General features: G+C 32.8%; 2 protein-coding genes and 2 long non-coding RNA genes across 5 annotated transcripts; 2 read left to right on the top strand and 2 right to left on the bottom strand.

The window, feature by feature from the left end:
- Positions 1-20531: 20531 nt before the first annotated feature.
- Positions 20532-25521, bottom strand: LOC134243845 (uncharacterized). Its single transcript, XR_009987124.1, has 5 exons — positions 25446-25521; positions 23211-23362; positions 21967-22066; positions 21564-21728; positions 20532-20736 (listed from the first exon to the last, which is right to left on the bottom strand). It is a non-coding gene; the product is annotated as an uncharacterized LOC134243845 (long non-coding RNA).
- A 2837-nt stretch (positions 25522-28358) lies between these two features.
- Positions 28359-30264, top strand: LOC134243844 (uncharacterized). The gene is made up of 4 exons (XM_062726074.1): positions 28359-28494; positions 28785-28913; positions 30049-30066; positions 30176-30264. The coding sequence occupies exons 1-4, from the start codon at positions 28359-28361 to the stop codon at positions 30199-30201; spliced, it is 309 nt and encodes a 102-aa protein (XP_062582058.1). The 3' UTR covers positions 30202-30264.
- Positions 30265-36034: 5770 nt separating this feature from the next.
- LOC134243847 (uncharacterized) lies at positions 36035-37993 on the top strand. The gene is made up of 4 exons (XR_009987125.1): positions 36035-36198; positions 36333-36429; positions 37211-37375; positions 37871-37993. It is a non-coding gene; the product is annotated as an uncharacterized LOC134243847 (long non-coding RNA).
- On the bottom strand, positions 37473-49763 carry LOC134243846 (uncharacterized). Of its 2 annotated transcripts, none has more exons than XM_062726076.1 (8): positions 49662-49763; positions 45426-45758; positions 42724-43020; positions 42338-42490; positions 42049-42073; positions 41858-41923; positions 40772-40789; positions 37473-38095 (listed from the first exon to the last, which is right to left on the bottom strand). In XM_062726076.1, the coding sequence occupies exons 2-7, from the start codon at positions 45661-45663 to the stop codon at positions 40783-40785; spliced, it is 786 nt and encodes a 261-aa protein (XP_062582060.1). In that variant the 5' UTR covers positions 45664-45758; positions 49662-49763; the 3' UTR covers positions 37473-38095; positions 40772-40782. The 2 variants fall into 2 exon arrangements, with proteins under 2 accessions (XP_062582060.1, XP_062582059.1); XM_062726075.1 differs by lacking the exon at positions 37473-38095 and adding an exon at positions 39655-40698.
- Between the last annotated feature and the right edge of the window lie 18913 nt (positions 49764-68676).

The following is a 68676-nucleotide window of genomic DNA, read 5'->3' as shown; positions in this document are numbered from 1 at the left end:
CTTGCCCTTAACTATATATATATATATATATATATATATATGTATAAATTATATATATTTGTATGTAACTTACAATACAATACATGTATGTATATTCAGTATATCTCTTATATACTTTTTTTGTTTTTTTTTAACAATTGCTCTTTATTTGTAATATCATCATCATGTTTGTTCTATCATTTGGATCCTCCTCCTTCTATTTGTAAATCTTTTTGCTCCTCCGGGGGCCCAAATTGGATTAATAAAATCTTGTATCTTGTATAATCGTTATAATAGCCACTCTTCATACACAGCATATTGTCAATCTCTCACCAGGGGGCGTATTACGCCAACAGTGTACAAATCATAGGAAGCGCTTTGCTGAAGTTACCGTTGTCGATAGGTAGCGCCTTGTGGAAATTTCCGGTTTTGGTTGCAGAAGGATAAGATTACGTGCCATAAAGCGATGTCGATAGGTAGCGCCTTATGGAAGTTTCCGGTTTTTTGGAGCCCATGCCATAAAGCGGTTAGCTAGCTAACCGCTTAAAAAGGCAACACTTGTTACGGTCAAAATCCAGTAGATAAAAGATTCCTACAGGTTTATCAAATTTGAGAAATAAATTCCTTCAATGATTCTTTAAAACTTTAGCTTGGCCAAATAAGGTGTTTCGGGTCAACAGTTGTAGGTAAGCAAGATGAAAAATTATATTTCAAATAGTCATTTTCAATGAAAAATTAAGAAAATCAGTGATGAATATGGAATCTTTTTCATATTCAACAAAGGAGATGTATTCAAATTGCCTACAGTCTCAGAAAATGGATATTTGTATGTTCATAGCCTTTTCTTTGAAACAATATCAAAGAACTTTATTCGGTAATAACCAATATTTGCCCCCCAAATCAAACTTTGATGAAGATATATTTGATTAAGTTCTTAAACAGAGGAGTATATGCTGACTTCAAAGCACTAAATATTTTCATAAGTAATGACGCCATATGTACGTAATGACGTCACAAACATGACATAAATTTCAGTTTTTTATGAATTTTACAGAAAAAGGTACATATTTCGTCGATATTTTGAGTAAAAGTCACCGAGCGCATGTGTGTTCAGGATCAATATTTTGATATAATGTGTAGAATGATAATATCAATGAAATATGTCAATATTGTTCCTGAACAAACTTGCGCTCTATAAATTTTAAAGCTAAAGTTGTTGAAATTTTGTCCATTTTGTCCTCTTTCTGAAGAAGGATATAAAATCGGACTAGTTTGTGACGTCATAAAAACAAAAATTGTGAATACACTGCTTTGACACTATAATATTTTCTGTTGATTTATATTTCTCATACAATTTATTGAATTCAGCACATTCCAGGAAGTTTTCAAAATTTGACTTTTGTAGGGGCAAATATATGCAACATACCGCATATAGTTCTTTAATACAGGTATCCGGATTACTTTTCAAATGATTCAAATTGAATGCCATGAAAATACCCTTTTTTCTACATAATTCTTATAAAGTCGTAAAGTACGGGAAAAAAAAGTTGAAATTGATTACTGTATGACGTCGTAATAGATCTAGCACCACAAAATCATTCTTAAGTTATTTACTAGATCTTATTTACATTAGCTGTGTTTTTCTACTAAGCAAACAGTGAAATTGATTTGAATACCATTTTGGTGTAAACTCACGCGTAGAAACGTGCGTTAACGTGACGTCACATTGAGACTGCAGCGACGGTAGTAAAAATGCAACGATATAGGGCAGCGAGAAATTCAAATAATAAGTATATTTTAGTTGCTTCCAAAGATGTTAAATGTAAATATAAGGAATGTTTTAAGTTAAGTGTGAATTATTGGTGTGAGAATCACACAGACTTGCACGTAGGCATATTTTTCATGAAGCGCTAGCAAGCTTCATGATATATGCCTAGGTGACAAGTCTGTGTGATTCACACACCAATAACTCACACAAAACTTAAAAACATTTCTTAATTTACCTTAAAATGTAAGCGCTTTCATTGTTTTCATTGTTTTCTTCAGACGTTTTAAACAATTTACACTTGTGACGTAATAACGTTTACTTATGGTAACGTCAAAAACAATACAATGACGTTACAATACTAAGAGAGGAAACTATGAAAAATGAGTTAAAGGAAAAAAAGCATACAAAAGTCTGTGTTAAACAAAAATATAAAAGTGTCTAAAATGAACTATTTAGTGATGGTTTTAACAGTTTTATATGTGGACACATACACAAACAGCACATCAAACAACCTGAATACCGAACAATTAATGTAAGCGGACATCTTGATATTTGAAGCCAGGAACATTTTTCAGTTTTTCCATTTAACAAACTTTATACAGACAATCTAGTGCAAAGATGAGAAAAGGAGAAATACTTTATAAAACTATTATAAACATTCAAGTACATGTACATATATGATATTTACCAGTAATATATTTTTCAAAAGTGTTCTATATTCAGCTCGGTATGCTTTACAATATAACCCAGATTTTCAATTTGTTTGCATGGGTTTGCCTACGCAGTGTATTAGCTCATTTGTGACTAAAACGTAAAGAAAAAAGATTTTTAGTGAGCTGGTAAGTCGCACAGACTTTTCAATTTAACGAACACCGAGAAAAAAAAGTTCCATATATCACGTACAGCAGAAATCGGCAGAAATACCTATAGGATAAAATATTTTTGGGTGTGACATCGGACAATAAATATAAACCGTCTGTGGAAGGAATATCACATGCTGAAATCTGATTTTATGGTTTGTTTCATATAGTCAATATCCGTTTTTGACCATCAAACATGGCTATTCACTGGGCCGTTGGATGCTATCCAAAAATAAACATGTAACCTGTGAGTCAAATTGTTCGATTGTCAAACCCTATGGTGTCATCCCTCAACACAACGCTATTTCGGTTGAAGTGTAGACTTTCAAGCGAGATTTGCAATACATTTCTAGAATTTTTCCCCATGGATCCATCAAAATTGTCTTGAATAATATACTTCTCTATTCAAACAGCTCCTTTTCAAGTAGATAATGTATAGGAATCACTTTTGCATTTTCTAATCAATGCTGTTTATTTTTAGACAAAGTTGAGAAATTCATCCAGGAAAACCCTATTCATGTTTATTTTGGTCGCACGAGAGAGGATGTTAACTATCGGGCATTTCAATTGAAAAGTGACATTCAATTTTACAGCAAAACTGAAGATGATGACATTGCTTTATTAGAAGTTAATTGGACAGATTTACCAAAGCCATTTATTTTGGATAAATCTAGGAATCGACCAGAAAATGTTACCATTATCGGTCACCCAGCCTCCCATGGAATTGAACAAATAATAGACATAAAATGCCCAGTAATTTCGGAACATGACGCCTTTGAAACTTACTGTAAAGCACGTGCTTGGTGGGATGAAAAGTATCCTGCATTTGAGAAAGAAAAAATTAAAAGTGCTTATAATTGTATGCAACAGAAGGGAAAGCCATTGTTCCACTGCTCAGAATCCACAACTCATGGTGCTTCTGGTGGCCCTGGGCTCGTCGATTTGGACAAAGGCTCGCCGAAAGTGTATCTTATGCTCCAAGAGGGAATCCCTGGTTTTTTGCATGATGCATCTATGAAAGAAATATTGAAGGCTTGTCCTAAAGAGTACCTTATTGAGAGGGGCATCAGTATGGCTCATGTCTACGATATTTTGAGCAGCATACCAGAATTGAAGGAATTGCGTGATAAGATTTTTCACGCCTGAATATAGATGTATTTGTGGTTTTCTTGAATCTACTTATAGATGAATAATGATAATGTGCAGTGGTCAGAATCAGCAAAAGGATAGATAAGCATAACATGTATTCTTATTTTAGCTCACCTTTGCCGAGGTGAACTTTTCTGATCACATCTATCCATCGTCGGTCCGTATGTCCGTACTAAATCCCCTCATAGGGGAGGGTAATGAAGAAAAGAAAAAATACGTTGGGGCCATCAAAAATCTTCTTCTGAAGAATCAAAGGGCCAAAAGAGCTAAAACTTAATTGGCAGCATCCTGGGGTACGCTGTACAGTTGAGGTGCGCTATGGAAATATCGACAATATTTGTATTCAAAAGTGTATTCATAACCGGGATGGCGATTATTTTTAGTACATTATTTATATCGGATAATTGTTATTATGGTTAATAACTACATATTGAGAACGATTCGATTTTATATTTAGACTGGTCACTTCATGCAGCAGTCACGAGATCTTAGCACATTTACTTGCAGTATTGAAATAATCTATAAAGAACTTTATTCGGTAATAACCAATATTTGCCCCCCAAATCAAACTTTGACGGAGATATATTTAATTAAAGTCTTAAACAGGGGAGTATATGCTGACTTCAAAGCACTGAATATTTTCATAATTAATGACGCCATATGTACGTAATGACGTCAGAAACATGACGTAAATTTCAGTTTTTATGAATTTTACAGAAAGATATTTCGTCGATATTTTAGGTAAAAGTCACCGAGCGCATATGTGTTCAGGATCAATATTTTGATATAATGTGTAATAATAATATCAATGAAATATGTCAATATTGTTCCTGAACAAACTTGCGCTCTATAAATTTTAAAGCTAAAATTGTTGAAATTTTGTCGATTTTGTACTCTTTCTGAAAAAGGATATAAAATCGGACTAGTTTGTGACGTTATAAAAACAAAAATTGTAAAAACACTGCTTTGACACTATAATATTATACAATTATTTAATGCCTGAGCAGTCAATAGACCAGAATATTTTTCCCGAGGTGCAGGGAACAGCACAAATTTTCTGGTCTATTGACTGTTCAGGCATTAAATAATTGTTTTATTACCTAAATTTTTTCCGTATTAAGTGTTCACAATTGTATATTCAGTAGAGAAGGTTCCCGTACCGTATTGTAAATTTATACTTAGATGGTGCATCTGTAACATTAATTAAAGATTGATTGTATAGACTATTGTTTTCATTCCTTTCGAAAATTTTTCACTCATATGGAGACGCCACCACTTGCCGGTGGAGAGGGACCTTTTTCGTGCCAGCAGTGCACCTACTGCGACACGGGACCTCGGTTGATAGGTCTCACCCGAAGGACCGGTCTCCACGTCCCACTTTGTATTTATTAAAGTAACTCTCATTAAATAAAATATTCGTGCATTGAAATCACACAATTTTTAAAACCAGTGTCGAAAGATCGAATAAGATGATTGTTTACCATGTCTGTGCAGTGTTAAAACAACTAAATTTGAAACCCGGATCGTTTTTTTTTCCGAAATACGTTGCCGGTCAATAGAACGTGCAGTCTATTGACCGGTCAATAGATCGCCAGTCAGTAGATCGGTTTGAAAAGATAAGAAAAAGTGAAAACACATACAGAATAGATGAAAATATTAAATTTATAATAAAACAACAAAATTCATTTGATTAGGTAATAAATTTTGTTATTTTATATTTCTCATACAATTTATTGAATTCAGCACATTTCAGGAAGTTTTCAAAATTTGACTTTTGTGGGGGCAAATATATGCAATATACCGCATATAGTTCTTTCACTAGTGCAAGGTCATAACCAAGTTAAAATTCTAAGTTGAGTTTATCAATATTTTCAGAACGCATTGTAGTTTCTGTAAAGTGCTGTGATTCTCTCTAGATTCTGCAATTTCATTGTTAGAATAATATAGTATGACCGAATGCTGTACTAATTGTAGGTCAACGGCATGAGCTATTGATATAATTGTATTATTTTCAAGATTTCATCAGGAAAATCAGCACATTTTAGACACCTTAATACCTCTAGAATTGATTTGTAAAATCTTACTAGGATCAATCGAGTGTATGTCCTTGCACTAGATCGATTTATTAAGACCCCCCACGTTACCCTCCGATGTACCTGCGTTAACAAATACAGCAGTATCAATTAAATACTAAATATACAGAGAATACATCAATAACATCGTGAAGGATACATTGAATCCAATTTAATGGCCTATAGAATATCTGTAAATAATACCTTATTTAACTATAGAATACATACTGTAGTAAGATCTTTCTTTTTTTTCAAACAGGTGGCTCCCATCAGCCATATACCTTCGATCAATTGATTCAAACGCAATAAAAACTTGGGTCATATTCTCACCTCCTCATTAATTAAATAATTTATTTCATTATTTATGTGTAGAAGCATAATGCAAATTAACTCCTGGTGAGGCGGTTTTGCATCAGTATATATGAAGAAAAGTATTTCTTCACCAGGATTCAATTAATAGAAATATACCTCGTTTCACACCGCCGAAACACTAAATTAGTGTAGAGTCAAGTGATCGAATGTACGTGGCTGATGGCAGCCACCTGTTTGGAATTGATGTAGTTTGATGATTTTCGCAAGGTTAAAACAACAAATCACCTCATTTTGTGGTATTTTTAAGGTGAAATATCCCTCTGCTATAAATTTCACCATTTTTTAAAATTCCAAATGATTTTCATCAACAACTGTAATAGCATTATTTCAAATGGAAGATAGTTTGAAATATGAAGCGTTGCTTACTTTTCAGAAATGAAAAATATGTCAAATCATGATGTGAAGAATATTTGATATGGTAATTAGAAAAATTAATTATTTTTTATCTCACAATAAAATTAGAAATATGAGATATATATGAGAATAATATTTACTCTCATACCTATCTAACTCTCAGTAGGAAACATACTGAAGTGTTGCTTTTTAAACCAGAATATCGAATTCTTTTTCATTGCATGTAAAATAACTCGCATCCATAAACAAGAGTTATCTTTCAATTATCGCCCTTAAAATAGTTTTAGTGAAACAAAATATTAATTAAATGTTTATAAACAATTCTGCATCCGAAATTTCTGTACAATTAAAAGACATACGTTAAGAGATAGAAATTTCTTAATTTACACCGTTTAAAGGAACTATATATGTTTTAGGTAAACTTTTATAAATAATTAATAAAAATGCAAACAGTATATAACAAATACTAGAAATCAACATCTGTACGATAGAACAGATTCGATTTAGTTGACTAAAAAATGATCTTTTTGAATGAAATCTGTACAACCTGGCATGACAATTCATTGAATTTCATTACAAATTGATAGTTAACTCTCTTATCAGAAGAGTTATTTCTATTACCACAGGGATATTCCACCTTAAGAATTGTTGTATGATGTATATTGGTATGATGTCACAGTAAAACTTTCCCGTGCAAATAAGGCCTTTTTTAAAAGATTAACTGTGCTGCTTAGTGTAGATTCTAAATTGTTCAAACCATGACCACAAGGGGTAGGGAAGGCCGCAATAAGGAATCCAAGTTTTACATTGAAATATATAGGAAAAATCTTCTGAAGAAGAACCAATGGGCCAGAAAATCTGAAACTTATGTTGAAGCATCACGAGGTATTGTAGATTCTAAGTTGGTAAAACCATAACCACTTGGGGTAGGGCTGGGCCGCAATAGGGAATTCAAATTTTACATATTGAAATATATAAGAATTTTTTTATCATCTGATGAAGAACCACTTGGCCAGAAAAGCTGAAACTTGTGTGGAAACATCCTTGGGTAGTGTCGATTCTTAATTGTTCAAACCATGAACTCCGGGGGTAGGGCGGGGCCACAATAGAGAATTTTTACAGTGAAATAAATATAGGACCAATCTTTTGAAAAACAATCTTCTGAAGAATTATTGCGCTAGAAAATCTGAAACTTATGTGGAAGCATTCTTATATAGTATAGATGTAGTGTAGATTCTAAATAGCTCAAATCATGACCCCTACAGGTTGGCCGGGGCTGGAATAAGAAATCCAAGTTTTACATTGATATATATATTTAGGGAAAATCTTCTTAAGAACCACTGGGCCAAAACAAAATGAAACTTGAAACTTGAAATAGGAAATCCAAGTTTTACATTGATATATATTTAGGGAAAATCTTCTCAAGAACCACTGGGCCAAAACAAAATGAAACTTATGTGGAAGCATCCCAGGGGAGTGTACATTCTAAATTATCAAAATGAAATTCCATGGGGGTAGGGTGTGTCAAAATACGTATTGGTGAGGGGGGTCTGATAAAGAACAGCATGACCAAATTTACTCAGGTGAGTAATGTGGCCTATATAAAAAGATTTAAAGATTTTTATATATATATATATATATATATATATATATATATATATATATATATATATATATATATATATATATATATATATATATATATATATATATATATATACCACACTTATGGAGAACAGTAAGATAATTACGATTATTAAGTAAATTAATAAAATTTATCAGAAAATTTTGAGCTGAAAATTTTTGTATATTATAGAATATTTATCTTTAGTGAATATAAATACAAAAAAAATTCTGGTGAAAAATTTGTTTAAAATGTTTTAAAAAGTATGACAGAGAAATACGTAATATTATAATCAACAGTTTTTTTTAATAATGTCAGTTTTCTTGATATTTTGTATAATGCAGAATTTGACAAAATAAAAAAAATCCACATTTTCATGAAAAAGAATTCACATAATGGGCAGAAGATATTAACATCCTTAGGGACCAGATCCCACCTCTGGAGGTCCGTATATCCACTGATCATATTTTGTAATGTTTAATGGACCTCTGAGCTTGAATATTGATCAACATCTTCATATATTTCACTGTTCAAAGTTAGTAGTCCAAAACTGGATTACTCTTTTGGTAAAGTAATTTAAAGTTACGGACATGGTTTCAAAGACTAAAGAGAAAACCTCCCTTTTTTATCATTTGTCTATATTAATACTGCAGAAGGTTTAGTATTCCAAAACTGGGTCAACTTGACAAGCAAAATTCTTTAGCTCAGGAAAAAATATTTTGCAACTGTACTACTTCATATTTCGGAATTGTGACATCGATCCTTTATTGAGTCTTCTTTTATTACAAAGTTCTCTTCCTATTTCTGACTTTTCTCAGTATTGAAACTTTTTAGGTCACTAGTCTAAATTCAGATTACTAAGTACTGTGGTACTAAAACAAATAGTAATTATGTCTAGAAAAAACAAAGTCTGAATGCCAATAACATGCAAAAGTTCCAGAAAAGGTTTGTGACTGACATCTTGCTGCATAATATGATTTTTCTTATTTTGGTTATCTTCAAATGATCTATAGAACACCAAAACTTCTTTTCCATATCTTACAATGTTTCTTATTTTAAGAGAACTAATATACTACATGTATTTAAAGAAAATACTCCAAATGAGAAATACAAACATCATTCAAAGTTATGAAAAAATACTTCAACCAACGAATTTAGTTGTTTCTGTATATTTAGAAGTATATAATGTCCAATGTTACTATTCCAAAACTGGATCACAATATGGCAATTTCATTAACTGTCACCATATTTAAAACAAACAAGATCTGAATTGTACTACAAATAAAATCATTAGATTTTTCTTTAAAAAAAAAGAGAGAATTCATAACGGACAGTACTCTATGGAACCTGATCCCACCCGTGATCTTCTTAAGGTCCGTGTTTGCACTGATCCTATTTAGTATTGTTTAATTGACTTTTGAGCCCGAATACTGCTCGATATTTTCATGTGTTTCATTATTCAAAGTTTGTAGTCCACAACTGGATCACTCTATGATTACTGTTATTTACAGTCACCTGACATGATTCCAAAGTCCTCAGAGAAGACAACAAAATTCTTATCACTTTTAAATCCAGATTACCTCTCTGGTATTAAGATAAATGATATTCCTGTCCAGAAAAATCAAGTCTGAATTCAAATTATAAGCAGGGAATGATCAGTCCTCATCGACATTTGATCCCAACTCTGATCTTTTGGAATTCTATGTTTGCACTGATCCTATTTTGTATTGTTTAATGGACTTTTGAGCTTGAATACTGCTCGTTATCTTCATATATTTCATTATGCAAGGTTGGTAGTCCACAACTGGATCACTCCAGTTGGTAGTGTCGATCACAGTTACAGGATATGGTTCCGAAATCTTAAGACATCAAAATTGTTATCAATTTGTCTATATTTATACAGCTATTTTAATATACAGCTGAAGGTTAATATTGCAAAACTGGATCAACTTCATGTCGTTAATTTTATAATTTTTTTTTATGTGGAAATAAAGCAAAATTGTTCATGAAAGGACAAGTTAGGCAATTCTACCCCTACTTTAATATTTTGGAGTAGCATCGCTGATCCTTTTACAAAATTCAAGATCACAATTCTAAGGCCAGATTACCTTTGTTGTAGTAAGACAAAAAGTAATGTTGTCCAGCAAAAACAAAGTCTGAAAGCCAATGACATGCAAAAATGCAAGAAAAGGTTTGCGACTTACATATTTTTGCATTAGATGATTTTTTTTCTGATTATAAATATCTTCATGTGATCTGTAGAATACCTAGGTTTCCTTTTGTTATCTTAAAATTTCTCATGTTTTAAGAGAACTAATATGCTATTTATTAAAAAAAAAAACCTCTTCAACGCAAAATATTCCGATATCATTTAAAGTTATCAAATAAATTTTAATTCATTTTTGAGACAGTTGTTTATTTATATTGATAAAGACAGAGGTTACTAATCAACAACTGGATCACAATGTGACAATTTCTTTAACTGTTACCATATCTTAGGCAAATAATATCTGAATTGTAGTACATATACAATCTTGCATTTGATTTGAAAATGTCATTTCAGCAATAATTTTTAGCATGAATGATTATACTATGGTTTTAGATTTCAAGTGATGTCTTATGCAGAATATTTTCTTGAAAGGAGTGTTCTTAATTCTTCCACTAAAACATTCCTTGAAGTCTATAATTATAGTATGATCAGTCAGCCTAGAAATGACTTTTGACATGACTGATTCAAATCAAATACATAATTGTATGTGTTCTTCCAAAACAGGTTGAACTTTGTAAAAAAAAAAAAAGACAAATTCAATAAAGAATCAGCTACACAATTCCAAAATACTGAAGTAAAAGTAAGTAAAATTGCATAAGAATTTTTTTCTGAGCTGTATAATATTGCTCTTTTATATCTTAATTCTTATGAAGATCATGACATCAAAGTGATACAGTTTTGGAATATGAAACACCAGCATTGTAAATATAGACAAAATGATAAAACGTTTGATGTCTTAAGACTTCGGAACCATATTTTTTTAACTGTAAATGGCATTACCAATTTACAGAGTGATCCAATTTTGGACTACTAATCTTGAATAATGAAATTTATGGAGGATATGGAGATAACAAACAGAAATCAATATCAAAGTCCATAAAACAATACAAATTAGAAGCAGAGCAAACATGGACCTCCGAAACAACAGAGGTGGGATCAGGTGCCATAGAGGAGTGAGCATCTCCTGCTAACCGGTCACACCCTGTAGAAGAGAATGGTGATATCTTTATTGATATTTATTCAGAGTTCAACAGTTTGAATGAACATGGTGCAATTTATATCTATGGGGGCACTAGTGAATAGTGATACCCCAATTTATATAAGATAATAATCAAATATAAATAAAGTAAAACATTGTGCTACAATGATACATATGCTTTTAATATAAAGAAAACATGTAAAACAATTCAAAGAGGCTTTTTCTTTATCCCTTTTGTAACAACTTTTAAACAGTACCAAACATTTTTAAGATCTACATCTTCCGAACTGTGTGGACATGGCGATTAATTATAGTGTTGTTGCGAAAGCATATTGTTCGGATCCTCATCTTCAAAACGTAATGAGACTTAATTGTCCGGCGTATTGTGGATTTTGTTCTCGTGAGTACTACAATTACCACATTTCTAACTTCAAAAACAGTCTTAGACACCATAATATTGGTCACCACTTCATGTTGGACCTTTTTGGACAGCCCTTATAATAGCACTGTGACTCTCTTTTTGCAACTAATGGAGATAACGAACAGCTTTCAAGATCAAAAGTCCATAAAACAATACAAAACAGGAGCAAAGCAAACACGGAGCTCCAAAACATCAGAAGTTTGATCAGGTGCCATGAAGGTGTGAGCACCCCCTGCCGACCGGTCACACCTGCCGTGTGCCTCTTTGCATAATCGGGAAATGACGGAAAAATTCAATGTTTAAATGGACTTACAATTATATAGAATCAAAAACGTCAGTTAGCATTTAAATCAATGATAAATTGTATCTCCTGACAAGTTCATTGTTTCGACGATAGAACTTTCAAAATGATGTCTGTTGATATTCTTGTTTTATCAACTTGTTTTTCAATAATTTGCCTCGTTTTAGACATTGTTTGTACGTGAGCATGCTCTTTTGTATCGAATCAGTTAAACACGACTGAGTAAAATATTTAAGTATGAAACAGATGTGCCAGACTCTGTGGTATCTTTTACGAGGGGTTATCAAAAAGTTCGTGGACTGAGGCTATAAAATTAGTCCTATGTAATCTGTACTTTCAAAAGTTATAGGGGACATAAAACAACAAAAAATAAAGAAATGTTGAAATTTTAGCTTTATTCGTTCATTATTTGCTTAAATATGATAAAATAAAAACGACATTATATGATTACCCGGCACCGTCGCCATTTAGTTTCATGACGTCCGACAACGTCATTGTTTTTCAATGTCCGCTTCTTCTACCTTATAGACTTATTTGATGAGATTCCCTGGAGTTGAGTAAGGACTTAAACCCGTCTTGTTTATATGACTTTACAATGTCATGAACAGCGGCTTTCAATGCATATAATATTGCAAATGGATTTATACATTGGGAGAGATCCTCGCTTGATTGTGCCAGCATATTTTGCTTTTGGGAGTTTAATATCTACAACATTTGATCGACGTCATTTTTGACGTGATTGATTTTTCACACCTTGACTACAAATCGACATTAACTGTGTATCCCTTTTCTCTCTGAATCTCTTTTTGCATTAAAAACAAGTACTCTGGATGCATTTTATTTCTCCATAGCCAGTTTAAACATTTCCTAGGTCTATACCACTTTTTTCAGGGCCAAAACTTTATAGAATGTTGGAAAATGCAACCCCTTCCCCTTTTGACGTCATTTTCAAGGACTTATTTGTTTGGACACTCCATGTCAAATACAATAAATTTTCAAAGAACTTTCAAAATGAGGTGAAAATTTAATATTTTATGAAGCAATAGTTTCCCAACATATACCTGAATTAACGGGATTTTTGTATGTCAAATTTTCATATCAAAAGAGTTTTTCTCAGTTACACTTCGGTCGAAAAAAACGTCGTATTGGAGGTTGCGCCGCCTGGACATACCATAGCTTACAAAAACATTACTAATTTATTAAAAAATAAAATTTATGATTTGCGGTTTATTCTATAGATAGAAAAGATGATGCTTACCAGATACTTTAAAATTCATCGATGTACCTAAAGCGGTTTTAATTTTATGCCGCCAGTCCACGAACTTTTTGATACCCCCTCGTATCTCGATCTCCCTAAGATATATCGTATCGACAAAGGAATGGAAATTACCATTGTTAATTGACAGTACATCGTCGATATATCTAAATGTCGAGTTGAAGGCCACGGCAAGTGTTTTCTTCTTTTCACGCACAATATTTTGCACAAAGTCTGCTTCATATGAATACAAAAAAGGTCTGCTAATAACGGAGCGCAATTGGTACCCACTGGGATTCCAATAGATTGTTGGAAGACCTGGTCTCCAAAAATCACATATTGTCAATCAGAAACACATGCATCTTTTTTATGCCATTTTCAGAGTACATTGTACTTCTGTGTGCAATCAGAATGTGGTTCAACAAAATAATTTTGCAAATGACCAAAGACCAGGTAAGTTAACCTACGAGTTCCATTTTTATTGAAATAGCAGCTGTCAATGATATTAAAAAGCCTGGACTTTAATTTATCGTTTGGAATGGTTGTGTAATAAAGTTGAAAGATAATAAGTTTTTAAGTTGTTGATTTTGGTAAAATCTTGTGATTTCAAATTGATTGTCCAAAAGTTCTTCGGAATTTTGGGGTATCCAAATCTGATTCACATCACTTCTTGAATATACTGTTGCACAGTACTCTTGAAGTTTCTCATTCAACCCACATTTTGTTAGGAAGGGTTAAGTTACGTCAAAAGTAAAAAAAAAAAGAATTATTTACTTTTTTATTTTGTATATTTTAGCACACAATAATACACAAGGTAGGTTGGAATCTCTCATGAATGTCGATTTTTTAAAATTATTTTTTTTAATCTAAATTTTTATAGGAATTATTTGTTTAACCATTATGTTATGTTTCTTTTTTCAAAAACAGCCAGTTCAGTAATTGATTAATACACATATTCTGTGTCAGTGCCAGATGAACGAAATCATGCTTAATAAAATATTATACACATCATCAAATGTTATCTGTATACATATATAATGACGCATGTATTATTGTGTGACCGTTGTCCGTTACCTATATGTTTTTTTATGCATGTTTTATCTTGATTTGCAAGTGCTTGTACATCTTGTAACCAGGAACAACATAATATATTATTTTAATGTGTTTCATGTTTTTAAGAAAATAAGACAAAAGATAAATTAAGTAAAAGAATATTTTTGCTCAAATAAAATAATAATTTCTAGAGATACCGTAATATGAGGTGATATCTGGATAAACCAGTTTAATATGTATAAAACGTTCTTCTTTCCGCCTTCCCACACAATTATCTAGCTTAATTAGTTTTGCATTTGCATAGATTAGTCAAATGAATATTCAAGGTGTATGAAATATATGGAGATAACATACAGTATTCAAGCTCATAATTCGATGAAACTATATAAAACAGGAGCAGAGCAAACACGAACTCCAAAACATCAGAGGTTGGATCAGATGTCATGGTGGAGTGAGCATTCCCCGTCTACCAATCACATCCGCTGTATGCTCCTTGTCATGATCGGGAAATTACGAAAAAAAAACGTCGACAATTCAGTGTGTAAATAATGGATCCATTTCTTATCCTCCTATACCACCGAATAAAAACTTTCAAAGATTCTTTGTTACATAATGCCATTGTGTGCCTCTTATTTTATTTTTTGATCTGATACTTATTTTGTGTCTTACAGAGCAAAACGTGGTCTTTTCTATTCTAACCATATGGGAGACAGGGTATCATTAAATGAGCTCATTGCTCACAGTTTCTCTAGTTTTGTTTACAGTTAAGGACATCGGCAAGGTTCCTGGATATCATAAAAAATTTCTCTATTTCTCAAAAATCCTTGAGTAGGTTTGATACCAAACAGATTATATTCTGGGTACAGAATTGAATTTCCTTTGAAAATAGGAACCCATGATAAAGAAAACCTCCATAATTTTTTTATCATAAGATTTATATATAAAAAAAACATTTATTTCATATCGTTTATATTCTATATAAATATTTGTTTCATATTTTCTTCTGATTAGGCTAAAATGTATAAATAAAAACAAGTAACACACATACCGGTGTAACGACGAAAAGTGACCCCTGTAGAATATTGACCATGAGGTTATTTTTCTACGTAAAAAAAATGACCCAGGTTGACAAGTAGGGTCATTTTTCGACCCTCGAAAACCATTAAAGAACAGTATTTCAATTCTACGACTTCACACACGTTGAAAAATGACCCCCATAGAAATTTGACCCCTAGTTTTTTTTTATACAATTAAACCTTCTATCCGTGTCTCCTTATATTCTTCTATACTTTCAAGTAGGGAATGACTATGTATTTTACGCCTTTCCAATATATATTTGATTGCATACGAAGACTGTTCAATAAATAATGTTCTGAGCTCTATGACATACAACATAAAAATCATATGACATTAAGCTTAGCTTTCTCTCATGATTGAATCTTTGATGAATTCATTAAGTTTTACTTTGTTGACCACTTTTCATCACAGATTTTCATTGTGAGAAGCTGAAAAACAAGGACTATTCGAAACACTTTTCAAGACACTGCATTGAAAATGAATGGAAAGGAATGAGTAGACTAGAATAAAATGGCCCCAGGGTCAGGGGTTCTAGTGCTAGGGAGGGGATAAATAGATTGAATAGTGAAAATGCATTACTTACATGAAAATCTTCTTCTCTGCTCCAGGGTATCAAATAAACTAACCAAGTACATACATGTAGTTATGATGAGCAAGAATGTCTCTTTCAAAATTGTGAATTTCACGGGTCGGTTGTTTTGGTGTTATGGTAGGGCTCTATTGATTATATAGTGAAAATGCACAATTTCTTTTAAAATCTTCTTCTCTGTTCCTGGGTATTAAACCGATATTATAATGATATTATAATGAGGAAGGACGCTTCTTCCAAATTTATGAAATTCATGACCCATGAATCAGGGGTTCCGTTGTCAAACAATCAAAATCTATTGGATTTCAAAACAACTTAAAATATTATAATTACTTCTTTAGGGATTATTACTCTCCGTGTATATCTGTATGCATTATTTTGGAATTTTTCGGTTTTACTGTACAACGCCATTTAATACGGTTATGTAAAGAGATGGATTTGATCAGATCAGTTTCATTAAGAATAGTTTACAGTTTGTGGACGATTAAATGTAATACGGAATGACAAAAGAGACTAAAACAATATGTCCCAAATCTTAGATCTAAGGGCATAAAAGTACCAATATATTACGTTTGTATTTGAAATACTGGTAATATCGTCCTCTTCTTCCTCTTTGATCATTATAGAAACATGTATGATCTGTATCACCATACACATTATGAACTACTGTGTAAATCCTACATTGATATTCGATTAATCTTTTCTTCACTTAATCATAAAATCCTTAATCTTTAATCCTAAATAATAAAGGTTAACGCTTAATGATAGCCCCGCTTGAAAAGCGGGGGGGGGGGGGGAGTATATAGTAATCGGTATGTCCGTCTGTCCGTCCGTCCGTATGTCTGTTACGCTTTGGGGTACCCATCTCTTTACCTGCGACTCCCCTTATACCTCTGAATGAACTTTTTGATCTGACACATATTTTGGGTTTTTCATAGCAAAACATGGACACTGCCATTACATTCACAGAGGAAGCGGGGGATATCATTTAGTGAGCTCATTGCTCACAGTATCTCTAGTTTTGTGTAGGAAACACGCACATGTACATTGCTAGAAGAGATCTATTATCTTTAAAGAGGGGGTTACAACCCCGTTATCCTCTCCCATCAAAACTCGCCACATTAAATACGCTAATACGGATCTCGCATGGTACTTGTTTCTAACACAGTGTTATGCAATAGAATACATTTTTGTACAGTTTTATATATTTTTACACGCAACTTCAAATGTGTTACCATTGCCTATCATATTTAGAAAGAATATAATATTTAAACTAACAACGTTTTCATAATCCAACATTTGGTTTTTTTCTATTGGTATTAAAAAAACTACTTAAATCATCACATGTAAGTACATGTAGAAAGGAGTAAAACGATAATGCATATGCAAATTTTTGGTATAACGAACACATATTTTAGTTAACCATTTTTTTATGCAACAACCCCCATTTTCTTAAGGTTTTGTTGACACTAGCAAACGACAAAAGACATTTTACAGGTTTTGAGCTAACCACTTTTTGTTTCCCTGGTATCATAGGTCAGAGGCAAATTTAATTAGTACTCATTTTTACAAATTAAATCATCCATATTTTTTATGAGAAGTTTGAAACTTCATTCATAGAAAACCAAATATTTTATAAGATCTAATTTTCTAAGTAAGCGCCCTTTTTCGCACCAGTTTTAAAAGACGTTAAACTTTTGAAAAATATAACTTTTTTTGCAAATTATTTATCCAGGGTAAAATCAAAGAGATTTACAATTATGAAACTTTTCAGTTTCTTTTTTCTGATACCAGCTAGAAAATGACCATTTTAAAGATTAAAATGACAACTGTGAAAACCTAGAGGTACTGTTAGCAATGTGCTCACTAAATGATACCCCCCTCCTCCCATATTGATAAAATGGCACTGTCCATGTTTTGCTGTGGGGAACCCAAAATATGTGTCGAATCAAAAAGTAAAATAGGAGCTGCATAATGGCAATATGTAAAGTGATAAAGATTCTATGAAAGTTGCAGATAAGAGATGGGTAACACAAAGCGTAACAGACGGACGGACGCTACATATTTTGGGTTTCCTGTGCACAGCAAGACATGGACTGCCATTATAATAATATGGGAGGCGGGGGGGGGGGGGGGGTATCATTTAGTGAGCTCATTGGTCACAATACCTCTAGTTTATGTAAGGTATAGTATAACTTTGATTTCTTTTATTTAAGCTTAAAAGTTTTCAGAAATGAACTCTTCATACCTTAAAGCTGCTTGATATTAGGTCATATTGGGTCATTATTCTACGGGGTCATTTTTTCTACAATGCACACGGAGAAAAACGACCCAAAGACCAAAATTCATTAAAAAAAAAGTGGGTCATTTATCTACGTGGAATATTGACCAGGTAGTCAAATTTCTACGTAGAAAAATGACCCCCGTCTATAGTCTACGGGGGTCACTTTTCTTCGTTACACCGACACCTCTATTATTTAGTGTTCCTGAATATCTGCACAATTATTGTAAGTCAAAATCTGAAAATCTCAGGATCGAAAGCTTGAAGTATCCAGAACTAATTATAGTCATGTCACTTTTCGAATTTATTGCTGCACAATACTCCTAAAGCTTCTACCTCACTTCTTTTAATATTTGATTAAGGAGTAATGAAGGAGGCTTGGTAGTACATTTACTGGAACCCCTTATGCACCACTATTGAAATAATTATATCAGTAGTGGTTGAGAGTGCATTTCATTAGCAAACATAGTTGGTAACCACTATTGAAATAATTATATCAATAGTGGTTGAGAGAGCATTTCATAATAATAATAGGTAATAACCACTATTGCAATACGACCACTATTGAAATAATTATTTCAATAGTGGTTGAGAGTGCATTTCAATAACAAACATTGGTAATAACCACTATTGCAATACGACCACTATTGAAATAATTATTTCAATAGTGGGTGGGAGTGCATTTCAATAACAAACATAGGTAATAACCACTATTGAAATAAGTTGTGGACGCGGTGAAACTTTTCTTTCAATGCTGGTAGTATTTTAATAGTGGTTGAAACCTAGGATTATCATATTGAAATGCACTCTCACCCACTATTGAATAATTATTTCAGTAGTGCTGGTATTTCAATAGTGGTTGAAACCTATGGTTATTATATTTAAGTGCAGTCTCACCCACTATTGAAAAATTATATCAATTGAAGGTCGTATTTCAATAGTGGTTACTAACTATGTTTGTTATTGAAATGCACTCTCAACCACTATCGATATAATTATTTAATATTGGTCGTATTTCAATAAAGGTTACTAACTATGTTTGCTATTATATTGCACTCTCAACCACTATTGATATAATTATTTCAATAGTGATCGTATTGCAATAGTGGTTACTATCTATGCTTGCTATTGAAATGCACTCTCAACCACTATTGATATAATTATTTCAATAATGGTCGTATTGCAATAGTGGTTACTATCTATGATTGCTATTGAAATGTACTCTCAACCACTATTGATATAATTATTTCAATAGTGGTCGTATTTCAATAGTGGTTACTAACTATGTTTGTTATTGAAATGCACTCTCAACCACTATCGATATAATTATTTAATATTGGTCGTATTTCAATAAAGGTTACTAACTATGTTTGCTATTATAATGCACTCTCAACCACTATTGATATAATTATTTCAATAGTGATCGTATTGTATTGCAATAGTGGTTACTATCTATGCTTGCTATTGAAATGCACTCTCAACCACTATTGATATAATTATTTCAATAATGGTCGTATTGCAATAGTGGTTACTATCTATGATTGCTATTGAAATGTACTCTCAACCACTATTGATATAATTATTTCAATAGTGGTCGTATTGCAATAGTGGTTACTTACTATGTTTGTTATTTAAATGCACTCTCAACCACTATTGATATAATTATTTCAATAGTGGTCGTTATTTCAATAGTGGTTGCAACAATGCATCGTTGTTGGAATCCAATATAGCTATGGTAATTTAAATTCTTTTTGGTTGTCAGGAATATTAAAAATATTAAAAACAGACATTCCTTCTTTCTAAGAAAGGAAGTTTTAGGTATGCTTTGGATTACCACTTGCAGAATTAAATTCCAGTTCTTCTAAAATACAATTTCAACAGAGGTTTGCAAACAAATACAGCCTTGTCAGCAGAGACCAGTACATACTGATCTTGTAATCTAGATATTTTAGTGAAAGTAAAGCAGATTCATTAAGTTTTCATCAAACTTTAAATCAATAAGTTTTAAAGGGCTTTATTTACTTAGTTTGAATCATTTTTAGAATAAATGTACAGCTATTTTTTTTAGAAGTAGGTATTTTGTACATTCATTTGGATTTATTCTTTCGGACGAATCATCATTCGTGTTGATTTCAAGGCTGTCTTGTCTTTCCATGGAATCCATACAATTGCCGTGTAGGTGTTGGAAGCAGATTTGTGATAAGGTCCGTTGAGATTCGATTGATAGCATTTATTATACCACCAAGCACCTTTATAGGTGATAGCACATATTGGACCATCAGGTTTATCTTTTGTAGCAAAGACATGTCCATTATGAGGTGAAAGTCCATCGCCTTTGATAAATAAATTTAATATGAAATTTTAATATACGTTCAATATCGTAAAATGTATTTATTCGTATTACGTTAAGTTCGATAACGTAAAATATATCAGCATAAAATATATCAAATAAGTGATAAGAATGAACCCCCCCCCCCCCCCGTGCTGTCTTAGTGGATGGGATGCCATCATTTATTGTGTCAAATGTAAACGTCCTATAATGTGTCACCCAAAAGTAATCACCGATTTTTTTTTTTGATTTTTTTTTTTATTGTAAATTAGGTCAAACATGAACGTCAAGGGATCAAAGGTCAAAACATGTTTGAAAACAATGCACATTTCACATATGAATTATAAAAGCCGTATCTTTTCTCAATCAAAAGTTATAAGGAAAGATAACATTTCTGACAAAGCAGGACAAACTTCAAGTTCCAGGTCATAAGGTAAAAATATCATAATACAATGTATATTAAGCAAGATTTATCCCAGGTAATAACATGTAAAATATGAAAGCCAACTTTTCCTCTTTAATAATGTTATGACCAATTTAAAGTATTGTTAACATTTTTGGAAAGGTCAAACTTCAAGGTCAAGGGGTCATAATATGCGGGGTATATTTGGAAAGGGCTTGTCACATGTAATGTAGATGTGAAATAAGAAAGCTCCATCTTTTCCCATTCAAGTTGTGGCCAAGTTTAAAGTTTTTGTAACAGACAGACGGACGAGTGAGATACGATGTTCTCTCGGGAGGGGGGAGTGGCTGAGTGGGGGGTGGGGGCAAAATTTCGATTTAAAGTTGACAAGCAAACGTAGCTTTTATGTCAAAATACTGATACTATACCTGCAGTTCCACTATATCCACTGATTGACAATTAAAACATGTTTTTATCATTGTCAATGGCAAAATTCGAGTATCTGGCATAAGCTTTAGCTCCGGAAAATTGTTCTAGGTCCACCCATAGTTCTTGAGATGGACTGGAGGTCAGAGCGTGAATTGCATCGTTGCCTTAAGATACAAATCTTGTATATTGATAGAAAAGTGCATTTCACCTTACACATAATGTATAATAGTATATCAAGACGATTGTATGTTTTTTTTTTTCAAATACTGAGTATCAATATTATTTGAATATTTTGCACAGTACCAATTAGTGACAACCAGTATCCCGAACCTCTTGGTTGTTAATTTTCATAAATATTTGTGATAGCTGAATACTGACAATGTGTTTTACTCTTTAACTTACCTAACCAATAATCCGATCCTGCTTGACCGAAACCTGCCTTATAGTCTTTCCATGTTCTGTAAAAATTTGTAGTTCCCGCTTGTATTCGTCGCTGAATAACCTTTGGATTGCAAACATTGTATGTTCAATTTAATTTAATGATATGACACTGAAGTAAATAATAATATAATATCTATAATAGTCAGTAGAAACAATGAAGATAGTGATCCTGCTATTTATTTGTCTTTTTTAAAAGTCTAGTTAATGCCTTTTGTAGAAGCATTAGTGTATCCTGAAAGTCTCATACATGATGCAATACTCTTGACTCAATAAACTGCTAGATTTTAAATGCTGTTTTTTTTTTAATTATTTCAACACAAGACGAATGAAACATACGGAGAAAACGAATAGTATTCAAGATCAAAAGTCCATAAAATAATACAAAATAGAGAATGAATGATATGCTGCACATTAAAGTGAGAAACAGTTTTTTTTTAGCTTATATCATTCTTATCTTTGTCCCATTATTGGCAGACCTATTTTTGTATTCATATGAAGCAGAATTTGTCCAAAATCGTATACGTGAATAGAACGAAATACTTGCTGTTGCCTTTAACTCGGCATATCGATATTTTGACAACGCATGGTTATTTCCATTCTAATGTCGATACGATATATCCCGGTGAGCGTTAGATTAAAGATACCACAGTTTGACACATTTGTTTCATATTTTTTATATTTTACTTGAAAAAAGTCGTTAATGGTAACCTAATAACCAAGCTCTATGATAAACATGATGACTCTAACTTTTCAATCGTCAGCTTACTTATACAGCAATATACCTTCATCACCTACATACGGAGTTTATAACTATCAGTTAATTCGATACACAAAATCATGCTCTACATATGTACAATATCTAAAACGATGTAAATTTGATTTCAATTTGATGAAACAAGAACGCTTAAAACTCATAATTTCATAAATGACCTTGTCAGAAAATACAATTTATCCTTGACTTAAATGTTGACTGACATTTTTCATACTTATTGACGAGGGATTTTTCCGTTATTTTCCGATTATTACAAGGAGCACACGGCGGATGTTTTGGAGGCTTGTGGTTGATCCGCTCCTATTTTGTATTGTTTAATGGACATTTTAGCTTGAATACTTTCGTTATCTCTACATGTTTAGGTATATTTCATTTGAAAATATGATTTTTTTATTAAATGAAAAATTAATTTCGATTAAATTTCTTTAGATACCGTCCATCCACCACCCTCGGTAGTCATATCACAGAAAACTCTCTTCTTTGCGTTACCGTCAGGATAAATAGTATATGCTCCGTCTCGTCCTTTAACTTCAGGGTCGATCTTAAGAATGCTAACACAATCACGGTGCTGGCGTTTGAAGTTACCTTTATAAAATAATTATGTAAAAAAAGATAAAGTATTAAATATACAAAGTTTAAAACGAGCGCCTTTATAAAAAATAAAAATCTTTACATTTTCATGTTAAGTTCAGCTTGTATTCACTGCTTGTCTATTTCTTTTTAATTTGAAAGAAGGAATTTTAAAATAATTTGAACCAATTGTATGGAAAGATTCTCCTCATATTTCTTGTATTTAAGAATTAATTAAATTTTCACAGAATCAAGAAGACAACATCACTGAGTGATGATATCAGTGAAAGTAAATTTGACCTTTTTATATTAGAGACAAGGTAAGGCCAACTAAAATGGATATTGGCTAATACGAATTTTCTCTACTTTTTTTTTTTAGGATATATGTTATTTTTATATGCTTTCTATATTTAAATTTTTCTTACTTTCATATTTGGTAAAGTTGCCATATAAAGATACAAAATGATACAAAAATAAAAAGTTTTGATCGAATACTAAGAGAGAAAAAAATACTTTTTACGGATTTTTGGCTCAAATCTGTACTCAGATTGGAAGTTTATAAAAGCTATCATAGTTTTAGTTTGTTTGAAAAATCATATTTATTTGATATATTTAGAACATAAGTCCCGTATTATAAATCTAATTTACATTTGAAAAGTAATTTAAGTATTTGATTGTGTAAAAATTATAACTAAATTTCCTGTGTTCTATAATAATTTTGAGATGCAGAAAAGATAATTTTTTCATACGCCACCATTCTGCCAAAATATAGTCCCTGGTAGTTTTCAAAAACGATTTACCATTTCCATTTAAAGTTGTACAAATGTGATGAGGAAAGAAAAATACACGTATGGTCTTTTAAATTTCTTGCACCTAAATATATAAGACATATAAGCAAATGTACTTTGAAAATTTCATTTAGTCAGAAACCAGAGAAGAATCCTTCCCAAAATTAAAAAAAAAAGAAATACTTTTATCAATCTTCAAAAATGTATTAACTTGTTTTATCTGAAAGTAATGTAAGCTCAAAGATGCTGCTCTTTCATGTTATTATGTTTGCTCTTAAAGTAACCCATTTTAGTCCAAGCTAGCGAAAGAAACATAATTATGATTTCAAAATAGGGGAAAGAATTAAGAATTTAAGATTCCATGGTGTTACTGTATACAGGGAAATTTTCGCCCCCGTTTTATTTTCACCCATTTCCCCCTACTCTCATTTAGGCGAATTTAAAACGGGGCGAATTCAAAGAATACAGAATAATTTCTTAAACAAAACTATAATTGGGCGAATTTAAAACGGGGCAAAATTGTTTGCAAATGTGAAAGGGCGAAAATAAGATGGGGCGAAAATAACCCTGTAAAAAGTATGTATGTATAGTGATTTATGCTTGAACGGCTTCGCTGTTCATGTGAATGTTTATGTACTCCAAAGTACATACATGTATATATCAATCATTCTAGCCCAAAAATAACTGACACGTAAATATTACAGGTAACGTCTAGTACTGAAAGAAACCATTAAAAAGGCTTTCAAATTACCCAACAAGGTAGCTTAGTCGGTCGCTCCGTGATCGGGAGGTCGCGAGTTCGTATCTCGTCCGTGACTGACCTAGTCGATAAAATGGGTAGAAACTGTTCCTTAGCCATGCGCTCGGCACTTTGAAGTGAAAGTTGCGGGTCCTTCGGATGATACCTTAAAAACCGGGGCCCCGTGTCAGCGGCAGGCGTTGACAAGATAAAGATCCCTCACTGCTCAATGGCCCTGAGTGCCGAGTACAGGTGAGTACAGGTGACGTCTCAATATGAGCGAAAAATTCTCGAGAGGGACGTTAAACAAAATACAATCAATCAATCAAATTCCCGAATTCTCCTTATTGATTAATCTTTCTCCTTATTAATTTATTTACTTTTTATTCCTTCTTTTGTATGTTTGCTTGTGAAATATCATCAATGAATTTCTTATATATAAAAGCCGATTTTATTTTTTTTAAATAGACTTTCTTGAAAATTCTTTGTATTTCATTCACATCTATCTTCCGAATTTATTTTTTCAAGAAACGAAAGAAAACTCGAGTAGTAATTTTTTAAAAATACTTACTTGGGTTAAAGATTTCTTAAACACCAACTGCATTTGCGCTGACTTTGTAGCTGGATACAATGTCCACTCCAATAGTAAGAGGAGATTTTACTTTATACGACGTTTTTTTTATAGGTCCATTTCCAAGGTAGTTTTTTTTCAGATTCTTTCATGTGTCCTAGATTGAGAACATATTTGCCATAAGTCATTTCGAGTTTGACCCAATCAATAAATTTCTAGGACTCATTCTAGGACTCATTAGAAACAATCTTTCTTTACGAAAGCCCATTGGGCTTATTTTTCGCGAATAAACGCGAAACTTTCGCAAATAAACGCGAAAGTTTTGCGTGATTTTGCAAAATTCTATGTATATAATAATGTTTTTCAGGAACCTTGATCTTCACTGACATACAAAAAACATGAACGCTGACATGATCTTTCATGAATTTATTAATAAATTATCATTTCCTTAGAAGATATCCTGGAAAAATGTTCGAGAATAGGATAGATTATTCATCTTTTTTTTTTTATTTCAAAACCCTACCAGTTTTTTAAATGAATTTTACTTTCTTGTTCATGTTTTTCAGTTGTTAAATTCAAGAAATTCTTTAGACTTATTATTTTACTGAATGAAAGTCTCCACTTGACACTTTCTCAAGCATTTTTTATCAGTAACATTCAACATAATTGTACCACTAATAAATTAAGCAATCCATCATTTTTAATTTAAAATTATACCTTGTAGAAACATAGCTTAAAAGTGAGTGAAAAATGTGTCATTTCAAGAGCTTAACGTGTCATATGATATTTTAAGTAATAAATATTAATGGATATTGTTAATTAGAAATTGATCGAGGAGGAGGGGTCCACTTTTTCTTAATTTTTCTCCGATATTTATATATCTGACGGGTTTGTCCTGGTTGAACAGCAAATGTTTCGCGTAAGCCCGTTGAGCTCATTTTCGTAGATTAAGAAAAACGCGAAAGTTTCGTGTAAAACCGCGACAGTTTCGCTTTATATCGCGAAACTCACGCGTTTATTCACGAAAGTTTCGCGTTATAACGCGAAAGTTAAGCCTTATATCGCGAGTTTTACGCGTTATAACGCAAAAAAATATATATATTTTCTTAATCTACGAAAATGAGCTCAACGGGCTTTCGTATTTCTTCATTTATTAGAAAGCGCATTTTTAAGTGGAAGAAAAGTTATATTTCCCTTTGAGGATACTTCATTTACACAATGTTTGTTCAAATGGGGTATTTGTTCAGTGAACTCTCCATTTTACAATTCCGAAATTTTTTTTATATTTTAAGTGTGGAAAATTTTAAAGCAAAGGCAGGTTTCTGGCAAAGAAAGTGATGATGTATAAGGATTGATTGAATGATTTTTTATTGTTTAACGTCCCTCTCTGGAATTTTTCACTCATATGGAGACGTCACCGTATGCCGGTGAAGGGCTTCAAATTTTGACTTTTACTCGGCACTCAGGGCCATTAAGCAGCGAGGGATCTTTATCGTGCCAACGCCTTCCGCTGACACGGGGCCTTGGTTTTTAAGGTCTCATCCGAAGGACACGCAACTTTTCACTTTAAAGTGCCGAGCGCATGGCTAAGGAACAGTTTCTACCCATTTTATCGACTAGGTCAGTCACGGCCGAGATACGAACTCACTACCTTCCTAGCACGAAGCGAGCGCTCTACCGACTGAGCTACCGTGTGAACGGTGATGTATTAGGAAGGCGCATTGTAAATTCTATGGCCGTTATAATGACCCTCTTTGCAGAAGGTTATGTTTTTGCAAAACATGTATTCCAACGCATGCTTAGATTATTGTATTACACCATTTTGAATATGGATTAATTTTACCTCAACAATTAATATATGGGACTCGGGGTGGTGGGTATGTCCAGTCGACAAGGGATGTTCTCTCCCCCTAAACACCAGATCCCATCTCTTCATAACTTCGTGTTTTTATCCTGTTTTTTTATATTTAATTCTTCACGAAGTTATGAAAATGATCATTGTTACTTTCGTCGTTTATATGTATAAAGTTTTATGCTACATATCCAAATTCTAAACATGAATAAAGAACGAAATGCATCAATAAGCTTAATTTTAATTGTTAAAAAAGAAAAATACAAAGCAATACACATTTTAGTGAATAATTATATATGAAAATGTTTTAGTATAAAAGTATATTGTTTCTGAAAGTACATGTGTAATTTTTTTGGTTGGTGTTCCTTCTTTTAAGTTTAATGTATTTTAATGATGCAGGTATGGTTAGTGTCTGTGAGTATACCTGTAGGTTAAATTACAGATAACGTACAAAATTGTTCTAGAGAAGACTTCATATTTACCTGCCGTGCCTTTATAGGGCAATGCATTTTGACCTAAAAAAAAAAAAAAAAGATCAACGATTACACGTTAAACGGAATGAATAGTGATTGAAACTTTTGTTATCTAGAAATCATGTATGCATTTCTAGTATTATTGACTTCATATGCCTTCACTGTAGGCAAGTATTTTTTTTTTTATTTTTTTTAAAATTCAAATAAATTTGAAAAGAAACTACTTACTGCTGAGTTCTTTAAAAATTATTCTAGGACACAATGAATGAATTCTCTTGAGGTTTTAGATACCTTTAGCTTGGTTAGAAGAAATTTTCCCTATTCACTGATTGGTTATTAACACATATTTATTCAGGTTCATTTGTTTCATATTCTTTTGAAAAAATGCTAAACGTGTCAAAAGGGTTATAGATATTGGAATATGTCAATATGTAAAAGTTCCCTCCCCCAAAACCTAAATTATAAAGAGGAGTATACTTGTGATTATTTATACCTTTTATGGGTTCATGTTAACAAAACATAAGAAAATTAAAGTCCTTTCATTTTAATTATTACTGAATTAAAGATATGATCAATCAATCTATTTTAATGTTACTGAATGTTTATTTCAAAGATGGCGAGTGTGTTGACAAATTGCCGAACTGTGCAAAGCTTGGATGCGAGGGACCTGTCTGGAATTCCTTTACTCGGTACTACTGTTTAGATTACTGCGGAGTCTGTCCCGGTAAGTATAAACAAGTTCACTTACTTCATGCATGTAAAAATGGGGTATAAATACTTTTTTGATATTTATTTAAAATTAAGCAGTTTGAATGAAGATGAAACATTTTACTCTATGAGGGCACTCTTGACTTTATACAAGGTAGCAATAAAATATAAATATAGGTAAAGTAAAACATTGTGTTACAATGATACATATATTTTTAATATCACAAAACATCAAAAAGCAATTACTACACTGATGCATTCTCTTTCTTTTTGAAAACTCTTTAACGGTACCAACCATTTTTAAAGATCTTCATCTTCCAAACTGTGTGGACATGGCGAGTAATTGCAGTTTAGCTGCCAAAGCCTATTGTACGGATCCTAATTACCAAGGCTATATGAGACTTCATTGTCCGGCATATTGCGGATTTTGTTCTCGTGAGTACTACGATTAACACAAATCTCACTTCAAAACCAATACAAGTCTTTCTTAGATACCATGATCATATTCATCAGGCTCTTTATATCTTGGACTTTTTTAATATGGTCAAAATAAAGATCAAGAACTTTTTAATGGGAAAATAAAAATTTCTGGATGGTTCAAAGAAAAACATATAAAGAATATTAGACATATATTCTATAGGTTTGTTTTATCCAAAATTGTTTTAAAAGAAGTGTACAGCACCATAAATGTATAAAGACATAAGAAACTGCACACAGTTCCTTCAAGAATTGGAACTCTTCAACTCCATGGAAAAAAAGAAAAATGTTCAAACTCCGTTGCGCGTGTCATTAAGTTCTGTTAATGTCTCTCTTTACTAAAAATTACATCACTTTTGCAACCACTCTCCCAAATACAATAAACTAATAAAATAACTATGATTATTGTAAATAATTAAAAATTTCCTAAACCGAACCCTCTGTGCGCGAGGGTTGTCCATAAAGTTCGTTTTTGTCAAACTGAATCTTCCTAAAATTATTAATGTAAAGCAAATTATTTATGAAAATCCGACTCAGAATAATTTTATTTGGATTGTTAGAACTAATCTTTTTGAAAGAATCGCGGCTTTTTAAAGTCCACATTGTGCACATAGTCCAGATTTACTGGTAAAATTCCAAAACCTTGGAAAAAAGTCTCTGGATTTTATTGATAAAGCGCGCTTTGTAGTTGATCGTGAGTGAATCTCGGCTGCGACTGACCGAAGTCGATAAAAAATGGGAAGCAACTGTTCCTTCGCAATGCGCTAGGCACTTGAAGTCAAAAGACGCGAGTCCTTCGGATGAGACCTTTAAAACCGAGGCCCCGTTTTATGGCAGGCGTTGGCATGATAAAGACTCCTCACTCTCAATGGCCCTGAGTGCCAATTGCAAGCAAAGGTCAAAATTTGAAGCTCTTCACCGGTGTATGGTGACATCTCTACATGAGTGAAAATTCTTGAAAAAACATTTTCTATAAACCTTATGAGACAACTCTCTTTAAAACACTGTGTTTCTTTGCTTTACAATTGGCATTATTGACAGTAAGTAAACTAACTTCAAATGCACTGTGATTTTTTTTTTCTTTATTTTTTAGCACACAATAGTACACAAGGTAAGTTTGATCTGTCGTATAAAGTTGACTTAATTCTTGATTTTAACTATTACATTTTTTTAATTTAGCATGATAACATCATTTAACTATTATTTTGTTTCCTTTTCAGGTTCAGCAAGTTCAGTTTATGGATAATACATATATTTTGTGTCAGTGCCAGATAAACTACATGTATATGAAATACATATCATAAAACAGTTTCATTCTACATTAAATGATTTGATATTATACAATTATTGCTTCTTTTTCAGTCAAAACGATGATTTAGCCACCTGAGGAGTACAATATTCACTTCGGGCTCGGTGAATATTGTACTTCGAAGGTGGCTAAATCATCGTACTGACTGAAAAAAGAGCAAAAATTGTTTCATTGTATGGTTCAATGATACAACTCATTACTTGCTGGCATTTATTGAAGTCCTAACCAACTATAAAGAGAGAAGCAGAGTTACTCTGCTAATAAACCCGTCGTATTGATTTGAAATGTTTTAAATATATTTTAATTACTATGAAAGAAAAATAACGTCAGGCTCTTTTATATAAAAGATTATGTAAGGATGAATGATTATCAGGGAGAACTGACAGTTTAGAAAAGGCAAAAATGTTTGTTTAGAAAAATTATCAGAGGGAGGGCCACGGCACCCGCACTTACAACCCCAATCCCAAAATTATATATTCGCCTAATGTTATGTTTACATGAGTAAATTCGATAGCAGTTGTAATAGCGTTCCAAACCTATTTGTAACAATTTGGAATTTCCCGACCTATTTTTTTTATCAATGTCCTTATCTTCACCTGGAACGTCACGTGCAGATAGATATAACGTAGTATTTTTTTCTACATAGTTGGATCTCATCCAATCAGAATGATAGGAATTATTCAATCATACAATAAGTATTATAATTGTGCAATCGTTATCCCATATCTATATGGTTTTTGCATGGTATTTATCGTGACGCAATTTTAACTTGAAGATACAACATAATATGCATTTTTATTTTTTATGTACTTAATATAATGGTCTTATTGGTTTTAAATTTTTAAAGATATATTTAGTAAGAGAAATATTTTTCGCAAAAACTAAAAAAAATATAATTTTGGGGAATACTATTTTCCATTTCTTGAGGTGATATCTGGTTGATCCTGTGTAATGTTTAACAAGTTCTTTTTACCGCCTTGTCATATAATCCACAGGTGAAGTTAGTTGTGCATTTGCCTTAGGTGGTCATGTATTGCTTGAAATCTGTGAAATGATGTTAGCATGAAATATATGTAGATAACGAATAGTATTAAGGCTCAAAAGTCTATTAAGCAATACAAAATTGGAACAGGACAAAAATTCAGAGGTGGGATCAGGTGCTATGGAGGAACAAGCATACCGTGCTGACCGGTCACATCCGACGGGTGCTCCTTGTCATGATCCGGAAATAACGGGAAAATACGTCCTCAATTCAGTGTGTATATATAATGGTCTTATATAGAATTACTATGAAAAAACTTTGTATTTGCTGACAAGGCCATTAGATCGACAATAAAACTTACAAAGTTATGAATATATACGAGATTGCTTGTATTATTCTTTAAACAATTTGTATGTCAATAATTTACCTCATTTTAGAAATTGTTCATACATAGATCATGCTCTTGCCTATTGAACCAACTGAGATATATCAACTCCGTATTCAGGTGATGAAGGTATTCTGCTGCATAAGTAGGGGAAGTTTATGATTGAAAAGACAAAGTCATCACGATTAACATAACGCTTTGTAGTTAGAAAATCGACAGTCAGACTCTTTGGTATATTTTATTTCAAGCTCACTGGGATATATCGTATCGATATAAGAATGGAAATAACTATCATGAATTGACAATACGTCGTCGATATATCTAAATTTCGAGTTGACGACCACGGCAAGTGTTTTTTCGTGTATCACAAATTCTGTTTCATATAAGTGCAAAAATATAACTGCTTATAACGGGATGCAATTGGTACCCATGGTAATTCTAATAGATTGTTGGGAGAAGTGGTCTTCAAAAACAAAATATATATATTGTCAATCAGAAACTAAAACATATTTTTATTATCAACCTCAGAGTATCTGTGTGTACAATCAGAATGTTTTTAACAACATAATTTTGGAAATGACCAATGACAAGATAAGTAAATTGAAAAAAAAAAACAGCTGTCAATGATAACAAAAAGTTTGGACTTTAATTTTTCGTGGGGAATGGTTGTATATAATATTTAGTTAAAAATTCTTAAGTTTTTATGCTATTGATTTTGGTAAAAATTTGTGATTTCAAATTTTCCAAAAGTTCCGTGGAATCTTTTAAGTATTCACATTTGATTAACACCACTTTTCGAATATATTGTTGCACAGTACTCCTGAAGTTTTGCCTTCGTTACTGTAAATAAATTAGTGAGAAGCCAAGAAAATGGCTTGGTAGAACATTTACTGGAACCCACTGCATATCTTGGTTTGTAAGGATTTTTATGAAGGTTTGGAATCCAATTTAGATGTGGTAACTTAAATTCTTTCTGTTTTTTGAATAATTTGCTCCTTAGAAAGAGATAAGAGTTGGATTGCCACCAGTGGAATTAAATCAAAGTTCCTCTAAAAAACAATTTAAATTATGCGCCTTACAAACAAAGACAATGTTACCTGTTTTGTCAGTAGGGATCAGTAAATACTGACCGTATGATCTATCTAATTCTTACTTCACTTCTGAAAAACTGAACACAGAAGGATAGTTTGTTTTTATTTGGCGTTCAGCTCATGATTTTCAATTGCTAATATAGAGAGAAAAGATTTTATGTATACATTTGATGCATTATATTATCAACGTGTACTTTTCTCAAAGAAATGTTCTCTAATAATTAAATGATATTGTTATGTAATTAACACATGTATATTGTATAGCCTCAAATCTTATGCCTCTGGTGTAATCTTCAAACGAATTCATTCAATTCATTATATTTATGAAATTTTTCTGTTTTTTTACTCAAGATAAAAGAAAAAGTTCCTCTAAATTAATTTTAATTATGCGTCTTATAATTAAAGAAAATTTTGCCCTTTTAAAATTAATGATATAAGGTTTTCATTATTTACTATATCAATGTCTATAGTAATAAGTTGTCTAGCAGGACAATAGTTGTAGGTGAAGAACATAAACAGGGGGGAGGGATTGTGTATCAGATATTCGATATCTATACTCTGAGCCATTCGTAAAAAATTGTTTGGTTGCCCTCCTCCGACCGACTGACTGAAAAATGGTCCGACTCATGATTTTTTTTATATTCCAGGACACGATATTTTTTTTTTATTCCTCTTATCCCGTCAACAAATATGTTGAAATTTTCAGGAAAAAAGATATTCTCACCCTCCTACAGATCCAATAATTTCACTCTGATACGGGAGAGGGTAAACAAACAATATCTTTATAATGACCTCGTAAAGTTTTCTAGTAATTAAAAAATTTGAAAGCAACAATCAATGTTTATTTGTAGGAAATACGTGTATATATTGTGAAATTCAAGACTGGACCCTTTTGTAATTAAGAATATTACTAATATAAACCACGTCAATTCCTTCGTTGGCATATTGGAGTTTCTTTTTTTTTCTTTTTCTTTTTTTTTTCTTGATCAAATGCATTTGTTAATCATGAAAATAAAAAGATGAAAGATGCGTGTATCAGTTCAGATAAAAAATATTAACGGTTTGAAATACTTTTGTTAAAAAACATAAATATATCGAACTTAGGAGACATAGTAAGTTTCTCGAAAAAACTTTTAGCGATAAATTTGTAAAGCAATGCACGAAATGTGAAAATAACGAACAATGATCATGCTCACAAGTCCGTGAGTACAATACAAATCGTTAACGGAGCAAACACACACCTTTTAAAAATTACAATTTGGATCAGATAACCTGAAGTTTTAAGTATCCTCCGTCGACTGTCATAACAGACGCGGGCTCCTCGTCATGATAAGGGAAAGGAAAAAAACAATCGGTATATTGCAATATAGGGACAAAAATATCGTATTGCAATACGTTCTTGTAATTGCGATATACTCGCAAAATGCTTGGACTCAGGATTTCTATCTTATGAGTAAAAGTTGTCAGAAAGATTTGTGATTACACCATCGGAAAGATAGAAGCTCTTGTATGAGTGTATTAAGCTGCATAACTGTATCTAAATTAAGATTTTCCCCCGTTTTGGTTTCTTTTCATAGTTTTGCACATTCTTCGTGTAAATTGAAATCAATATAAAAAAAATTAAAAATGCCATTTTAATTTTAGTTGAAAATATTGCAATATATTCCAATACAAAATCTCTGGCCAAAACCCAGCTAGAAATTACCATTCAAACTGATGCATCTCTGTCAGGTTGGGGAGCAATATGCACACAAAATTATATCAAAACGGGTGGAAGATGGTAAGAAGAAGAAAAGTCAAATCACATAAATTACTTAGAAATGCTTGCAATCCACTTTGCTTTGAGATCTTTTGTGAATATTGTGAAAAACAAATATGTAAGAATATTAGCAGATAATACTACTGCCATTAGTTATATTAATAATATGGGTGACATAAAATCTGAAATTTGCAATAAACTTGCAGTGGATATATGGGAATGGTGCACTGACAGAACATTTGGTTGAAGTGTTATCATATTCCAGGGAAAAAATAACATAGAAACAGAAAAATTATCCAGAGAATTTTTAAATTATCAAGTGGAATGGCAATTAGATTATGATATATTCTTACATACTGAGTACTTACTTAAAATTTCAGCAATGAATTACCAATATTCAAATTTACAAGTACGAGTACATATATCTTGTTTAAAAAAGAAAGTTAAAGAGATCGACCTTTACATCGGCAAGTGAGCTTTTTGCACGTTCGTGCTTTCTTGTTTCTTTGTTTACAAAAGAGTGTTATACTTGTATTGATTTATATCTTTTGATTTTCTGTAGAAAAGACAACATATACAAATGTTGTGTCTGATCTATGATCGAGTGTCATATGTTGCTGTCATGAAAGAAAAATTTGATATTGTTTAAAGCTTAAACTCGTGGATAAATATTTAGTTTCATTTGGATATATTAATGGATTTACATTTTTGAAAAAAAATATATAAATAAGGCAAATTATAATTGTATCAGAATTCTCCCTCTATGTCTTTCGATAAAGATAATGGAAGTTATTCATCTCTTTGCGTATTTGTCATGTTTGCTGTTATCAAATACTGAAGGCCGACCGGAACATTTTGCTGTAAAAGGTTAGTCTTGGTTTGGCATCTTGTTGTAGATTTTAAAAGCAGGCAAATAAATAGAATATTTTTAAAAATGTTGTTTACTTTTAAAAAGAGCAATTAGAGGATATACAATTATATTAAAGTAAGATAACATATTCAGATTTTTTATTCATAGGAAACTTTATCTCAAAGTATGATTATGCTAAAGTGAATTACATGTAAAACCAATATAAAGTCGGCGTCAGATGGAATTATTTATTTCAAGATAATCGTAAAAGGTTGCAGAATTAATGATTCTCTTTGCTCGTTTCCACAGTATGATGATGAAGTATTGGCATACTTAAAATTGACTGAATATAGATGTCTTAGATGTCTTAGACTTTGTGTTACTAGATCACATGAAAGAATCTTTGAACAAACTCCCTTGGAAGTGGAACCACGAAAAAACGTCTTGTCGAGTGACAAAGTCAGCGCAGACGCAGCTGGTGTGGAAGGAATCGTTAATGCCAGTAAGACAGTATTATTTATTTATTCCATTTCATATACGGCACGGTTTTGAAGATTTTAACACAAACATTATGGATTTCAAAAATATAATGAACACCCTTTTTAATGTATTTATGTAGATACTGATGAAATACATACATTGCAAATCGAGGATTTTTGGCGCGTATATATTTTAATGTTTTTTAAGTAGGTTTTTGAAAACTATGACTGTGCTACTATTTTAAAGAAAATCCAGAATTCAAAGGAAAAGACGCAGCATGCACTATATAGCCTAACAGCAGCACAACGAAGGATGTATATTGTGATATGACAAAAGATGGAGGTGGCTGGACTGTTAAATACATTTTCTTCTGTGGGAAAGAGTGGGGTTAAACACATTGCTATTTATTTGTAAACTATTAACTTATAAATATATGATATAACATAAATTAATAAACATGTAAAAAAAAAATGCTCAGTCATTTTTATGAAATAATATAAATTAATACTTGTATAATTCAGTTGATTCAACGACGAAAATATGGCATCACTGATTTTTATCGAACTTCGGCGGAATACAAGAAAGGATTCGGAAGTGCAAAGACAGATTACTGGTTAGGTAAGTTTAAAGAAGATTCAAATATTCAATCGTATTTTCATATCATTCTAGGCATTTGTAGATTGTACTTATAACATTTTTGCCAATCATAGTTAATTCCCAAAGAAACAATAAAAATATATATAATGTCATAACAATTATGGAGCGGAACTTTGCTATTTATTCGAAACGGGTTTGGAGGGAATATATTAACGCAATGGGTTTTGTGCTGAGAATGTGGGTGTGTTTGTGAGGGTATTTGTGTGTGTATTTGTTTTTGGGTTATTTCTAATGCGAAACAGAAGTGTCGTAATTTGCATATGTCACATGCTGTCTTGATTTATAGAATATGCGCTTTACGAGGGAATGAAACGAAAGTGTTATAACAGACAGAATTTATTGATTTATGACATTGGTCTTTGACCTTAAAATCAATAGGGTTCTACTTTAGGGCATAGGGAATTGCTATGCAAAATTTCATTGCGAAAGCTCAATGGGTTCTTGAGATATCGTGCGCAAACGAAAGCGTTACAGACAGACAGAACGGACAGACCCAAATTAATTTCCCACACTTTCAGTGAAAGCTGCATGGGGACGATTAAAAGAACCTAGTAAAAAATGTTAAGATAGAGACTTAAGCCTGTTTCAGGTTCGCATTGACACGAAATAAAACCTTAAGAAAAAAAAAAGTTCTTAATTTAGAGAAAAAAGTTACGTCATTCAATGTGTTCTTTTCATTATTGATATGTGTTAATATTCATTATAGAAAAGACTTAGAATAAACTCCTTTATTACCGCATAGGACATGATGCAATACATATTTTGACGTCACGCACAACACAGGAATTGTGGGTTGATGTGGAATAGTTTTCAGGCGCCAAGGCATATGCTAGATATTCCAAATTTGCAATCACTGATGAGCATAATAAGTACAAGTTAACTGTCAGTGGATACAAGGGTAACGCAGGTAAAAATTAATCACCACGTTTCAAAAAGTTTTAATATGATCTTTATAAACGAAACATATGGAGATAACGAACAGTATTCAAGACAAAAGTCTATTAAAAACAATACAAAACAGGAGCAGAGCAAACATTTCGATAAATTCTTTTGATTTGAAATTGTCCAAAAGTTCTTTGGAATTTTTGAGTATCCACATCTGATTCACACCGCCTCTTGAAAATATTGTTGCACAATACTCTTGAAGTTTCTCCTTAATATGCTGGTGAGGATTAAAGAAAGAGGCTTGGTTTAACATTTACTGGAACCCGCAATGTATCTTTGTTTGAAAGGATTCTTATGAAGTTTCGGAATCCAATATAAATATGGAAGTTTAAAATCATTTTGGTTATGCTTTGTTTCTAAAGAATTATTTTCCTTATGAACAATTATGTTGGTGACGTGTTTCTCAATATACACTATTCTTACAGTAATTGACAAAAATGACAAATTTAAATTTAAGGGGATGGTTTCAATGGACACAATGGAATTGCGTTTGCAACAAAGGATAGACAAGACAGACATGGATGTGCAACACGTCATCAAGGGGATTGGTGGTACACAGGATGTTATACTTCGGATCTCAACGGACCGTTCCTGAAATCTGCTGCCTAAACATTTGACGCCATAGTGTGAAGACCTTTGAAAGAACAAACAGCCCTAAAGTCAGCTAGGATGATGATTCGTCCTCGAAAATGAGAGTAATTTCTGTTATGGTAAATGTATGACAGAAATAAAATTGAAAATAAAAGTTCTTGTTTGTCAATGAAAAATATCAGTACTTCATTTCAAATACTAGTACTGTGGCCCCCTTTTGAAAACAATTGCAACAGTTATTGAGGACAAATAACACATTACACAATGTTTTCTTTAAAAAAATAAACAATATTTCTCATAGAATGATATTTTAAGGGTAAAGTACACCCATTCATTCATTCATTCACTGGTATAATAGGTAGGTACTCCAAAGCGTAACAGACGAACACCTTCAGCATTTCTAGAGACCGTAGGCCTGTTCAGCAGAGCGAACGTTCGCAAGCGCTTGCCAAAACTATTGGAGGTAAAAGAAATTTTGGCGAGCGCTCTGGTGTTTGTTTTACACAAGAACTTACGACTAAGACAAAAATTTAATACTGTTTGTAAGTTTCTAATTCACATTATATTCAAAAAGTTCAAATGTTTTTAATCTTTTTGAAAGAAATGCAGTAAGATATTTTAATGTTGGCAATATTAAACACAATCACTATATTTGAAAAAATTCATAAACAATTTAAGATTTAGGTCTTAGTCGTAAGTCCTTTTGTAAAATAGGCCCCTGATCTCCGAAAATAAAGTAATTGTCAATAAAAAACAAACTCGAGCATCATTTTAGTATAATTCTTTTTTGAATAACTTTAAGCCATATGGCTCCTTAGTATGTAATCAAAAACAGATATAAAGAACGGGTGGCGAGAGTCTATCGGGGGGGGGGGGGGGGGGGGGCTCGTGTCCATCTGTCTGACCACCAACAAATACACAATATATTTCAATTTCTCCATTATTACATGAAAAATAACTTTTGTAATTAGTATATAATACATGTATACATATAAATTAAATTTTTCCCTATTTCTTAATTACATTGCATGGAGAATAAATTTTCCTAAACCAATCAAAACCATGAAATCACGAGAGCTAAGTAACTGAGTAAGCTTGTACATATTTGGAGATCTGAAAATACTAGAAATATGGTTTGATATACTTTTTTCTTAAAGGTTCATAAACAGGACATTCAAGCAAGAAATGATATTCAATGATATTTTAATATCTACTTCAGAGTTAGACGTAGTGATTCAAACGCGATAAAAACTACTCTGCAGTCTTCTTATCACGTTCTTTAAGTTTTTCTGCTTCTCAGCCAGGTAGGATAACTGTTTAATTCATTTTTGCCTCAAGTTTTAAAATAAAGCATAAATTGATATCTTTTATGCATTAATCTGGCCAATGTATTATGAAATGAATTAAAAATTGATTTATAATCTTTTGTTATAACAGGACACACTTTACATAAATTGTGGTAAATAGAAGAAACTTTAAGTACTATTAATGTATAAAGACCACGCAATTTACTTCAAATGTCTGGGCACTGAAAATTGTTTTTAAATCCTAAAACATGTTTTATGATCAATTTTGAATTAGAAAATGCTTAAAGTTTGTTTTGATTCGCAGTTCATGAAAATTTATCTGAGATTTATAAATAACCAATATGATCAACTTTCCTGATGATGTTTAAAAATTACCACGTGTAAATACAGTAAAATTTTCCAGAGGCAATTAAAAAAATATTGATGCTGAGATTAACTTGGAATTTTGCTCAAGTTTTTTTTTTCTCGATAGTTAAAGCCTTTGTATTACTTAATTATACACATGTATTCAGTCCCATTATGTGAATGAAAAAATCTTTCTTTATGTTTGGAGAAAATAAATAATAGCAACTTTAAAATCATTATAGTCAAAATACTATTTTTGTAACTATTTTTTTCTGTTTTGAGGTGGCACATTATAGATCCAGGAGTAAAGAAGATTTTATTTAATTTTAGGGTTTTAATCCCTCTTCACAGGTACAAGGGGGCATTGGACATCGAACTCACAATTTTTGTCCCCTTTCACTGAAAGATGCTATATGCCAAAAATTGGTTGAAACCTACTTAGCCATTTCAGAGAAAAACTCACAAATGTTCAAATGTTAACACACAACGGACTACCGAATGATTTACATTGTTAAGTATTTTTTTTTACTTTCAATGTTTTCTTGGGGAAACTTTGGTCATCCATCGCAACTAGCTTTCAATATGTATACACCTAAACGCCAATGATATGTAATTATTTTTATTTCTTGTCAAGTTGTAGAGATTTCTTTACTTTATACTAAGTACTAATTTAAATGAAAACTTTTTCAAACAGTTTTGTGAAATTCATAGCATAGTTTATTAACAACATATATGTTTTGATATATATCATTAATAGATCAATTTTATATATGAATTAGCAGCAAATATTTTAAGAACAACAAATATCACCATCAATATTATTTACAAAAATTGCTTTATCAGCATACTCTTGCGATGTTTCTTAACAAATAGTATAAATGAGTGATGTTTTTTCATGTTTGTAATATGTACACGATACTTGATTTTCAACATTATCCACTGGGTAAAAATATGCAAACATCTGTCAAATTAACTTCATGAAAAGAAGTGTCAAGAAAATGTCACACAACTGAAGTACCATAATCTTCTGAAATCCAAGGGTCTGAAGAGAAAAACAATTTTTGGAGAACTATAAAACCAAAGCAAACCAATTTCAGTTAAGTAAAAATTCTTACCTGATATTTGTCTAGAATCTGAAAAATAATGTATAAAGTTTCTTTCAATAATTAAAAAATAACAATTTTCAATACGTTACAAATTTTAATTCATCGCAAGGAATATAACAAGTTCTACGTTATATATTGAAATGAAAATTGTTATGTTAAAGAATATTTTTAAAAAAAAACTTCTTTTGGATCTTGATTTTATAATAAGTCATCCTTGTGCCTTTAATTCATAATATCAAATTAAGAAATCATAATTTCATCCGGATCAAGAAAGCTTAATAAATATCATTATATCTGTATTTATTTAGTTGTGTAATTCAATAACCCGAAGCATCTTCGCTAGCCAAGGGTTTCTGATAAGCTACTCTCCTCATAGTAGAGGAGAGTAGCGTATAAGAAACCCTTGGCTAGCGAAGATGAACCCAAAGTCGTGTAGAATATTGGTGGCAGAGGATAGTTTCGAATTAAGTACCGGTCAAAAAATAGAAAAAATAGAGAAACCTGAGGTTTGAATTCATATTATAGGTAATTTTATAGCTGAAATATTTTATGGGTGCATTTGAAGGGAATTGGTGGTCTTGTATATTTTATTGAAATATGACACTTTAGTGTCACTGCTACTGTATATGGGATATGGACTAGAAATACGAAAAGTCACTCTTCCGGTATTTCATAAGAAAAGAGGGGTGGGTTCAGAGGATGAATTGTAGCTTGAAAACGAGGTGGTTGCGCCATTATCTCTTGCTGTTCAGTGGTATGTACAAATGTTATTCTGCAATTTGTGTGGAAGCCTAGGTCATAAGCACGGGCCCGGAAGCAGTTGCGGCTGTGGAGAAATAGTGAAAATAGGCTTGATTGACATGAAATTTTGAGATTGTCCCTGCGCCATCTTTAGGGCTCCTTGTGTAAGTTGTACATGTTTTATTCCTAAAAGCTTCAAATTCCTCAAGGGACTACATCAAACTATTATTATATGTAGAGGGAATTTGAAATTTTTCATTGCACATTTTCAAAGCAGCTCAATATTAAGTAAACCGTCAGTCAAACGTTTTCATTGCAAAAAAAACCTATCCTCTGCCACCTATTACATTGTACCTCTCTCTGTTAACTTGCAGTACTTCGTACGATTCTTCTTTGATATATGTAGGATTTTGTTGACCGCTGTTTTCACTAAAATAAAAAAAGAATCATGCAATAATCAAGTCTTCAAAATAATAAAAACAGTATTAGAATAGTTGTTTGAGAATTTTAAATACAAGAAGACACGATGATTGAAGTATACAAACCTTGGTTTTCCCTCTAATGTCTTTCCTGAAATTCATTGTTGAATAAATTTCAATGCCTCAGTTTTTACTTTGTTTTGCAGAAAAGTGGTTCATGATCATCATATAACATCAAAACATTTCTTCATTTACAGCACTGTACAATATTTTTTTTGTTAAATATACATGTAAATGAAGTTAAAAAATTAGTATATATCTAAAAAAAGATACGAAGCAAACCATTTCTATTTTATCAATTTAGAGAAATATGAATTTTTACTAAATTTTGATTTCTTTTTCTTTGAAAACTTACCAAAATTTTCATAGGAGCAGATACTTTCTTTCTTGCCTCTGATAAACTGTAATACTAGGATGCTGATTAACGCTATTATAATAACTACCAGTAACCCGGTTACTGTTCCAAAAGCTGCAGCTGTTATGAATAGAGGTTCTTCTTCGGTTGTGGCTAAAAAATACAAAATTTAATACTAGTATTTTGAAACACAAGGATTCAGTTTTGTTTGAAAAATGCTGTAGAGACGAAATAAACATGGCAAGATTCATTTCTCTGCTTCATAAAATGTATGTTGTGCTAATCTCCTTATATAGACAGTACTTAGACAGAAAATTACCAGCCTTGTGTTAATGGTGTTAAAAGGCTAGATAATAAACTATTTAACAAACTAAAAAAAAACTTACATAAAACGGTGATCTTCAAAGGTTCCGACACCTCGTCATATGAATAGTGAGAAGAGGAGGAAGATATTCCTCTACATCTGCAAACCATTCCGTCATGCCCTGGAGACGCCATGAATGTTAAGTAAGACTCAGTTCCTACGTCTACTCCATTCTGTGGTGCCATGTTGTAACAGAGCCATTTCCATATAATTTGAGGATATCCCAGAGTTGTAAGATTACACTTGATGCTTATGTTCTCACCGATCTGTACAGTTGTAGGAGAATTTGGATAAATCCCGGGACGTGACTGAGGTGAATCTTACAAAAATATTTTATCATCAAATTTTAGTGTTTAAGGATGACATTTACTCACGTTTCAGAAAACAAAAAAGAAATTATGAAGTATAATATGTTAAATCAAAAATTGCTCTAAATGGATAAATTAACTAAATTTTCACTCATTATCAATTGATAAAAATTTGATATTTTATTATTTGAAGAAAACATACGGGAAGAGAAATCAATATATGGTAATGCAGAGGAAATTCAGACTAAATTTTTAATTTTTCATTTTTGTCAAAATCTTTTATTCTTGCAATATTAATCACAATGTAAAGATTACATGTATTATAAAAAATCATTTTGCAAATAATATGTGTGTTTAAGCTAATACATTATTTCAAATTATTGAATGCTATGAAATAAAGAAATTCAAAAATATAAACAAAAACCATTCCAGACAACATAGTAATAATAATACTATGAAAATTAGGGCAACAAAACTAACCTGAGGCTTTAAATAATTTAGACTTCTCATCAGTCAGATTTTGTAATACTAGTATTCGATTAGAAATAGGGAAAAAATATAATTATGACAGAGGAAATTCGGACTGGAATAGTAATCAACTTTATGGTCAAAACTCTAATCGGTTCTTTATATGAAGCAACGCTGTTCTATTGCTATAATATTTCATTATTTAAAGAGTTTTGTTGCTTGTAATATTTTGAAAGCGAAGAAAAAATTAGTCATAGTGTGAAAAATTGAGGTATTTCCCACAAAATACTCTGGAGCCACTAGCATGAAAAGTAGGTCAATGACCAAGTAATTTGAAATTGAAATTTATCACCAGAATTATAGGTGTACAATGTGCAATATGAGGATTTTCGTTCTTATCAGTGGAATTTTTAGCCATCTGAGTAAAGGTATATCTCAACAGAGATGTTTATTGAAACGTGTATGATACCGGTTAAATACAGTGAGGTGTGCAACAATATCAAAAAATGCTATAAACAGGAAAAAAATAAGGTAACATACAGCTGAACACTTCTCATGAAAACATTTATTGCAGGTTGATAAATATAACATGTTTATATCGGACACGTGGTTGCTATTCATCTGTTTATAGAGTGTAAGAGGTAACGCGTAGTAATACTTCTTAAACAGGTTATGTAGAGCATGACTTTCATGCTTTGTGATTTGGATAGTCATTCGAGCTCAAGATTTTGGGTTTTTCACACGCTTTACGCCCGCCCACCCAGACTCCTATTTTTACACATCATTTATATTTAAGCAGGTATTGGTATGTTTATTTTTGATAAGAATTGTATATGTATAATTATTGATCTTATGCTGTAGAACTACGTAATTCAGAATAGCAAGGCAGATATTCGCGTGTTCTATGTAATTTATATGTTAATAAATGAGCAAGTCTTGAAGCATTTACCCATAATCAGTGTTGTTATGATTTTCGATTAGGCTGACAAATGTTTTATGATATTATACTTTTATGTAAATTAGCTGAATCTGATTGGTCGAGAAACATTTGTTAAAAACACTATTACCGCTGAATAATGAAACCACGCCTTCCAGTGTAGCAACAGTCAATAATGCGTGACGAAGGGTGATATTCCAAAAAATAGCGACTGTGCAGACTTTATGCGCGCACGGTTCACTGCTATAGGCCTATGTATTTGTATAAAACATTCAGTATAATATAATAAATATTGCATGTAGTTGAGTGTAACATTGAAAATTTTCACTCTCGAAAACCATTGTCAACCGAGGCTGTTCGAATTGTTTGAATAAGAACATAAATAGGCACCGTTAGACGGGCATATAAAAACGAGGGCTGTTCAATAAAATAATGTCATCAGGTCGATGACATACATGTACAACATAGAAATCACATGACATTTAAGCTTGATATGCTTTCATTATTGAAACTTTAATGAACTGATAACACTTTATGTGACCACTTTTCATTGAATCATTGAAAAACGTTTTTTTTTTTTGTTTCTTTCCGAGCACTGATGACATTATTTATTGAACAGCCCTCGTATATATTGCACACTAAGTTCATGAAACTCTTGGCCGACATGTAGCATTCCTTTCGTGGTCTTCGGCTTTTTGCGTTTTTCCTTGTTTTTATGTGCATGTTCTGTTTGTAAATTTTGTAATGACTTGTATTTTTCATGATAATGTTCTCCGGATTTGGAAAAACTGCATATAATTTGATAATTTCATCTTGACCTTGTAGCAGGGCAGTGTGAGATGTACGTCTACACTCGTCGGACCTCTACAGTGAATTACATTTAACTGTTAAGATATCTACTTTTATATAGGGGTTATAGAAGACAGCGTCGATGAACGGGAAATATGGCGGACTATACATTTTTACGAGTAGTGTTCAGCTATAATGATGTCTAAATAATTCTATCCTTACGATAAACACGCATCTGGTAGCTATATCGAGAGGTTTCGTCGTAGAATAAAATAGAAGAAGATGATTTTGCTCTGCAATAGCAAAGTTTTCTGTCGTGCTTCCATGTTGCAGTGAAATTCATGTATGTATACAAACGGCTGCTTGAAAATGTAACGTTTTTCATCACCTCTTTTCCACAATACCATGTCCATGTAATCGGAGGATCCCCCATTGTTGACAAATAACATCTGAATATCATTATATCTCCTTCATAAACATGTTTTATGTAATAATTACTACTACTCAGAGACAAACCGTAGTTGGCGTATAAATCAGGAATTGATGTTGGGATAGCTGCAAAAAAAACATATATAATTGGTAAAAATAGTAATGATAAAAATTTCTAATGCAAGTCTAACATGTACATATAAAAATATTACGGGAATATTTTTTAGCACTTTGCAATTTTAGCAATTTAACTTTTTTTATTCATTATTTTAATAATTTTAACAATTACATGTATTTACTTCATTCATTTTTTTTTAACTATATGAAATATTTATTTTACTTTTTAATTTCGTAAATCTTATTTGCCATTTATAAGAAAATTCGAGCCTTGCAGTAAATAAATGGATTATTGATCCCACATTCTGTAATTTTAATCAAATGGTAGAATTTTTTCTCTCTAGTAGGGGTATACTTTAATAGGAATTTTATGTATGATTGAAAAAAGGTTAATAAAAAAAATCTTTTTTTAAGATACTTCTCGACAACTTATTAATGTACTTTATGTTCCTCTGTTATTAATGAAGGACCGAAGCCAAGTCAACTGAGCTAGTTTTTTGCTGGATTAAAAATCAAATAACAACAGTAGTGAAAGTGAAAAAATGTCATTTATTGAAGTAAATGACGCAATACAAAAATATAAACATATTATGAGGGGGTCAGACAAGACTAGAAAAAACTCGAAAGAATACAAAAGTCTTTGATATCATATTATGCAATCTGATCCCCTAAAATTAAATATTGCATAAAGCAGGAACTGATATGCCTGTCATCAAAAAAGGGTGGGATAAAAGAAAATAAACGCCATGTCATTTATTAAGTAAATGACACAAAACAAAAATATAAACATATTATGAGGGGGTCAGACAAGACTAGAAAAAACTCGAAAGAATACAAAAGTCTTTAGTATCATTTTATGCAATCTGACCACCTAAAATTAAATATTGCATAAAGCAGGAACTGATATGCCTGTCATCAAAAAAGGGTGGGATAAAAGAAAATAAACGCCAAGCAAATAAGTATGAACACTAATACATGTACATGTATAACAAATATAATATAAGACGGTGGAAGAAAGGGGGATGGATGGAGGATTCTTTCGACAAAAATTTTCCCTTGCAAATCAGCGTGCCTTCTCCTTTGGTAAATAAGCACAAAGATCACGTGATTGAGAGAAAGCACGCTGATTGGCTGTAAATGAAGACAATTGTGTCATAGATTAAAAATAGGCAATTGATCCCGATCTAAATAGTTTTAAAACACCAAAGAACTTTACAATTACCAAATAAAAACATATCACATCAGAAATAAATTATAACAAATAAAACAATTACAATTCCTTTAACTCTGTCACATAAAGGATATTATTTTTGTAATAATAATAACTTATTTATGTTCCTCTGTTATTAATGAAGGACCGAAGTCAAGTCAACTGAGCTAGTTTTTTGATGGATTAAAAATCAAATAACAACAATAGCGAAAGTGAAAAAAAATGTCATTTATTGAAGTTAATGACGCAAAACAAAAACATATTATGAGGGGGTTAGACAAGACTAGAAAAGACTTGAAAGAATACGAAAGTTTTGATATCATATTATGCAATCTGACCCCCTAAAATATGATATTGCATAAAGCAGGCACTGATATGCCTGTCACCAAAAAAGAATGGGATAAAAGAAAATAAACTCCACAATCCAATTGCAAATTGGATCCACAACTTATTAATGTTCTTTTTGCTGTGTTCCACATCGTTTTTAGAAAATTTTTCTTGATTTTTGCATAATAAAACCTCAAAACAATAATTCACTTTAAGTATTTGATTTGAATTGATGTTTTGAATTAAATCTTAAAATCGACAATTTAATGACTTTAAATTTTATGTAGGATCTGTGGCACGCATAGTCTCAGAATTTCTTCAAACTCTCTGTGATAAAAGTCTTTGATATCTTAAACTATTTTCAGGCAAAAATTGGTTGCTGTGTGTAATAATTACCATGGCAATAAATCTTAAAGTTTAAAAAAATGAAATTTTTAACATGTTTAGAGCCCCATAGTTAACATATGCGGCAAAACAAACAATTGGCAATGATTGTTTCCTAAATTGAAGGTCTGCATGATGTCTTTTTTTAAATGCTTGATAAACATGTTTGATAAATAATAGGATAAAATGTAACCAATAATAGAGAAAATAGCCCTGAAACATTAACCAAGAACAGATTAAGATATTTCATTTGGTTGTAAATGGTTACCAAGGTTTATATACCAAAGAGACCCTTAAATTTTTCACTCTGTATGTTTAAATCTGATTATATCTTTTAAAAAAGCACTATTTCTTTTTACTGATGATTAATTGTTAAAGATATTAGTGTGGTCCTGATTTTCCCATTTAAAATAATTGAAATCAGATTCTTTATATAGAGCATTTAATAGATATGGAAATAAGCAGAAAATATACATGTATGCTTAAAAATCTGAAAAAAATTGTAGTTTCCTTGGATACATACTCTTAAATGTAGATTCCTAAAACTTTAATGATTGATATTTCTTAATTACAAACCAGGCTTTTAATTTTGGCTATAATCCAACCTCTAACTGGATGCAAGAGGCTGGCACACATGGTCTTTTGAATTGATTAAAAGTTTAACAAAATTGAAGATTTTTCCTTATCGGTAACCATATCAACAGTGTTGTTTTTTCATCAAATTTAAACAATATATAATATTCAACTTTAGTTGTACCAGTACTATTCAAAGTAAGTCATATTATTATATGTTTCTTCATTTAATGTCAACTGAATTCTAAATGCAGCAAAATAAATCACTTTTAACAATCTGGCACGGTGTCTCTTTGGCAACACCACAAAGTAATCCAAACTTTTTTATGGTGTTGATGTTGCAAGGTCCTAAGGATGCGTATTTGTCGGTCTTGAATTTTCGTGTTTTTCCTCAAGACAGTACCATAAACACAATCTTAATTACTTATTTTAATTGATAAAAGTGTTACCATGGCAACCAAAAAGTTATTTATAGAATAATATTGCTTACACCTATATACCTAAGGTCAAACATTTTCATTGTTTTTCTTAAGTTGTTGATTGAGTTTGATCATGCAACATTATTAGTGAAAACTGACCTTTTCCCAACATATTTCTTCTCAGCATATTTCTGCATTTTAAATGTATTCCAAATGTACCTTTGGTTACCACTTACGTAGAAATAATTATAAATGAAGTGAAATCAAAACTGGTGACCATGCACGGCAACGAAGTTTAAGTTGTCATACAGAATGGCTCATAATACGTCACTTGTATGAATGTTTAAATCTTATTTGACATCACCAGAAGAACTTCAAATTTAAGTCTTTTCTCGGGACTCAATGCCAGCAATAATGTTTATAATATAGAGAACACTAAATTCCTTTATATGATTATTTTGAGAGGGCAAAGATACTTTCCTGGGTCCCGATGTTCAATGTGAGACCCTGTGATATACGTGTATACATAGTTCAATCCTGTTTTCTTGATAACAGTTATATTTTTTGTAAGATGATTATTTTAAAATTCATATTCATTTGTTATTTTTGATATTAAAAAATAATCAATGATTTCATACCAGAAATATGCATATTGTTGGTAGTCCAACTGTATAAAGAAGTTAAAGGAAATTGTCCTCAATAAAAATAATTAAACCCCTGACTAATAAGATGTGCATAGTGAGATATATTTATTTATATTTACCTTCTTTGCTGTCGACATAAAATGTATTATGAAACGTATGCCATGAATATTGAAATGTATTGCATCCTGCCTTACACATGGATATACAGAAAGGCAAATTGTGCTGTTTTATACAGGAATTAACCATACAAAAAGTTACAGAAGAATCTGACCTACAATTGACCGAAAGTTCAAATAGTTAAATAATAGTTGCAAAACCATCCTAGATGCTTTTAAAATCAAAATTTATAACTTACAATCTGAAGCTACAACAGATAATATACTGAAGATCCATTAAATTTTAACATCAGTCATATCTGTAAAGTATAAAATTGTCTGGTAAACTGCGTCGTTTGATTTCTGCAAATGAGGAAGTTTAATTACGGTGAAGCCGTAAATAGAGCAAAACTTGGTAAGCCGAGCATCGGTGACGTAATGTAATGGAATGTTCCTTTTGATATTTAAAAACATGTTTGAATCCTGTCGTCTGGTAAGAAGTACCTTATAAAAGAAAATGTTTTGGATTACCTTGCCTTTCTGTTCTATGAAAAATACTGAAATATTTTTATATTACCTACTAGTCACTAAGTACTTTTGCATACATACCTGGCTCATTCACTTTTCCAGTTGCTATACCTATTTGCCATACAATCTTGCAAAGATGTGTGGTTCTTTGAATGTCATTATAACTTAAAGAAAATATTTTAATTTTTAAAATCTTATTTCATCATTTTTAAACTATGATAAACATTTTGATGAAACAAGGAGATCAAAAGTCATTATTTTGTAAGGACCATGTTTGGTGGGGGAGAGACGGTAGTGAGAGAAGGAGTTGGGAAAGAGGGAGAGAGAGGGAGTGGGGAGAGTGGGAGGGACAGAATGAGAAATAGAACGAAGGGAGAGTGAGAGAGAGAGATGGGGAGGGAAAGGGAGTGGGGAGAGAGGGAGTGGAGAGGGGGGTAAGGAGTGGAGAGAATAGGGAGAGATGGAGTGGGGGAGAGAGGCTGGGGGTTGTGGAGAGAGAAAGGGAGTGGCGGGAGTGGGGAAAGTGGGAGAGAGAAAAGGAGTGGGGAGAAAGGGACAGAGAGAACGGACAGAAGAAGTAGGGGAGAGAGGGATGAGAAAGAGGGAGTGGGGGAAAAGAGTGGGACAGAGGAGTAGAGAGAGAGTGGGTGAGGGGGAGTAGGGGAAAGTGAGGGAGTCGGGGGAGTGGGAGAGAGTAAGGGGAGAGAGTGGGGTATAAGTGAGGCAGAGAGACGAATTGGAAAGAGAAAGAGAGAGAAAAAGTGGAGAGAGACAATGGGTAGAAAGGAAAGGGAGGAAAAGGAGAAAGAGAGTGTGACTGGGGAGAAAAAGTTGAAGAATTAAGAGAGGGGGAGTGGGGAGAGAGTGAGAATAAGGAGAGAGAAGGAAGGAAGAGCGTAAGGATTGAGAGAGAAAAGACAAAGGAATTTAGTTTGGAGAGAGATTGAGAATTGGTAGAGAGTAAGATTTGGGAGAAGGAGAGAGGGGGAGTGAGAAGGGGCGGCAGACAGAAGGAGTGGGGAGCAAAAGAGTGGGGAATGAGTAAGAGAGAGTGGAGAGAGCGATAGATAGTTGGAAGAGAGAGTTGGAGTTTAATTAGAGAGAGTGGGAATGGAGATAAAGGAAGGGGAGAATGAAGAGTGGGAGATGGGACAGAGAGAGGAGTGGAGAGAGTTTGATTTGGGAGAGAGAGGGTGGGATTGAGAAAAGAGAGTGGGATGGAGAGAGGGAGAGAGAAGGTGTGGCGAGGGAAGAAATTAGGAGAGAGATTTGAGAGATATAGAGGGAGTGGGGGAGAAAGAAAGAGTTAAGGGAAGTAGAAATATTGGAAAATGGGAATGTGGATTGAGGGAGTGGCCGGGAGTGGGGAGAAATTGAAGTTAGTGCAGGAAAGAGAGACAGAGTGTTGATAGAGAGTAGGAGTGAGAGAAATACGGGAGAGGGGTTTGAGAGAGAGAGGGAAACAGAGGGAGTGGAGAGGGAGAGAGAGTGGATGGGGAGAGAGAATCGGAGTGATGAGTGAGAGTTGGATTGGGGAGAGAGGAATGGAGGGGGTGATGAGAGAGATAGTTGTTGAGAGAGAGAGAGTGGATTTAGTAGATCCCCCTGAATTTGTAGATTTTTAAAATTTATACATGTTTATTGAAGCAAATAAAAAATGCCAATGAATATAAAGATTTGATTGCTTATTACCGGTATACCCCCGCTTGAAAAGCGGTAAGGTATATTGTAATCGGTATGTCCGTCCGTTTGCACGTCCGTCTGTCTGTCTGTCCGTCGGTCTGTTACGCTTTTGGGTACCTATCTCTTATCCGCAGCTCCTCTCATACCACTAAATAAGATTTGACGAATCTTTATAACATACCCCCAATAAGCCCCAAACTTCTTACCAAACTTTAAAATAAGCTATGGCTATTGCCATTGTGACCTCCTATTTTTTACTTTTTGATCCGACACATATTTTGGGCTAGCAAAGCATGGACACTGCCATTATATTCAATGGGAGGCGGGCTTATCACTTTGTGAGCGCACCCCTGCGAGGTGAAATTCATAATTTCAGGAACTTTTATGAATCGTTCATGAACATTCATGATGTGTTCATAAATGGTTCATGACTGGTTCATAAAGATGGTTCATGAACTTTATTCATGAATATATTCATAAAATGTAGTTCATGAACAAATGATGAATATATATGAATATTGGTAATTTTCATTTTAAAGACAGAAAAAATGTAGAGTTCAAGATATTATGAATGTTCATGAATTTTCATGAAAACTAAAATAATTGACAGAAAACACTCATTACTCTCATAATACAACTTTTGCATGCAGATGCAATTGTTGAACAAGCCCCTGGTATAATGTATATTTTATAACATGCATTCACCAATTATCTGAAAAAATAAATCATGAAATCTCTAAACAATTCGTGTTTTTATTTGATTACACTGCATCATCATCGACAGCATTTTTTTTTCAAATTGATTACTTATGTTCCTTCATAATCTAACTTGAACAATTATATTGATCATGCTTTAAATAATCTCGTTTTTCACAACACAACTTTGTTCGACCGAATTTTCTCTAATGTCGAACTTGAACATTCTAGAAAAAAACTTCGTGATCTTCTCAAAAACGTTTTATATATTTATTAACAACAAAAAAATTATATCTCTTGTCTGTACTGTATTATTCCCGGATCGAACCGCTATACATATTTTTGGTGCAGTTAAAATGTCAAAAGTTTCCCTTGCTTCGTGTTACAGATTCGTGTGTAAATGATAAAGCACAGACTGCATGGTTGTAAAGTATCTATGACATAATCCACATTCGTATTTTGTAGTTTTTATTCTCCTATGCGTTTTCACAGCTCAGAATTCTCAGTCTGAGGGCGAGAGTTTGTTATTATCATGTCATCGATGTCCTCTGTTAATGGGGGCCGCAATACTTGCTACGAAACTAAAATGCAATACAGGTATAATTGATGACGTAAAAAAAATCGAATTCTTTATTGATAAAACTTACTTTGAATAAAAAATTGTATTTTTAGTGAAAAATTATTCAGATAGTGCTTTTAATTTTTTTTAAACAGAAACCTTGGAAATTCGAAACTAACGTATTTCTTAGCTCTACCTTACATTTTTGAAAAGGCGCAAACTTGAAACGCGCGAGACGTTGGAAGTGTGAATTTGCAGATTGGGAGGATAGGTATTTGTGATCTATGATTTGCATAGTCACCGATATTTGTCAACTTTTAAAGAAAATAACAGAATATGAAGAAGGAAGAATATATATTCAGAGGATCAATCTACTTCATAACTGGTGAGTTACAAAAAATGGAGGCAATCACTCGTCAGAAATCTGTTCTGTAAATGTTACTGTCTATTTGTAAAATAAATTATTATGTCTTTTTCTTAATGAAAGTTTTGTAAAACTTTGCTTAGAGTTGGGATCCAACCATTTAACATACATTAATTATAGAATGAGACTCAAAACAAATAGGCCTGATTGATCTACAAAATGGCGGCCCAGGAAAATAGGCTTAAATTCTACTCAGAATGCTTTAATTTGAAAGTGCATCTGATGCAAAATTAAATGAAACTAAGATGCAAAAATATCTCAAGTTTTACATCATAAGTATTTTCAGAAAAATCTTTTTTTCTTGAAGGAAAAAGAGAAGCAGTTCACAAATGTTGATGAGCAGAAGACAAGAAACACTGGCAGCGGCTGCAAAAAAAATCTGAGCTCTTGTAAATAAAGAAAGAAAGAAATGAAAATATGAATAATATTCAATCAAAGGATCCAAATGATGAAATTCTGGAAATTCCACATGGAGAGACAATAAGGATTTTTGAATTGACCATCTCTGCTCGAAATGCTTGAAAGCCCTTAAAGCTGTTGTCCTGGTGCTGAACAAACTTTTCCCCTAGACTGAAATTAAAAACTGTTCCATTTCTAGCATTAAAACACGCTTTGAAATATGATGAGGAACGACGCTCCTCTCCTCTTGACCAAGAAAGGTTCTGCAAAGAGTTGCGTTTGAATTGAAATTTTTCATACTTTTACCAGTAGTGAACTACATTATTCATTTACTATGGTTTAATATATCAGAATTGTCTATTTCAACAAAGATTTTGTTGCCATGGTTGGAAAAAAACAAAAATTCTGTGAAATCTTTCAAGATGCTGTATTATAAAACATCTACTGTTACTGTTTTTAGCATGACTTCATGCATTTTCATGAATAAATGTGAATAAAAATATTGCATTTTTTGTTAACAAATAAGCAAGAATATTCATGAATGCTAATGGTTCATGAATTTTATTCATTCATGAACATTCCTGAATAAATTCATCAAATTATTCATGAACAGTTCATGAAGATCCAATGAACTTATTATTGGACAATTCTTGAAACAATGAATCTTCTTGACTCTTCATGAATTATTCATGAAAAAAATATTCATGAATATTCGTCAATATTCTTTCATGAATAAAAATCCATGATTTGAAAATGTCCAATAATAAGTTCATAGGATCTTCATGAACATTTCATGAATAAAATTCATGAAAAATTCAAGAAAAATCATGAATTATTCATGATCATCTCGCAGGGGCATTGCTCACAGTACCTCTAGTTTTATACAATTTTTCAAACTGTGCCAATGGCTTAATTGGCCATCAAACATATTCAATAGACGAAATTCTTCAAATTCTATCAAGACGTATTAGAACGTTACTTTAAGACCGATCAAGCATTTCACAAACTTCATTGAATATATAAATTTATAGTTATTCCTGTAAATCAATGATTTGCAATTGGCGATTTTTCTAAATGTAGGCCTTTACTAGAGTACAGAATAATAACGGAGTTATAGAAATCCCGCTGGACATGTACAGTACATACGGAAAAAATAATGACAGATCACTTGATTTTCCAAAATACCTTGAATAATATGATTAACAGTTAACTTAGTGTCTGGCAATACTGTAGAGCAGATCCAAAAAGATCCACATTAAATCCAGGTAAATCATCTTGTCGAAATAAAACTGATATAATTGAAATATTATTTAAACTCATCAAGAGAAACTTATGATATTTATGCAGGAAGAATAAACTTTTATTTGATTTGTAGAAACAACGCACAAAATAATCTAGAGGAACGCGTTTGTTACAACGCACTTTGAATTTTTTTTTCAAAGTGCGTTAAATCTGGAACCAAGCTAACGCTCTTTGAAAAAAATTAATTTCTTTTCAAAGCGCGTTGATATCGACCATTTTAACGCACTTTGAAAAAATTGTAAAGCTTGATCAATATTCTTACAAATAATCATTATGATAAATAATTGATCCTGGATGGCTAACTATTTTGTTAGAAGGTCACTTCAGGACATGAAATATAGCCGTTTTAAATGTTTTAGGTTTTGATAAATGTTATAATGGGAAATGGGTCTTTTAGAAAAAAAATAGAGAGATAATTGTTAAATATCATTATTTCGAGTCGTTTCTTTTTAATTAGAATTAGAGATGTAAGGGACTGAAGATGTAAACGACCTAAAGCATCGCATTTTTCTTAAGAAAAAGGGGGCAATTTGATTTTTCAAAACAATGAAATTCTTTCTCTCTCATACGTTTTACTGTACTTAAAAAATCATAGTTTTCATCTGATTAAAGTTACCTCATTTATTGAAATTTTCAACGCCATATCAGTTACATGTATGCACAGTAAATAAATATATACATGTTATGGGAATAGCATAGGCATCGAAACCGGGCGAAGGCCATACAAGGGGAGGGGGCTGACCCCCCCCCCCCACTTATTTTGGAAAAAATATACATCGTATTTGCGTTGAAAATGCGGCTTACCCTTCTTTGAATTGAGTTTATTACTCCCCTTCCTCGTTTTATTTGTTACCGACGCCTATATAATGGAAAGGTAAAGAGATGTGCTGAGAGGTCTTTTTTCCCGTCGTCTTCTCTTCTCGACGGGAGTATAAGTTTTTCGATAGACAAATAAAAATCAATGCTTTCCATTACTAAAATCTAAATTCAGATTTTTTTTTTACATATTGTTTTTTTAAAGTGCGTTAAGTGTCTCCATGGTAAAATATATTGATGTAAACTCGTAACGCACTTTGAAACATTTTTTCAAAGTGCGTTGAGTTGGTCCCAAATTTTGTCCCAATTTTAACGCACTTTGAAAATTTTTTCAAAGTGCGTAATTTTTTCAAAGTGCTTTGCCACACGCGTTCCATTCTTGTTGGCCGCTCCGCGTCAACCAAAAAGTAAACATGGTTAGACCCTTCCTTCCCCAAGCTACGGTCAGAATGTACGATAATCAATCAGGCAATGGTTGTATGAAATGAATTCGTAGCTAATTAAAATATTAACCAACGAGAATAAAGCATAGTTGTAAAATAAATTGTAGCGCGATTTTTCAATCCTCAATTGCAGTTTACAGAACACTGTTTGTTTTTGGTAAAGGGCATCAAGAAATAGGAACCCTAAATAGGTTTAATGGTATCAATAAGGACATATTCTTATAAGTTTAATTCACCAAACCAACTTTTTCAAAAGATGAAATATTTAAAGATTACGAATAGAATTCAAGTTCAAAAGTCCATTCAAACAAGAACAAACATGAACGTCTTGAACATAAGAGGTAGAATCAGATACAATGGAGGAGTGAGCATCTCCTGCCAACTGGTCACATCCGCCATGACCCCTTGTTATGATCTGGAAACAAAACGAAAATTGAATATGTAGACAATTTAGTTTTTAAAATAATCGATAATGTTTATATTCTTGCTGCATCAACTTGTTTGTCGATAACTGAATTACATCTTCAAGACATTGTTCAAACGTAGAGCAATTTCTTGCGTATAGAATTTCGTTAAATCAATGATTTTATTATTCTTTGTGCTTATCCTATGCAAAACAAACATCTTGTGATAAAGAGAAGTTTATTTATCCAAACACAACAGAATATAATTGAGAGTTCCAACAATTTGATTAACAATACTATTTAATATTTCACAACTTTGCCTTGAGGGCTCATGCAGCTTATACAAGATAGATTAAGTCAATCTCCCAGCATCAGAACCAGGTACCAGTTACATAACTGTAACAGTTGTTTACTCTGAATCCTGCAGGCTATGCAAGAAATGCTTGCCTAATATGAGGACCTGAGTGGATTGAAAATAGAGTAAACAACTGGAGTCTAATCTTAATTGGTAAGAAATGCTCACCTAAGATAGACGGCTTGCTCCAACTTATGTAACAAGCACCTGATCCCAATGCTGAGCGATTAACTTCCCATAGTTGGGAGAAAATAATGAGATATATAAGTGTATATCATTATGTAAATGGCACATTATTGCTCATGAACCCTTTTATGTCTAGAACCATCAATAATTGGAAGGTGGAAGGGGTTGGTGGTGGTTACTGAACTGGAAAAATATAAACATCAACACTACAGGCACGCTGACTTCAGCTAATAGAGATTCCCTATTGGTTAATTTTATCACGTGGTTTACATGAGGTACAAAAGGGACACTGTATTATGCATAATAATGATATTGTATTTGGAAAAATAAACAATGATTATATACATAATCAAAATTTTATTTATCCAAACACAACAGAATATAATTGAGAGTTCCAACAATTTTATTAACAATACTATTTAATATTTCACAACTTTGCCTTGAGGGCTCATGCAGCTTATACAAGATAGATTAAGTCAATCTCCCAGCATCAGAACCAGGTACCAGTTACATAACTGTAACAGTTGTTTACTCTGAATCCTGCAGGCTATGCAAGAAATGCTTGCCTAATATGAGGACCTGAGTGGATTGAAAATAGAGTAAACAACTGGAGTCTAATCTTAATTGGTAAGAAATGCTCACCTAAGATAGACGGCTTGCTCCAACTTATGTAACAAGCACCTGATCCCAATGCTGAGCGATTAACTTCCCATAGTTGGGAGAAAATAAGGAGATATATAAGTGTATATCATTATGTAAATGGCAAAATATGCAGATGGTACAGCTGCATAGTCCCCAAGTATGGGATATAAGAATTTAGTAAAGGAGTGAAAATGTGGACGTGAGACAATTAAAGATGGATCCAGACATATTAGATTAAACTATGAATACATTGAATCTTTACATCGATAAAACAACATACATAAGTGATTTTCATCTGATAGAGTGCATGTCCTGTATGTATCCTATAAAAATGAACAACATCAGAAAGGTCTAATATTAGTAGTTTAACGTGATCAAACAAAATGTAAATATGCATAATTTCACTTATCAATAACTTCATCTAATATCCTGTATGAATGTAGAGAGTTCCTGTACATAAACTTGACATGTAAGCTAAAATCAGTTTTCTAAACATCAATCATATGTACACATCAACCTTATCTAGGACATTTTATCTGAATGAAAACTAGTAGCCATACTAATTTGTGCTTCTCTAACTACATTAGTTGGTGTTCTTATATACCTAGTATAACAGTCCGATGACCATCTGCCTAAAGTTTTAATAAGATGGTCTTCTATTCTAGCTGATGCCGCAGACGTTGCTGCACCGATACGAAATGAGTGACCACTGTATTTCTCTGAATCAAAACCTAGAATTTTTAAGATATACTGCAAGTGTTCAATAAAGTATGATCTTGTTACAGGGAGCTTATCTTCTGTAATGAAAAGAGCTTCTTTAGGTCCAGCATAGCAGAATTTTCTCACCTGCATGTATTTACACATAGATTTTACTGGACATACCTTTGTGTCATTTGAGTATAATACAATACTTGAACCCTTGTGAAAATGATCTGTTTTAGAAGTTTTCAAAAATATCTTAACACAATCTTTGTGAATTTGGACATCTTCACAGCATAAATGACAGCATGGATCAAATTTCTGTTGTATTGTCAGTTCATCAAAACGGAAAAATCCGAAAAAAGCAGTTACATACATAGCTTCTAACAAAACATTGGTATAATATTTAAACAAGCAATTCCTCAAAACTGTACAAATTCTTTGTAGTATGTGAGCTGTAATAGGCAGTCTGACCTTATTTTTAAATTGATCTTTACTTTGCACTTTTCTAATTGCATTTAAAATTAACTTCAATCGTTCCATTGAGTGACATTTAGACTGAAAAGGGTTTGGAATTCCCATTTCTAAAAACATGTATCTGATTCCACACAAATATAATCTTATTGTAGAAAATTTAAGCAACAAGTTATGTTGACAATATGCTACAAAATGTACAAGAATATCTTCAGATATGGGTGGACATTTAACATCATAAACAACACCATGTATTGAAAGGAAATGTTTATATGTCTCAAAACCCTGTTTGTAAGTTGATCTAGTTCTTTCTGTCACGGAATTGTTCATCAGTTTTTCAACCACTTGTCCGAGTTCCAGATTACTTCTGATACCGGTGGGCAGACCATCGGAGTTTTCTCTGCTTGAGGAGCCGCCTGCCTGAACTTCTCCTGCTGTAAGCGAGACAAAGAGTCAGCGATAATGTTTTTAATTCCTGATACGTGTTCGCTATAAATATCAAAGTTATAAAGAGCAGCACAAAAGCATAGAGTTCTCATCAAAGATGATATTTGTAGATCTGAGGATCGACGTTTCCGGATAATATCTACAACTGCGGCATTATCGCAATGGAAAACAATCCTATTCCCTTTCCAGTCCTTCCCCCAGATAATAGCTGCAACGACAATAGGATATAATTCGAGAAAAGCCATGGACGGAGATTGTTTATGAGTATTAAGTTCCTTTGGCCACTTTTCTGCAAACCATTTTCCTCTGTAATATCCCCCGAATCCTACTGTAGATGAGGCATCGGTATACAATTCCATGTCTGCGTTACTTATCAGCTTGGATTCATAAAACACTGAAACACCATTCCAATGCTTTAAAAAATGTAACCACATCTGTAGGTCTTCCTTGCTAGCTTGTGTAAACTTAACATAATAATGAAGTTTTTCTACCTTCGTAGACAACTGGCTAAGATAAGAGGTGAAAGCTCTCCCAGGTAACACAACTCTCGCTGCAAAGTTAAAGTGTCCTAATAACTGCAATAATTGTCTCTTCGTCACTGAAGACTGTTTCAGGAAATCCATTATGAAATTACATATCCGTGTGATTTTTTCCTGGGGTAAGCGTGCTTCCATTTTTTCACTGTCAAGGATGATTCCTAAGTATTCCAGTTCCGTTGTAGGACCCACTGTTTTCTTCAATGATAATGGTATGTTGAGTCTTTTAAATAAAGTACACAACAAAGCCATGGTCCTTTCTCCAATCATGTCAGGTTCGTCAATGGTAAGAAAATCATCTAACAAATGAAAAATATTTTTAATTCCATAATTGTTTTTTGCAATCCAGCAAATGGCTTGTGATAAATGATCGAATATTTTCGGTGAACTTCTACTTCCAAATGGTAATCTAACGAAGTAGTAGAACAAATTTTTCCATTTCACACACAACATAGGCCAAAATCTTGGAGCTACTGGTATCAGCTTAAATGCATCACATATGTCTGTTTTGCACATGATAGCACCTTTTCCCAGTTCTTTAATTCTTGTTATTGCATCATCTATTCTAACATATTTCAAAGAGCATTTGTCTTTGTCAATCAAATTATTTACAGTGTCAATTTCCTCATTATCATGTGGTGAAGATAAATCCAAAATAAGGCGTTTTTTCCAGAGTATTTACCCGTAGCCAGTCCTAATGGACTTACTCTGTATTTTGGAAAATCGAGTGTTTGGAACGGTCCTTTCACAAATCCTTTCTGAACTTCTGTCTTTAAAAGTTCGTCAACAGTATCTGGGTTTTCCCTAGCTGACTGTAAATTCCTACACTCATATGAATTATCTAGACTTGTACTATCACCCATAAAAATATCAAATCCATCTCGTAGTCCACCAATTAAATAATCAACGAATTCTCTGTCTGGGTGATTACTTAATTCAAACTCTAGTCTATCTGTATTAACTGGTGTAATGGCTTTAAATTCATCCCGTTCTTGCTTTTCTAGTCACTGTGGAGTTTTTTGTTTCTTTGTTTTATCATCTAGCATCACATTTGTGGCCGTGGTCTTCTCGGCGTTTAAACTCGGACACTTTTGTTTTCCATGTGAAGTAGACATGCAGTGAGCACATACATGTGCTCTTCTGCAATAAGGTACTGTACATCTGTTTGAATTGTAGTTGTTGCAAATTTGCCTACCTTCGTGATATGCTATATTCCTATCATACTTGTCTTTTCTTTGATAACTCTGATAACTTCGTTGATGCTTGTTGTCATCCGAATTCTCTACGCACATACTAGATGTGTGGGTGGTCGAGGAGCAAATATTACACTTGCTGACTTCAGCACCTGCTACTACCCGCTTCAATATTTCATCGTCTCCTTTGCTCCAGTTTATTAGAACATTGTTCTGTTTTAGGGCAATGGCACATTTGGCAGCAAATAGTTTGTGATACTCAAAAAATTTCGTTGGCCAAACATTGTGTACCTCTATAATATGTGCCAAGTACATGTCCAGTTCCTCTTGTCTCCAAGGGTATGTGGCACACATAATCCGTTTGTATCTACTGAAAGCAGTGACAAACTCGCTCATGTTTAAAGGGGGAGTTTCGTTAAGGCCGTTTTGCGGCCCCTCGAGAAATGTTATGAAATTGTGATATGTTGTAGATAAATGTCTTATCTTCCTAAAAATATGAAAATAATTTATACTGCACATTTTCTGGTCACGTGATAAATTAAAGTTTAAGTACACCCCCTTCCCTTCATTTTAGGAGTAGGCATATTTAAAACGGGATACTGAAGTTTTTTCAACGTCAAATCATAAATGAAATGTGATAAATGTGAATAAAGACATCAAATAACCAATTTCTATATTAATTTTACAGAAAATTAATAAAATTTATTTTATGTGAATGTTTTTTAAATTGCAAGATTTTTCTCGACTTTTAATTGTAACTTTTCTTTAAAAGAGGGAGAATTTAACTTATAAAACATATATATACAGTATAGACAGAAACATTTACAAGAGGAATTTACTGACAGTTTATATTTGAATATAATAATCAATTTATAACAGTTTTCCCGTACGTAGGGAAGCAAATGTAAAAAAAAAAAAATAGACATGAGATAGATCAACTTTGAGTGTAATTTACAGTTGTTTAGAACTGTTTGCAATAAATTTTCGTCAACTAAAGTTATAGCGCAAATGTTATTGTGAAATTATACAGTAATATTATTGAATTTAATTTTTAATCATGCTTTGAAAAACAAATGGATTTCCGTACGATTAAAGAAATGCAAGTACACATTTATATTATTTTAAAAGTATATTCAAAAGAATCGCAATTGCAATTCTCATTGTATTTTAATGTATAAATAATATTTTAAAAAATCAATATATTTTATCAAGATAGCAATTATTAGTCCCCTACCGGTAAAACCAGAGGGACTACAGGTATAGTTTCCGTATCGTCTGTTTAGCTGTCCGTCCCTCTGTCTGTCAGTCTGTCCCATTTGGTTTTCCGCACTTTTCTCTATAATCGCTTGCTTGCAAACTTTGATAAACTTGTTTTTAGTATTAATATGATTTTTTTTTACCTTTGGGGGGGGGGGGGGGGGGGGTGTCAATTTTTTTCCCAAAATGCTTGTAAATATTGTGCAAAGTTAATGAGTTAATGAGTTAACCTCGATCAGTAATAGATCATATTTGTATTTTGTTTCGCTTCAATGATTTTTATTTTTTTTGCGGAATTATTAAATTGGAATTTACATGTTTTTTTATTACAAAAACCAGGTTATACTTGCAGGCAGAAAACTATAATTGGTAATGCAATACTAACTCGAATAAATAGCCAGATGATAAAAAAAACGTAAATAGATTGAGTGTCTCCATTTATTCAGAAAGTTAGAAGTATTTTTTAAAAACAACTTAAAGATGCACATTATGTTCTCAGCAACTGAAACTAGGTTCTTGCTTCAACAATTTTAGTTACATTTAGTAAGTGCTTGTCCAGATCGCAGTTCAAAATACATTTATAAATGCCAAAGATGTGTTAAATCCCAAATTCTGCAGAAACATACAAATCAATATTTAGTCTTTAAAAAAATTACGTTCCCTACTTAAATATCAACCACACGTAAAAACATAACGAACCTTCTCTAGCAGATTGGAGCAAGGGTTTCTATTCGAAAAAAAGGCTAATATGATATTTTTTCTGATATATGTTTGATTCAGAACGTTAAGGAATGGACTCGTTTTCACTTCTTTCGTTAAATCAGTCAGAAAATAGAAGTAAGATCTGGCATCTGGACCATTTCTGGTAATGTGCAACCCTAAATGTATCATCGGTGCATGTTAAGTCAACTTTAACTCTGAGCATTCATCAATGAAATGTAAGTCAGACCCAGCATCCGAACCAAGTCTAGTACTGTACATCCGAAGATGCATCATGAAGCATGTCTGGTCATCAAGTACTTATAGTGGCATTGCTAAAAAAACTTTAACTTACTTTAAAAAGATTGACCTCGACACATATTAGCTTAAAACCCAGCATCTGAAACCCGACAGATGACAAGGAATTACTGTTCAAGGGACTAGATGATATAAAAAAAATATCTGCTTGAAAAATTTTTAACTGGGAACGCCAATGCCGACGGTATTAAGAAAACTTCCCCTGTTCCGTGTAGTTGAACTAAAAATATGACGTTAACGTTATATGCTGGCGACGAAATAAGTATAGAAATAAAGAAAGTATCCGAAAATGTATTCTATTGTTAATATTTTCAAGAATTAACTTTGCTTTTAAAAATGTGCCACTTTTGGCTAAGTATTTTAACCTGGTGTATGATCAAGTAACCAGAAGGTTCTAATTTTAGGTATGCAAATTTTAAACAATTTTTAATTTTTGGATATGAAGTGCACACGCGACACTCATCATATTGTAAACTATTAGTGTTCAGGGTATATCTAATAACTGGGCAAAACTAGGTGAGTGTCCCTCATGCACTTCATATTCTAAAAATCGATTTATAAATGCCACCCTCTTATATTTTCCCATAGGCCTAATGTTAACGCATTTGCGGGTACATCTAAGTTTGTGTCGGCTACGGTGTGAATTTATCTCATATTAACTTTTGAAATATTAATAACAAAAATTAAGATACTCATCTTAAATTCTAAACAAATTTTGAAAAAATAAATTGAAATTTATTTTTATGAAAATAAGTGGGCCGAGAAACGGCCTTATCGAAAATCCCCCTTTCTATTTAGTCTTTTATCAGTTTTCTCCTGTTCCTTTTTGGGAGTCTCATACGCTGGAATAAGTAGAGCGCACATGTTTACATCTTCACCTCGTAGTATTTTTTTCCGAATATCGGATGAGACCAGATCCACATGGCCTACATCTTTCGATGGGACCCCTATGCTTGAGTGCTCACTAATATTAACTGAATTGATCGTACCTGAAGCTGAATTCGTGTGAACTTGAGCAGCATATTTCTTAAGAGGGGTATCGTCCTCCGTCTCTGCGTCTTTCTTGTTCTCTTTCGCTAATAACGTATTAACCGTCTGTTGCAAAGCTGCGCATGATTGCGCCATACTTTGCAAAGTCTGTAGTAGAACACCATCGTTATTTGTATTCGTGACTGTACTTTCGCCCAATGTTTGTAGGGGGACGCCATTGTTTGTTGCGTCACTTCCGCCCAATGATCCTTCATGCGAGTTTTCGCGCCTTTCTGTTACCTCACCTTTGTTTACGTTTTCATTGTACAGCTGTCGCAAGGTTGCGGCATTGAATCCTTTCGGAACTTGAATTCCTAATTGTGTCAGTATTTCCCTTAATTGGGCAACAGTCCAATTCAAGGGATTGTCCATGTCAAGAACTGTAGCACTGCTTTCTACGGCAGAAGTAGAAACCACCTGGTCAGGCATTTGCCTTGTCGCAGTTCTCCTTGCAGCCCTCGGCATACTGAACGATTCACAAATTCGAAATTACTTAATTATCACTGTGTTGCTATCTTAAAATGCAGACAATCCAATATTTATCACTATAAAATAATTTATAAGTCAACACACATCGATAGGTACACGGGTTTCATATTGCACATTTCGAATTATTTGTAGATAGAAATATCCAAACATAAAATGAGTTAAAGTAAATCCGAAGCAAATGTTCCTGCACTAGTCACATTTATCACATAGTCCAAAACGGTAATAATAAAGAAAGATTGGTATAATTACTGAACTGGAAAAATATAAACATCAACACTACAGGCACGCTGACTTCAGCTAATAGTGATTCCCTATTGGTTAATTTTATCACGTGGTTTACATGAGGTACAAAAGGGACACTGTATTATGCATAATAATGATATTGTATTTGGAAAAATAAACAATGATTATATACATAATCAAAATTCAAATAATTTTTTACCAAATTGTACATGCGTCGAACATATCCTTGCATGTAGAATTTAGTCAAATCAATGATTTTACCATTCTCAATGCTTTTCCTAAACGAAAAAAAACTCATATAGTTTAAGGGAACTTTAAGAAAGTTTTAAGGAAGTTTTAGGGATAAAAGGAACTTAAATGTGTTTTTTCCAAAGGATTTCTTGCAAACCCATTTATTGCATTAATTATCTATAATTGGTAAACATAAAACATACACTGGACAACCCCCGGATCTTGTTACAAAAATTGATCAGTACTGCAATACATTTTTTATCTTGTTTTTAACTGAACTAGATGATTGTACCTTCTTAAACGCCCCTTTTGAGAATTTTTCTCTTGTATGGAGACAATGCAATTACCCGTGAAGATTTTATTATATTTTAAAATACCCATCTCTTATCCGCAACTCCTTTTATACCACCGAATAAAAGTCTTAATCGTCCCATTTGAGAATTTTTCTCTTGTATGGAGACCGTGCAATTACCGGTGAAGATTTTATTATATTGTAAGATACCCATCTCTTATCCGCAACTCCTTTTATACCACTGAATAAAAGTTTATACATGTAATACTTTCACTGATTATTTATTACTTAATTGCATTGCGCACCTCCTGTTTTACTTTTCGATCTGACACAAAAAAGATCCAGAACAAAACAAGGATCCGCCATTAGAATCATATGAGAGGGGGGGGGGGGGGCATAATTTAGTGAGCTCATTGCTCTCAGTACCTCCAGTTCACTTTATTTTAACAAGTGCATTCAGACTAAACTACAATAAAATAATAAATGCACCAAATTCCACATCCTGAAATAAAGCCTCTATGTATTAATCTGGTAGTATATATACTTGCTCATTAATCTTTCATCAATAACTCTGTTTGCCTACTGCATATGCCAAAGAGTAGAGTATATTAAACACCGGATTTCTACTTGATCAATTGATAGAACCCTTCCTTACATGTAAACCAGAACCTCTGAAACAGAGGACTAATAGACATTCATAAATACATCCTTTCTTATCATATCCATATCTCAAGATTTTCAAAGAATTAATGAATTTTCACTAGCTACACCGTCAGTAATGTCTCGTTTTAATACCAGACCTCCTGACCATGGGACGCGATTTTCAAAATCATGGAAGAGGCCCTTTGTTTTCATTACCATAAACTTTGTCTGCTGAAACATGTATATATGAAGTGAACGAAAATTTTCCAAGAGTTAATGAATATTTACTATACGATCTCCACCATGACCTTCAAACTTCTGACCCTGGTGCTCTAAATTTCAAAACTATGGAAGAGAGCAAATTCTTATTATATAATCAAGACACCAGTTTGAATGTTTGTTGTTTAAGTGTAAAGAAAGGAATTGCTTAAGTTTATCGTTTAAGCCAATCTCCCATTTTCTATAGCTAGGGACCAGGAAACATAAAATACCAGACTGAAGCTAGCAGCCAATAACAGCAGCCACTAAGCCCGTAGAAGCTAGCAGCCAATAAGGAAATTCATCAAAGAACTGAGAGTACTGAAAGGCAGTAATGTTTTTAAAACTTTATTTTACAGTGGCGTAGCATCGTTTTTGAAAGTGGGGGGGCCAGCCAGAGAATTTTTTTTTTTACTTATCAAAAATCCTATTTCATTGGGGGGGGGGGAGGTAAACTTTTTCTCAGCTTCAACTACTTTTAGTACCAATTCTAACATTTCCTATAGTATAAGTAAGGTTGGGAAAAAAAGTAGGGGGGGGGGGGGACCCCCCGGCCCCCCGGTTGCTACGCCCCTGTTTTAGGTAATTAAGGGTTAATAATTGGATAATTAATGCGAAAATTAATTACATAATAAATCAGGCACTCGGAGGCAGTTAGGCTCACCTGAAGAAAAAAATCTTTTTAAAACTGAAAAAATTAGAATCATCTTAATCCACTTGAACAGACAAGCACTAGGAAATGGTGAACTACTTCAGGAGGAATTCCTTTTCAACTCTTTCAGGGACTTCAAGAATATGCCAGGGCCTGTAAACTAACCTGAAATTTGGTTACTCTAACGATTGTAAACCGAAATATTGCACAAGTGTAAACTATACGTTGAAGTATGTTTCGAAAATTATTAACCGGGCAACTTTATGGGTCTATAAGACTATCAATAACCATTATCAGTAATAAGTGGTGGTAGTGCCACCAAGTGGTTCCAAGAGCATTTTTAATATTACAGGCAGGTATTGTACCCATGATTTATAAAGTGCCCACCATATCGTAACTAGGGCAAGGTAGAAGGGCCCAAAGACTATTATTTCCTACTATCAGATCGGGACTCTAGTGGTACCACTAGGTGGTGCAAAGTGCGTGGGGCATATTTCAAGCAATCAATTGTCATCAATTATTGGCCACTTAAACAAACTATCACTGGGGATGGATTAAGGGCTTTAGGAAATATCAATCCCTTGTTAACCTTTCAAAGGGTCCACAAATGGCCAGTAGGTTAACCTGAACGTTAGCTTTTACATTATATCCCAAAAAGCCATTAGGGAACAGCTATTCTTTGAAATGTTCACCAAATGTATACCGGGGCAAGGTAGAGGGGCCCTAGGGCTATTATTTTCCACTTTCAAAATGGGGCTGTAGTGGCACCACCAAGTGGTGCCAAGTGCGTTGGGGCATATTTCAAGTATTCATTTGTCCTCCATTTCTGGGAACCTGAACCATCTATCACTGGGGATGGGTTAAGGGTCTTAGGGGGTATCCCCTGTCAAGGTTTCAAAGGGTCCCAGGGGCTGGAAAGGGCTAGTTAGCTAACCTGAACTTTGATGTTTTTCATCATTGTATATTATGAAACTGGAAAAGGGCAACTATTATACGCCTTATCTTTGAAGTGTTCACCTAATGATTACCGGGGCAAGGTAGAGGGGCCCAAGGGCTATCATTTCTCACTTTCAAAATGGGGCTGTAGTGGCACCACCAAGTGGTGCCAAGTACGTGGGGCATCTTTCAAGTATTCATTTGTCCTCCATTTCTGGGAATCTGAACCATCTATCACTGGGGACGGATTAAGGGTCTTAGGGGGTATCCCCTGTCAAGGTTTCAAAGGGTCCCAGGGGCTGGAAAGGGCCAGTCAGCTACCCTGAACTTTGATGTTTTTCATCATTTTATATTATGAAACTGGAAAAGGGCAATTATTATACGCCTTATCTTTGAAGTGTTCACCTAATGATTACCGGGGCAAAGTAGAGGGGTCCTTTGTC

The sequence above is a fragment of the Saccostrea cucullata genome, unplaced genomic scaffold (assembly GCF_032062105.1).
Source record: "Saccostrea cucullata isolate Sc308-1 unplaced genomic scaffold, CSIRO_AGI_Scuc_v1 ctg6394, whole genome shotgun sequence".
NCBI lineage: Eukaryota > Metazoa > Mollusca > Bivalvia > Ostreida > Ostreidae > Saccostrea > Saccostrea cuccullata.
Note: the sequence above shows the minus strand (reverse complement) of the source record. Positions and strands in the feature narration are given on the sequence as shown.

Excerpts from the sequence above, each read along its gene's own strand:
- LOC134243844 (XM_062726074.1), top strand. The coding sequence starts at position 28,359 with ATGTTACTGAATGTTTATTTCAAAGATGGCGAGTGTGTTGACAAATTG. Across the intron at positions 28,495-28,784 it reads TTACTGCGGAGTCTGTCCCG|ATCTTCATCTTCCAAACTGT; the intron begins GTAAGTATAAAC and ends CCATTTTTAAAG.
- LOC134243846 (XM_062726076.1), bottom strand. The coding sequence starts at position 45,663 with ATGATATTCAGATGTTATTTGTCAACAATGGGGGATCCTCCGATTACA. Across the intron at positions 42,074-42,337 it reads CTGCTCCTATGAAAATTTTG|GAAAGACATTAGAGGGAAAA; the intron begins GTAAGTTTTCAA and ends AATGAATTTCAG. Across the intron at positions 41,924-42,048 it reads ACATTAGAGGGAAAACCAAG|CGGTCAACAAAATCCTACAT; the intron begins GTTTGTATACTT and ends TAGTGAAAACAG.